Source organism: Haliotis asinina, chromosome 16 (genome assembly GCF_037392515.1).
Source record: "Haliotis asinina isolate JCU_RB_2024 chromosome 16, JCU_Hal_asi_v2, whole genome shotgun sequence".
Lineage (NCBI taxonomy): Eukaryota > Metazoa > Mollusca > Gastropoda > Lepetellida > Haliotidae > Haliotis > Haliotis asinina.
The window spans coordinates 36412170-36484258 of record NC_090295.1 but is presented as its reverse complement, the minus strand read 5'-3'; the positions used below and the strand labels follow the sequence as shown (position 1 = coordinate 36484258).

The 72089-nt window shown below is 40.0% G+C and overlaps 2 protein-coding genes across 2 annotated transcripts in view; both read left to right on the top strand.

The window, feature by feature from the left end:
- The first annotated feature begins 17621 nt into the window (after positions 1 to 17621).
- On the top strand, positions 17622 to 54987 carry LOC137267753 (calponin homology domain-containing protein DDB_G0272472-like). The gene is made up of 4 exons (XM_067802201.1): positions 17622 to 17713; positions 18728 to 18879; positions 53416 to 54431; positions 54463 to 54987. Exons 1-4 carry the CDS (start codon positions 17622 to 17624, stop codon positions 54985 to 54987), a joined length of 1785 nt encoding a protein of 594 aa, XP_067658302.1.
- A 9450-nt stretch (positions 54988 to 64437) lies between these two features.
- LOC137267557 (COP9 signalosome complex subunit 7b-like) overlaps positions 64438 to 72089 on the top strand; it is a 519024-nt gene continuing 511372 nt past the window's right edge. The window contains exon 1 of the mRNA XM_067802037.1: positions 64438 to 64447. The gene's annotated coding sequence lies outside the window, so the exon portion shown is untranslated. The remainder of the gene's footprint in view (positions 64448 to 72089) is intronic.

The window sequence follows — 72089 nt, the reverse complement described above, 5'->3', positions numbered from 1 at the left end:
CCGTTCTGTATCCCTTGTGATGAGAGAGTCACGGTCAAGCATATTCTGCTTGACTGTGTTGAATTCTCCATCACAAGGGAGAAATATTTTACTGTTAAAACAGTTAAAGATCTTTTTAACACAGTTAGTTCTCATTTAATTATTGCATTTTTAAAGGAAATTGATTTATTAGTTGAATTCTGAACAATATGCTCTGTAGATAGATGTATTTTAATGTTTGGTAGCTAGACTAGGAAGTTGAGCTGTTTGTGGCTGTACCCTCGAAGGGGGTTGAAGTATTGTAAAATTATTGTCCTCCTGAGAGGGTACGTAAGTCCCACATCGTTCAAAGCCAGTGTAAACGTACCAGGAGTTTTAAATGTAGTATTCTTGTTCTTTTAATTTTGGCTAAAATTTCCTACAATCGCCATCAGCTGAAGGGATGATGTAAATCCAACTAGGGTCCACGCAGGTAGCAAAGGTACTGTAAGTCCCCTTGGTCTCTAGTGTGGTGATCTACCTTCCGTTGTTGGCGATCTATAGCCTATTTTTATATTGTGTTATCCCCTATCGCTAAATATTTTAGAATTCATTTCTAGTTTTACTTGTATATCTGTGATATTCTAGTGATTTTACTGTCCTTTGTTGACAGGATTATATAATCAATCTTTCATTATTGTTACTCTATATATTGTTTTAGTCACGATGTGGCTGAAATATTGCCAAAGTGACTTTAAATTTTAACTCACTCACTCACTCACTAACTGGTATAGTTTGACACTGAGTTCGAGTACTTCTTATAGTAACACTGCGACGGTGGGGCAGCCCAGTGTTTAAGGCCATGTGGTGAAAACCCCGGTTTGTTTCCACATGATACAAGGAATGCATTTATAAAGACCAACTTCAGAAAGGTGAAGGTTATTTTCCTTCAGATTTCATTTCTGATGTCAAGTGGTTGGCAATCCTAGTGGTAAACCGCGTTTTTTCGTCTCACCAAAAGACCTTGATGCACCATATTGGCAACATGTGTGAATCGACATACAGGTGACCCGCATTGCAACTACTTGAATATACCATTTTCGTTATCACTCATAGTAACAGTAAGTGAGTGAGTTTTAAGCCGAACTCAGCAGTATTCCAGCTCTATGGCGGCAGTTGGTAAATAATCGAGAGTAGACCAGCCAGGTCAGTGATCGACAGCATGAGCAACGATCTGCGCAATTGGGAACCGATGACATGTGTCGACCAAGTCAGCGAGCCTGAAAGCCCGATTTCAGTAGTCGCCTCTTACGGCAAGCATAGTCGCCTTTTATTGCAAGCATGCGTTGCTGAAGGCCTATTCTACCACTGATCTTCACAGCTCCTCACACGAACGTCTGGTCCAGGTACAGCTGGAGTGTTACAGAGTAGTAGAGTACTCATCTTTGCTGTTGTATGGAAGGAGAACTGATCCGCTCTGTCAAGCAATAAGGGCATGCTAACATTCAAATTAAAATCCTGCCCTAACGTACAAGAAGCCCAGTAAAAACTGTACCAATTTGCATTCTCTGACTCGACAGGACCTCCACCACAAAGAAATCTAACCCACGCGAAACAAATGACCGCACTCCACAATACACACTAGCAATTTGCCCTTAATAGAGGTAAACAATGGATGGGAAATCAAAACTGAACCAACAGATGCACTGATCATCAATATCATGTTCTAAATGTAATTGATACTGTAACAATATATAAATTTAATACAAGACATAGAGGTTTATACACGTTACTAAGTTGCACCTCTCGCCTCTGAAGAAAATACAACCCAACCTGAACCACTGGTTAATTGTACTTGTACCAAAGCTCCCTGTCAACGCGCACCTGTCTGGGATGTAACAAGCAATGATTATTTATAAGCAATGAGGAACCTCATCATCTATAACAGAGCCTGTCAGTTTCCCACGGGACTCATCCGACAGCCAACTACATGTGATGAATTTGTTAACAGACCACCTTACAACTATCTTGCAAGATGAATTTGTCCCTCAGGTTTTAACCCATCCTGACTGGCTGGTAATTGTCGTGGAGGCGAAGGTAATGCTCTGAAAGGTCGTTATCATTTTCATCTAAAAATCCATCAAGAGAAATGCAAGACCCTGTACAGCTGTGGAAGGACATGAGCTACCCTTCACTCCTGGCTGTTGTTTCCCTTGCTTGGTGGTATATTCTTCTTGTTTGTTGCGTTTCTCTCAGAGAAAATGTTTGAAGGCCTAATTACCAAACATTTATGAAAAAACCAACACAGTCACTGCGTCAAGCTTAGGAACATATCGTTTTTGGTATGAAGAAACTAATATATGACTAGATGATTGCGGCATGTGAGCGTGATAGGAACAATATGATCTGCAGTGAGTGACTAACTTGACAAATGGAAGTCAAAGACTTTCAAGTGGGTGTGCATATGATTTTTTTTCAGTTTGGTATGTCACTATGTGTCAGCTGAGGACGTAGGATTAAACTTATATGCATACTAGTCTCACCCATTGCTATTGTGATATAAGGCATGCCAGCATTTTCCCTTTAGTGACAGTTTGATATAACCCATTCAGTACTTCTTAAACAAGAGCCATTACCACCGGAAGGGACTATCCAAACTCAAGCTATCACCGCACTATTACGTGTACTGATCTAAAACTGGCCGTGGCCACACAGCTTGATGTGATACACACGATTTAACACGCCCACGAGTACGAGAACTCACTTTAATTCGAAGCGTTTCTGGTGCCCACTCTTGTAGGAAGAATCATACATATAGCACTACATTGCACTCCTTGTACAGCCCAGTCTCGGGATTACAAGCCGAAGGAGACAGATTTAGAACACATACTTTGCTATCTGTACGTAGGTTGTCTGTAGGGTATTGAGTCATCTTCTTCGTACAAGATGTGTCTGACAGCCCATTCTGATCACTGTGCGTCGTCACACGGAACAATGGTGGCACATTGACCAAACGTGCAAGCTAAGCTAATAAGCAACTAAAACATCTTCAAATACAGCCTCGGTCCTTTTACGATAGTGGATGCTTTGGAAAATTATAATTTTTGACATTTCGGAAGCAAAATAAAAGACTTTGTTGAAACTTGATTGTCATTAGTTGTGTTCAGGAAACCAACCGAGGTTCCTGCTCAAACACGATGATAAGAATGGGAAAAAATGGGGGGAAAATATGTGAGGTTTTCAAATTACAAAGATAAGCCAAATGAACCAAAACTGGTGCATAAGTGTTAGGTATATTTTTAAAACAAAACCTTCCCAGAAAGATTGTATTCTATGCTATAGATACAAGGAAACAAAGTATCACAGGGTGACTGTGACAGAGTGTACAGACGGTGCCTTTTCTTGTTCACATTCTCTAACAATGAGTGAGTGAGGCTACATTTAACGCCACACCGGCAATATTCCAGCCATATCGTGACGTGAACATGTTTGATATGGAAATGGAAGATTGCTGTATTATAAAAACCTGTCGTCACAGGACAGGAATACAACATGGATATCACAATTACAGTTAAAACCGGTGTGGAAGGTTAAAACTAATAACACTATCGGGACAAAACAAGATATAAAAGTAGATCACCAGACTAGAGACCGTGGGGGATTTACAGTGCCTTTGCTACCTGCATGGACCCTAGTTGGATTTGCACCACCCCTTCAGTCCCTGGCGTTTGTCGGAACAGTCAGCTGCATTTCAAACGGCCAAATATACTACGTATGAACATCTGACAAACTGAAATTTAATTTAAGTTTTGTATCCTCTCAGGGCATTCTCTAAAAGTTGAATTGTAGTATCTATAGTTAGGAGCAGGGTTACATCAGGATTCTTGCAACCGATGCTTGTTAAATGAGGTGACTAAATTGACAGGTTGTCTAGGAACATTGACTTTCGTTGACTGGTAAACTGATCATCTCAGAGTAAGATGACCGTGTGTTCAATTTCCTTGTTTGACTGCGGCTATCACACTCTGCTAACACACTCTTCTCAAGAGTACGGTCTAGTTCCTCTTACCACACAACCCTCCCGACACACTATCGTCTCTCTCGGACACCCACTCATCTCCTTCCAAGGGTTCTTTACTGTCTGACCTCCTGCATTTGTCGTATACTTCAGTCATTGATACTGGGAAACATGAAAAAACGTGAAAAGCTTTTTAAATCCATTTGGACATCTTTCAACGAAAAATCCAGTTTAGTATTCCCCATCAGGCCTTGCATGACAAGAACACGTGGTGAGGACAAAAAAATACGGAAAGCTCTCATTGTTAACTTGCAAATCAATTGAAACAACATAAAGTTTAAACAAACGTTTCCGTAAGTGCCTTATGCTGGGATGTTTTTTGTGCCTAAATGAAACGTCGATATGTGTTGAGACTTTGTGGGATTAATCATCCCTGCAAAACGTTTTGGTGTAGGAAAGTAATGCATTCTTGTAGTTACAGTTGATATTGGTAAAAACATAATGACCATCGGGGTGATTTAATACATCATACAGCAGTTATATTATGTTTGTTTGTTGCTTCTTTGCACTGCTAGTGTAGAATGTAAAGCGACAGCAGCAAAACACGGAACAAACAAAACTATAAGTGGGTGAGTGTTTGTGTCAGTTGGTAGCCAATTCTCGAGTGAGTGAGTGAGTGAGTTTAGTTTCAGAAATATACATATTCCTAATGTCTTGAATGAGTGAATGAGTTTAGTTTTACGCCGCACTCAGCAATATCCCACCTATATAGCAGTGGTCTGTAAATAATCGAGTCTGAAAGATACAGCCCAGTGACCAACATCATGAGGATCGACCGACGAAACTGGGATACGGTGAGATGCGAGATATTAGGTCATTATGCAAAAGTATTAAGATTAAACAACAATCGTGGTCGGAAGAAAAGTGCAGATCTGTGATTCCCAATGTGAGATCCCGCTTTCTGTTTGATTATACTTTCGTAATAACCAGCTTGAATTGTTCGAAATTTTCCAAGTGAATGATTCACCATTCGTGTTGCATTTTATTGGAAAGTGAGTGAGTGAGACAATCCAGTGACCAACAACATGAGCATCGATCTGCTCAATTGGGAACCGATGACATGATTGTGTCAACCAAGACAGCCAGTCTGACCACCCGATCCCGTTAGTCGCATCTTACGACAAGATTAGTCGCCTTGTATGGTAGGCATGGGTTGGTGAAGGCCTATTCTACCCCGGGACCTTCACAGGTATTTATGAGAAAGGTCTCTGAGTAAGATTTCGGTAAATAAGAATGCATCCAACAGATGATAGCTGGCGACCTGTAGAAGGGAAGGTGGCGTCTTAACCTGGTTATGTTGTGTACAACCAAAGGGCATGTGTAGGTGTGGCCTTCACAAATGAGGTCATGGTTGTCTGAGCACTGACTTTTCAGTTAGGGGTGCTTCAGATTGTCTGGGCATGCTCACGTTACCGACTGCTGAGCATGGGTTGCTCATTTCGAGTGATCAGAAACTATATTGCTGCAGATATATTCTGGTAATGTCCAAATTCTGTTATTGATTCAGATTTGTTACATAATGAGCAGCACTGCCCTGAAATTTACGAATCGACGTTAGGGTATCCAACAGCCTGCAGCGAGTGCGCGAGTTGATATTTAACGTCACAAAACCTGCTACGACTTGACTTGTCACAGAAGTATTGATTTATTTGACGAACGATGTTTCGTTGTTGTCATTTGGTGTCAAATTGTCAAAGTTATGACTTTTAGTTAGGATTTCCAACGTCCTGTCGTTGTTTTCTTACTTTAATATTGTTTGTCATTGTCATACTATCGATCAGAGTTTGCCCCAAACCTAACAGAGCAGCTGCCAAAGAATAAATGTTACACCTTCGACATGGGATTCCAATTCTCTACGACGAATCCAAAATGTCATTGTTGGTGCTCACTCAAGACATTAGGGGCCCGTGAAAGTCCAGGGTAGAATAGGCATTCAGCAACCCATGCTTGTCATAAGAGGCGACTAACAGGATCATGTGGTAGGCTCGCTGACGTGGCTGACAGACGTCATCGGTTCCCAATTGCGCAGATCGATGCTTATGGTCTTGATCACTAGGTTGTCTAGTCCATATAGCTGGAATATTGCTGAGTGAGGCGTATACCTAAACTCACTCACTCAAGCCATTAGGACTATATATGTTCACCTCCAGTCCAGGCCTCTGAAGTCACGTACTTGCCATTTTATTTCAAAATTTGAAATTCTAATCCTGTTACCATATTTCTGATACGATAGCAACATAGTATTCGGTGATATAACGTAAAAGTTTCTTCTCGCCAGTTCACACACCATAGAGTGACTCTCTATCAATAATATATATTTTCAAACATACTCACGCTCTATATGGTCAAACGTATGCACCTGGCGATGAGACGGTAAAAATACCAAGTGATATTGAGCCGGTTATATTATCCAAATCAAAATTACGTGAGTAATTAATCGTGTTAAATACACAGAGAGAAACAGTAATAATACCAATTGTAAGTTCCCTGTCCGCAAAAAAAAACGCCTTACCGCCTTTGAAACTATTTATAAGCGGTTTCTTCTCGCCGTGTGTGCTAATTTAATCTTACGACTTTCTACATTTCGACCGTTTGTCATTTACGTTTCAATTTATGTCCCAAAATGCCATCGGGGCGAGGTAATGCGTCTTCCGCTCTGAAGAGTTCCAAAGGTGACACTCAATGGTTCTCCTAGGCGCTTAGGAACTCAATCTGGATTCTGATGATCAGATAACTACCGATAACTAGAGCGCACGATCACTACAGCCGGGATCTAACCAACAGGTCACTATGTTAATACAGTCACCCTTACTTTCATGCCCTTTTGAAGTATGCAAATATCGCAGCATGAAAGGATGATGGTAATTAGTAGGTTCTGGCAGTAATGGTCGTCATCATGATGAATCCTCCCTTAGGACAGAAGACAATTTCTGCAGTTCTAAAACATGGACAACAACTACAAATTAATCTTTTCAGAGATTATTATTCACAATCTAGATCAGACTGAGTGTTTCTGGGAGTAGAATACGATGAGTAAATGCGTTTTGCTTTCATAATCAGCATGTAAATTAACACGCCTCAATTAATCTGGTAGAAACGTAAACAGTTCATCGCAGATCAGTGTATGGACACATACGTCTTAAACCACTCCGATCACGACTGCGTGAACACAAACGACGATGTTGATTCAAACTGACCATTAGTGTTGGAGCAAAAATATTTAATATTCAAACTCAAATCGTCTTTTAGAACTGGGGCCTCGCCTCCAGCGTCGCTAGATATTGTGAGCCACGGCGGATATGGATAGCATTGTGATCCAGTTAACATAGAGCTCCACATCACAATGGAAAGTATGGCGTTTCAAAACTGTTGCATCAGGTAACGGGAGGGTGACAATCGAGTAAGGAATTGGTTATTGCTGATGCACAACTATTAGTACCAAGCCTTTACAATCCTTTGAAGCCACTGACTTTTCTATTATGACAACGAACGACTGAGTAATTTGCTTACCTGGTTCGTGTTTAGCGATCGTTTGAAGACGGGTTTAGGAACTAAGTTGACACTTACCTGCTCAGTGGCGGATAGAGCTTTTAGAAAAAATTGGTGCGCACTTCATTTAACTAACACACACACACCAGCCGGTTTACTCGCCATGCAATTCGCCACAAATATAAATGAGAATGAGTATTAAAGAGTTCCTATACATGTCTCGAAACATAGAGAAAACACTGTGAAGTTAGACACGATTCAATTGAATGTTGCATATTTTCGATCTAATGTGCGTATGTTCATGGTTATTAGACCTGTGGCCGCAACAGTCCAGCATTACTACAACAGATCATCAAACAATGTTGCCAGGAGATGAATCAAACAGGAGCCATGGAGTGACTAATGAACGCGTTACCCTCTGGTTTAAACTACCAGAAGAAACTTGTCTGCGATCGAAGGTGAACTGTTGTCCGTCTGCCTGTTTTGTTTTAGCAATATTTCAGCCAGCAAAATCACAGCGGCAGATAACACTACAAGGAGGCTTCGCACATTTCACTCAAAGGGGGAATCTAACTACTTATCCACGAGACTACCATACCGCCTCTAGACTCGATGTTCTACTGTAGAGTTTTGTTTTAATTGTACATAGTGAGTCCGTAGGGTACAGTTCCAGCAGAGGGACTTAGGAGGTCTTTATTGTCATCAACACAGCGTCGTCGTGACACTAACTACAGGAGATTTTTTATTCAAGCGACTCTGTATAGTGCCACTTTCGCCTTGAGCCTGCCTTCTGAGCAGAGCATTATACTGAAGAGGTCCAACTGTGCTCCTGATATTTAAGAAATCCCCACTCAGCCTCAAACGTTTGATTTGATCGATTTTTAGAATGTAATGTGAGGTGTTCTGTGTTCAACGATTGTGTATCTCGAGGTAGAAGCATGCTTCGACCTATATCATCGATAGGCGAGCAAAACGCAGTAGTACCTGTGAGTAGAAACAAGATCACCTTGATGGAACTCTGTCGGAGAGGCTTAACTTGAGATTCAGATGGAAAAGATCCATGTTGCGATGGACATACATCACTGTGTGTCAGTAATCCAATCATAAGCCAATTTGGATGAAACTGTACATAATTTCCTGTGTGGTGAACTGCATTTTATCACCGGGAGCATACAATCTAGAATTTCCTTCACAGTGCAATGTTTACGTGACAGACGCGGTGGGGTACAGTTACGGGCACTTTCAGTAACACTAGAATTATTGGGTAATTGAGAGATTAAAGCATTATGGTGTAAACGGGCTTGGTCTCCGCAAGGTACAATGAATTCCTTTAAAGTCCAACAGCCAGATTAGGCTATTATTGTGTTTGTAAAGGTCAAATTCCGGTAATTTGACGTAAGGGTGACATAAAGACTGACACATACTCATTTCTCCTAAAGTCTAAACACTGCAGTATACTGAAGGTCCTGTCAAATCTGAACCAATATGCAATCTTTAACCCACAGGAATTCCACCACTAAAAGTCTAACCGAAGGGAAACAAATGGTCGCCTGCCACGGTGTTTTCCATAATAACAACTGTTTTCTCATAATAGATAACATTAATCAATGGAATATCAAAAGTGAACCAACCGATGCACTTTCTCATCACTAATATCATGTTGTGAATATAATTGATAAAATATATGAACTGATTACAATAGATAAGTGTACACGTCACAGACCCTAGTAGGGTGATCTACCTTCAGTTGCTGGCGATCTATTTTTATACTGTGTTGTCCCTTATAGATAAAATGTTTTGGATTTGATTACTAGTTTTAGAATATCGGTGTTATTCTAGTTATCTCATGGTCCTTCGTTGACAGGATTGGTATTATCAATCTCTATGCATTGTTTAGTCACGATATGGCTGAAATATTGCCCATGCGACTTTAAATTTTAACTCCCTGTCACACTCGTACACGTCAAAGAGTTGTCAGTCATGTGAACCTCGCCTATGCTGAAAAAAGTCAGACCTGACCACTGTCTAATTTCTGGGATGTAACCAATCCATGATTATTTATAAACCATGAGGAACCTCATCATCTATAACAGAGCCTGTCAGTTTCCCACAGGACTCATCCGACAGCCAACTACATGTGGTGAATTTTTTAACAGACAACCTTACAGCTATCTTGCAAGATGAATTTGTCCCTGAGGTTTCAACCCATCCTGACTGGCTGGTAATTGTCGTGGAGGCGAAGATAATGTTCTGAAAGGTCGTTATCATCTTCGTCTAAAAGTCCATCAAGTGGAATGCGACCCAAATGCAGCTACCAAAGGACATGAGCTACCCTTTCCTACCAGCAGTTCTTTCCCTTACTTGTTTGTTCTCAGTCTCTTCTTGTTGCAAGTTTCTCCAAGAGACAAAGTCCGCTGACTTGATTCAACCCACCAATCGTACAAGAATCTGTACTTTACTTACAAAGTGCAATCCAAAATATAACATATATTGGTTTCATTGTGTCAAGCCTCTGCTCATAAACAGCCGTATCTGTACCCGACTGTTTCAGTGTGAAAGCACAAGTGATGCTTTACCCATTTGTCAGGTATGAAGGAACTACTGATATGATCTGGATTTGTAATTGCGATAGGATCATGATCTGAGAGACTAAATTGACAACAGGAATATTGCTTATTAAATCTTTACGGACGGATTAACGAGGGATCACCAACGCTGTCAAGTCGAATCTTGCAAGCTTGCATGTGGCTGATTGATTAGCATCTGTGCATGTTGATGTTCTTTCTCAGCTTGATGCAACCCCTATAACACTTCTACCGCACACTCTCTTAACACATGTTCCGTAATGGTAGCGACAAACTGTACTATTAAACGTGTACACTGGCCATGGCCAAATGACCTTATGAGTTAATATTAAACGTCACAGCGGCAATATCTCAGCCATATCCTGACACGAATATATTGGACATTGAAATGGAAGATGTGTATAACATCATGTAAATTCAATGTAATGTAAACACCTGTCGTCAAAGGACAGTAAAACAACTAGAATCTCAGTAGAATTAAAACTAGCGTGTAAAGTTAAAACTATTAGCACTATTTGGACAGTACAATATAAAAGTGGCTATAGATCAACTAGTGAAGGTAGATCACCATACTAGGGACCACGGGGACGTACTGTTCCTCTGCTAACTGCATGGACCCCAGCTCGATTTATATCAACTCTTCCCACCACTGGCGATTGTGGCCAAATGTAGCCTAAATTAAAATGACAAATATACTGCATTTAAAAACAGCGGGTACATTTAAATTTTCTTTGAATGTCCTGGGAGTAATGAACGTCTATTTGTGTTCGAAGAACGCAACAGAAACTATTCTGAGGTCCATTCTTCCAGATCTAGGTAGGAAGGTTATTATTACATGCAATCCCTGTGCAGTCCAGCAAGTGATCACAAGCCTTGCCACGGACAAGGCAACTAGTCTCACGGGAGGTATTCAACAGAATGAAACAGTTTTAGAACAGATATTTTATAGTCTCTGGGAGCAGGTTGTCCGTAGGGATTGGGCCATCTTCATCGCACAAGAAGTATCTGACAGCCGGCTCTGATTGCTGTGGGTTATCACAGGAGAACAATGGCGACAAAGGAGGCTAACATGCAAACTGAGAAACCAAGCACTAAAACGCCTTTAACTACTACCTCGGTACTTTGACCAAAGTGGGATGCTTTGGAAAATTACATTTCTGTCGTGTTGGATGAAAGATCAAAGACTTGGTTGAAACATCTCGTTGGTGTATTTGAGGCAGGCTGTTTCATTTTCCTCATTCGTTGTGTCCAGAAACTGAGCTGAGGGCCCGCCCAAACCACCCTGATGAATATGGAAATACATGTATGTAATGTAATTTTTTCCCTTTAGTTATAGGTGTTTTGATTTCTGCCTACCAGTTTCAGTGAGCAGATTATGATTGGAGCTGCTGAATTCTGAGTCCACGTCCATCATTTTCTGGCCGGTGTTGGTCATTTTCGTAACTAAAGGTGAATGAGAGCGTGTTGGGTTCTACACCACTTTTAGCAGTATTCCAAAACCACAGCTGGAGACTCCAGATATGATCTTCACACACTGTACTCAATTGGGTAAGGAAACCCTTCTCTTGAGTGTGACGAGCCCACCGACCCCTATGGAAACACTGTAGAAACATTGTGCATGGTATTCGGAAGATGTATCTTTCGTAGCTCTCAGCTCTCCAAACGTGTAAGGTGATATCACCGAGATTGTTTTAAGTAGATGTTTTAAAAGGTAAAACAAATTCTTGCAAAGATGTTAGGTTCAAATAGTGTACAATTCTATCCATGCAAAGCAGGGGCAGGGGAAAGAAATATGAAACCCTGAAAGACTTGTTGCTATGGAAATCGATCTCCCCTGGCCCCCTATATATACGTAACATGTATGTCTTTATAGTCTGCAATAATTTATGCAGTCAGTCTTCTTAACATGGATTACATCATGAACCTTAGTCAATTTTGTGATTGTGCTTTTAAATCAACAAAGCAACGTGGCCACACCCCATTTTGGACTTGAACTCCGGCCTTTTCACCGTTGCAAAATGTCTTGAACGCAGCTTGAAGTCATTGTATGTATATGTTTGTATCATATGTCCCGTTTACTGCTAATGTTAAGAATAGTTATTAGCTGTTTCTGCTCTCCCTTCCTGCTAATCTAATACTGAGACTATTTGGTGTCATTTAGGCCTATCAAGATTCGATAATGCCATCGGAATGACTTAAGTTGTCCGCTCAGGAGAGTTCTAATGGCTTTAATCAATGAATCTCCCCACAGCTAGTAACTAAAGCCCGATCAACCTATCTACAGGTAGTTAATGCAGAGGAATACGGGAGCCGAGGACCTAATCAAGGGTCACTATCTAAACACTTACACCCTCAACTCATGCCCATCCAAAGCATGCAAAGACCACAGTTTGAAAGGATGATGATAATTAACGGATTCTGTCAGTAATGATTACCAATATGATTCATCCTCCCTAAGGACAGAGGGAAGTCTCTGCTGGCATCAAGACTCTCCTAAACATAGACAACTGGTTGAGTTGTCAGAGATTATCATTTACTGACAATCAACGTCAGGGTGAATGTGTCTGAAAGTAGAATTCGACTTCAGGATGCGTATTGCAATTACAATCAGTGTTGCACTAAACATAATTTCCTTGAGATTCTCATTTACAGACAGATAAGGGCAGATCGGGTGTTTAGAAAGAAGCACAACAATCTTTAATGGACTGGACTCAATTACAAGTAGAAGTCTCCAACAGCTTAACCATTGGGATTAGAAGAAATAAATTGCAGGTCAATGTATGAAGCGTTTTGATCACAGTGTACTAACGACAGACAAATCATATACTAATGATACAAGGTTAAAGTCCATCATCTCCAATTACTGAGTGAGTGAATAATATTTAACGTCACATCGGCAATATCTCAGCCATGTCGTGACGTAAACATTTATATGAGACGAATGAAGACATTTTGAAGAATAAGAATAAAACTTGCCACGATGGACAGTAAAAATGTTAGGGTATCACAGATATGGACATAAAATGGAAAGGGAAAAGTAAAACATTTAAACAGGAAAAGTAATTAATGCAGACAATACAATATAAAACACGGGCTATAGATCGTCAACAACTGAAGGTAGATCAGCATACTAGGAACCATGGGGACTTACAGTACCTTTGCTACCTGCATGGACCCTAGTTGGAGTTACACCATGTCTTCAGCCACTGGCGTGTGTGAGAAATGCTAGACAAAAATAAAGTAACAAAAATACTTCGATACAAACAATCGGTAGAATTAACTTTACATCGAATGGTTTGGGACTTACGTACCCTCTCAGGAGGACACATCTCCAATTAAATCTTCTTTGAAAATTGAATGATCTGTTAAAGAAAGCTTTCCTAAAAAACAACAAAACATGTTTTGGTTTTATGCATTGCACTTATTCTGGGTTACGCCGAGAAAAAAACGGAAGCGTTTATATCCAGTTAACACAAGCTTCCACCTCACTATGGAAACAGATAGGCACTGCATCATTGGAACTACACACCAAGGGAGGGTTCCACCTGATGCAGGATTGGTAATTCCAGATGTAACAGCGTTACAACCAAATCTCTACCATCCCTTGAAACCGCAGTGTCAGATACTTTCGTTCTATGGTAACAAATGATTAAGTGATTCAATTACTGGGCCCGAGTCTTGCATCTGTTGTTTGAAACTTTGCAGTGGCCAGATTTACAATGCCTAAGATCAATTGGCATGCATCTATGTAATTGTTACACTCACTGCAGATCAGGTGGAATGAGTGAGACTAGACATTGGGACACTTCTGGCATTGTGTCCGATATGTTGGAAATCGAACATGAGTTTTCTGCTTGGCATGTAAAGCCACAAACAAACTGACTGACCGTGCATTTTCACAAACATAATTTATAACGGTATTAGTAAATATCTTCAGCATATCGTAAGAACAAACACAATCTACTTTGTTAAAAATGTATGTTCTTAATGCTAATTGTGAGTATGATTATAAAATTGTATGAGACAAAATGCAAAAATATTTTAAAACGTCAGCTGAGAACAGGGTCCAAACAGATGATTGTAATTCGTTATTAAATACCAGTGACATGAAGAGGTAAACCTTTCCTGCCCAACCTGTGACACTTATCAGGAAAAAAACGAAGTTATTGGTAGTCGAGGTCGGCAGTCGCTAGTGTGGTATATTTAGGAGATAAACATCATGTGTTGGCCAATTTCCGGGTGTTATTGAGTATTTGAAGCACGTGTTGGAAAATTGTTGGAAATTGGAAAGTTGGAAATTGGCCAACACATGATATTTATCGACATTGTAAACACAAAAGTAAACCAAAGGGGTTTTTGTGTCTGCACTCGTTTACATCGAATACGGACACAGCAGTGAAGTGTCATCAGCTGGCCGTTTCAGCTGGTTCTCATGGTAGCATCTGGAGTTGCTCATTTGTGACGTCATTCTAACTTTACGTCACAATATGATTTGAATGACGTCACCACTGTTGATGACACAACAAAACAATTGTTTACGTGTCAATACGCGGTGAATAGTCTTTCAGTTTCCGGGAATCTAATACCATTTGATCATGTTTTTCAACCAATGAGATTACAGAACACAGTGACTTTTGGTTTACAATCTCGATTCTTACATGAATTTGATTTGATATAAAATATACAAAATATGACAAATGGGTGTTGACGGATGGATGGGTGCATGGTATAAGGGTTGCTGAATGGATGGGCGGATGAATGGAAACCTTTATTGATCAATAAATGGTTGATGTATCGATGAACTGATAAAGATACGAGTAGATGGATAGACGGATTTGAGCCTGGATGATGGATATGTGCTTGTCAAGTCATAATTGATTGGTTTCTCGATCGATGTAAGGTTAACTGGGAGTTATAAATGGACAAGTGGATGGAGATAAAACTGTCTGGGTGAATGGATGGGTACGCCTGTAGATGAATGAATGGATGACTAGAATCAGCACTCTGCTGAAACCAGTTGTATCATGACTACCTATACAAAGGGATGAATTTGTGCATGGACAGTACTCTGGATATATGGGTGGGTGGGTGTCCAGAAGGAGTGAGTGAGTGAGTTAATATTTAACGTCACATCGGCAATATTTCAGCCATATCGTGACGAGAACATAACACTGAAATGGAATATATGTGTATTATAAATACCTGTCGACACAGGACAGTAAAACAACTAGAATATCACAGAAAAGAATGTAAAACTAGTAACTATACCTAAAACAGCTTATCTATAGAGGACAATACAATAGAAAATTGGGCCATATATTGCCACACTGATGGTAGATCACCATACTAGGGACCATGGGGACTTACAGTACTTTTGCTACCTGCATGGACCCTAGCTGGATTTACATCATCCCCTCAGCCGTTAGCAATTTGGGAAATCTAGTCAAACAGTAAAAGGACACTTATTCTACGATTCAAAACCTGGAAAGTTTGAATTTACGTTGAATGTTGGTGGACTTCTTGTTGGTGGTACCCTCTCAGGAGGGCAATAGTTTTACAGGACTTCAACCCCCTTTGAGGATACAGCCACTAACAAGCACAGTTATGAATTTAAACTTCCAATAATAAAATATGTATCTATTTACAATTCAGTTAATAAATCTAATTCTTTTAAATATGCAATTATTAAATGAGAACTTGTGTTATTAAAAAGATCCTTCATAATTCGGGAACTAAAATTGTTATCCCTTGTGATGGAAAATTCTACACAGTCAAGCAAAGTATGCTTGACTGTGATTCTTTCATCACAAGGGATACAAAACGGAGGATCTTCACCTTTAAGCACATATTCATGTGTATATCTTGTGTGGCCAGTGTGTTCCCAGAAATGTTCCCGTGGCTGGTTAACCAACAAAAGACGATGTGGCACTGGCCAGTAGCAAGATCATTATGCAGTTCGATAATTTCTATTAAAAGTGGATGTTTACATGATAAGTTTTTAAAAGCTCGAAGACAAGAAAGAGAGTCCGAATAGATTATGTATTGTTTATGTTTAGGATGTTTCTGAATATATTTAAGAGCCGTTAATATGGCGTTAGCTTCAGCAGTGAAAATAGGGCTAGTATCCGGTAATCTAGGAGATATTGTTTTGGATCTAATGACAGTGGCACAAGCCACTGCGCCACCGTCCTTGGACCCATCTGTGTGTATAGATTTATAGTTTCTATATTTAGTTTTTAATTGATGATATTCTTGTTTATATTGTAATTCATTAGTTTCTGTGTTTTGTAAATGTAGTAAATGTTAGGTCAACTTGTGGCCTAACCAATTGCCAAGGAGTAGAAGAAAGAAGACAGGGAGGAGCTATATTTTCCAGCTCAATGCCGGCAAAGTCTTAAACCTTGGTGGTGGACAGGATCAAGAAGTTTAAGGTTGCTTTTACAGGCTCCACTATATACCATGGAGCCATAATCAAGCTTTGAACGGACCAATGGTCTGTAGAGGTGAAGGAGGGTAGCTTGGTCCCCTCCCAATTTTGAGTTGGAAACAACTTTTTATTAAATCTAGCGCCTTCAAGCTTTTGGAGATTTAAAGAAGGCGGAAGGTACAAGAAACAAAGTGTAATGGCAATCTGCAAGGTAATGCGAACGGCTACTGCTTGCAGGTTTGTGTTAAGGGGAACAGGACTATGGATGACGCCCTGTCGCACCAAAACAGAAGCTCCACCTGTAGCTTTATCACCCGGGGAGAATAAGAATAAAAGAAATTATAGCGTCTGAAGTCAAATTTATCGGTATGTTTAAGGTAGGTTTCTTGTAAACAAGTTGCTGATGGATTCATATCCTGAGTTAAGAGCTGCAGTTCATAAGAATTATGTTTAAGTCCTCTGCAGTTCTAGTGAAGAAGATTCGAATGGCTCATGGTGGGTCTATAGGTGATCGTTCACGTGAACGCGAGGCGTAGTTAGTACTACCAAGACGTTCACAGGATGGGGTGATATCCATCTCGAGAGGGTAAAAAAAGTTATGTAAGTGTACCGGTGGTTCAGTAAAAGTGGCAATCATAGATTTTCCTATGTTGTTTCTTCTTGTGAAGATTAGGCACTTCAGTTGATGATTTTACTTTAGCTGCTGTTTCGGGAGTTGGGACACACTGAGATGCTGGAGGGATGTCATGTTGTTTACTATCTGTAGACGTTATCTGACTGTTTGATGATTTAGAAACAGGCTGAGGGTGTTCCGACTTTGTCCATGTCAAGTCAGTTTGACATTCTACGGATCTAGTAGAAGATGTGCGGGAGACAACTGCAGCATAAGTTTGTGGTGATGGAGGCGAACGGCTCCAAACAGCCTTTTTTTTACTGTCAAGACATCTTTTTCATGTATCCACGAAGGACAAGCGTCATGTTCACCCTTACAATTTACACAGTTAAATGCAGCAATACAAAAAGTGTTTTCATAAGTACCTCCTCATCGAGAGCACGCAGAAGGACGATTGCAGAATTTAGAACCATGTCCAAAGTTCTGACAGTTGTAACACCGGAGCGGATTGGGTGCATACACATCCACTCCGATGTTGAAATAGCCAGCTTTGATGGATTTAGGTATATCAGTCAGTGAAAATGTGAACAAATAGGTATTTGTTGGAATAGAAGCATCACCATCTCTTCTCATGAAGCGTTTCACTGAGGTGACATGCTGTCCAGAAAGTTCTTTCAAGATTTCTTCCTCCGTCATTTCCGCTAGACAACGGCCTCTGTCGCGGATGATCCCTCGACTAGAATTTAGAGTTCTGTGCTCAGAGACTGCAACTTCAGTGTTTGCAAATTTGGAAGATTTCAAATGGTTAATAGCTTGTTGTCTCCGCGCACACTCAATTAAAAGGGAGCCGCCTCGGAGATGTGAAACATTCATCACCTCACCACAAATACCATCGATTGCTTTGGAAATAGCAAACGGGGTGATTTTTAAAGGAAGACCATTCATAGATTCAACAACAATAAATCGTGCCCAAAAGTTAGAATTTCTTGTAAGACAAACATCATCATCAGACGACAATATCTGAACGTCCAAACGTCTCTTTTCTCATTTCGGGTAGAACCAGAATGATTGAGAGCCATGATTATATCAAAGAGATTCGACAACCTTGCTTCCCACCCACCATGGATTTTCAACAAGGACGGCATCTAATTGCACCGGGGTCTCCAGAATGCAGACACCAGGGATACAGGGATGCTATACTCCAGCAAATATGACATGAATAGCTATATTCGTTTATTAAGGGTATTGTCAGGCGGGTTTTACCCATAACCGCATAACAAGAACTTAAAAACATATAGAATTCAGCGGTCAACATTACTAGATTGGCCCATGAGCCACCACCTGCTGGCATAGGACTCTAGGCAATATAATATCTTGAACTATTTGGAGTTTCTAAAAGCCAAGACCAAATAACATATCGAATATGTGCAATGATACCCACTATGCACAGTGCTTGGCATGACCAGCCGACTGGTAGAACCGGGCCCAATCTACCATCCGTCTAGTTGCACTCACTGCCAAAGTGGTGTGTTGAGCAATAGGAATACTGGTCCTGCTCCTATGCTCTCAACCACCAGGATCCTCTCCTCCACCGACACAGGGCCGCAACCCACGGCAAACGGGTTGGTGGACCAAATATGCCCACGGGTCCACAACGTGGGTTTGGCGAGCACCCAACACGAGGAGGTGGCTCCCCATGGGTGCCGTGTCCAGAAGGAAGAATGGATGGGTTAGTAGTTAAATGGATGGATGGATAGATGGCTGGATGGACATGTCTCTAAATGGATGAACAGACCCAAACTCAACTCTCAACATCTGCAGCACAATTACTCATGAAAACGAATGAATTCATGGACGGATGAATTCATGGATAAGGGTCTGTATGGATGGATGGGTAGATTTTGGATTGGCTGCATAAGTGCCCCGGAGCAAGGTTGGTTAGACAGGTGACTGAACTGGTGTAATGATATTTGTTTTGTTGCATGAATGTAGATTGAACTGAAGGCAAACTTTTATCAACCCCAGGAGAGACAGCTGGATAGATCATTCAGAACGAATGTGTTTCAGGGTCGTTATAAGTCTGAACCTGGATCACACCATTGCTCGTCCTTCAGGTGCCGCAACATGAAAGATTGAAGGAAAGAAGTCCACATCAATAACACTTTAGGTCCGTTATGACCCCAGCGGAATAACCTGTTCATAGATTCTGCTCTGGACACATGTATTAATTGGACCAAGTGAGCCCTTAAAGTTCACAAATCAGCAGACTGGGACTTCTGGAACCTTTCATTGTCATCGACTCCATGTCTGCTGCTCGTGGCTGCAGGAGATTTTCCCTTTACACGACTATGAAGAGTGCCAATTTCGCCTTGAATCTGCTTTTGAGTGGAGGATTATAGTGGAGATACCCAATCGTGTTTCAGATATTTACAAAAACCCCGCTCTGCTTTCCTTCAGTATTTGGTTTTATCGGCTCTTGCTCTCTTTCATACGAGATCGTTGTCTTTCTTGTATAACTGATTTAGAATCTTGAACCTGAATGCAAGTTTTGAACATGACTTAGCATGCCAAAGAGCAGCACGTTCAACGGGGAAAATTTGATTTGGATTCTTTCAATGTCAACGAGTTTTATTCAGGACATTCAAAGTTTCTGTAAACAAATTACGTGCTGGTTTCTTGTGTCGGGAACTGCCCCGAGACTTCAATGAAAGGCTAACAATTTTTTTAATAATTATGAAAAAACCTTTTGTGAAACTGTCTAGGTCCGTTCAGTTTTGTTTCTAGAAAACTATGTTAGTATATGGAATCTAAACTAAACCAGATTCCATGCTGGCCTAGCGCCTTGTCAGTTGAATGGTTGACGCGTTGACACATATATTCTGGAAAAGAAACAATAGATGTGTACATCGACTCATGCCCTTTGATGCGCAGACCCGTGAAGGTCCGGTAGAATAGGCCTTCAGCAACCCATGCTTGCTGTGAAAGGCGACTATGCTTGTCGTTAGAGGCGACTAACGGGATCGGATGGTCAGGTTCGCTGACTTGAATGGGACATGTCATCGGTTCCCAATTTGTGCATATGGATGCTCATGTTGTTGATCACAAGAGTGTCTGGTCCAGACTCGATTATTTACAGACTCGATTATGAGCTGGAATATTGCTGCGTAAAATTAAACTCACTCACTCTTTGATGCGATGGTATATCACCTTGATAGCACCCTGCCGGACATATTTTTTCTGAGACTCAGACAAGATCAATGTCTCAGTGTCACCATCACCAATGACTGCCCATTACATGGATATAATACAATCATGCGCCAATTTGGTGGCTGTCGGCGGTGGAAGCCGACACTGACTCAGTTGGAGTCTACCAAGGACTTCCGCCAATTAGTATTATACAGTTTATACCTGTGTGAGTTAATGCCACTTGGATATTAACGACAGGTGTGCTGAGTGGGTGCTCGTCAGCAAAAGCCCCGTGTTCCATTCCCCACAATGGGCACAGTTCATACGTTCGTGAAGATCAACTAAGATCCCACTTATAGTTGCATATACTCTTCAAAAAGTAGGGAAACGTCAGTGTTTTATTTACAATTAAGAATATTTAGGAGATTTATCGCAGTCAGTCAATGTTGATATCATGATATTGAATGTTTTGAGAGTGCACCACCATTTGCACTACCTTACAGCCGTAGCTATTTGGAATGTAGTCGCTTTTGAAAGATGATTGGTGTAGGGCATGTAATTTGCATGTCTACGATTTCCATGTTCAAACAAACGACTAGAAACAAACACTAACAAAAAAATGTATGATGCAAGATGAGTGTCAAAATGAATGTTCCAGGTGATTTCTCTACCTTCTTGAAAAACCGTAAAAATCAAGAATGAGACCCTACACACGTGTATGGGGCTACTGCGTTGTGCACGTGCAGATCATGCGTTGTGTTTAGGGGTGGTAATAGAGGGACATGGTGGTGCGTTCATAAGACGGCTGTCCTTGGAACGTTTCTCAACGTTTACACTTCCTATCCAAATTGAAATTTCAGGTTCCCATACTCTTTCTTGAAGAGTATATGTAGATGCCAGATCACGTGTTCAGGGGCTCAAATGCGTCATCTTCACATGACTTGGTGGTGGGATTTGTGGTTTCAAGTGTTTCCTCCTGTCGCTCACTCATACAGTAAAATGAGAGTGGATTTAACCTTTCAGTATTTCAGAGTCATCTTGGCGTGTCAGATAAAACAGAAAGTCGATAGTGTTTTACTAGTTTGCCTACTGAAGAAAATACCTACTGATATTACATACTACGCTGTGTACTGAAAGTGTACTGGATCATTTCATATTTTCTGTCACAGTCTGTTTTTCTTCACTTCGGATAACAATACTCAGGTTTTCTGCAATTTGTTACGTGTGAAAGAGTTACAACTTGACCACCTGTCCAGGATTCTGTTTGGGATTTTTAGTCATCTATTAAATGCATGGTACGAGACATTAAACATGTAAAGATCGGAATCCCTGAGCTTATACAGAGAAGTCGTAATTCGAAATCATCAAACTGGATTTTGGAATCTATGGATCACTTGATATTGCTTGGCGTTTTTTACATTCCAATGTCGCCCAAAACACTTCTTCTGCTCTTAGGTTCGATATCAATACAAACAACAAATTTTGTATATCGATGCTGTTAAAACTATTCGAGTGTCCCCCGCCGTGATATTGTTGGAATGTTGCTGAAAGCAGCGTAAAATGAAACTCGCTCTTGTAACATATTTGACGCTGCCTACCTGTCTGTGTGACTGCCTCTGGACTCAACGAACACACACTCAACAATAACAAACACACAAACACATACATGGAGCCCTTAATCCACTCGCTTATAATCGGGTTCTCCTCCTCACCCCACCACCCCACACGTGACATCGACATCGTCCCCCGGACACTGTCATTGCCCTGACCCCCCATGCTCATTAATAGTCTCAGCACAGGTTTGTCATACACGTAGGTACCTAATACCAAGAATGATCAAAAACATCAAATTGGAAAGCTTTTCAGATCAGTTTGGACAGTTGCCAAAGTAAGGACCATTTTAACATTCCTCATCAGATCTTGCAGTTGCTATATAAAAGCACAAGGAGACGAAAAGCTCCCGATATAACTCCATATTGACATTTGTTGAAAAAAAACATGAATTTTACAGAAACGTTTTTATCAGTGCCTTATGTTGGTTTTGCTTCATTAAAATCAATACATGTCAAGATAAATGTGTTTCGATAAATCGTCCGGTGAATCGTTTGGAAACTAAACGTGTAACTGTAAGCACGCGAATTGTAATCATTTTTCTTCAGTAAAATCTTCCTTGGATCTACACGAAGGGTATTGTTTTGCCCATGAACTGGCGAAGCAGCGTGATTACTGCGCAAGTTAAAGGAGGTGCCCTAGATTTCACCATCCTGCTAAGACGTTTCAGACTCCGTCATTGATCAATGCCTTTTCAGTTCACAAAGGTCCCATGTTTTATGTTCACAGTTTTTCAGATTTTACTTACGCGATATATAGTGTTTACGAGTGGTCAGTTTATCGTCAAGTAGTTTTCAACGTCTTATTTTCAAGTTTCTGGTACACAGTGACACCTATGCAACATGAAATATTATTGTCCGATAAATTGCTGCCATCTTCCTAATCTTCCACACCATCCATTCATTGAATATCAAAAGTGTATTTGCATTTTTATGGATTGTCAAGGTAGTTAAATATGTATTCCCAATGTTCAGTAGGTTCGTTTCAGTCTCTTGTGATCAGTTTCTACATAAGCCGATCTTGGTCGCAATTTCTTAAGAACCTGTACTTATCCAAACATCCAGTCAGTCACGAAACTTTGACTCTCTTTGTCAAATTGGTTGCAAATATAAGCAATAAGTTGCACAGATAATCGAGGATACATATGTGTAGATCTCAATTTGAATTCGTTGTAAGATTTTGAATCGATCTCCTTTCGTTCTGCGAAATATTGCTGTGAAAAGGTATGTTCCATAAACTACGATTGTTATGCCAGTGTTAGCTGCTGCTCGAGAACATTTTGTTTTTGCTCTCTGTATCTGATAATTCATATTTTATTCATATGTCAATTCAAATTCGGTGTCAATGTGTATCCCATAACATTACCGAAGCATGTCTATACGTCCTGTGCTTAGATGAGTACAAAGAACAGTAATCAATGCATATCCTGGCGGCTGGAAAGACGATCCAGATTCTCCTGATCACCCAATCTACAGTTAACGAGCGCACAGGATTACTCGGGCCAGGAGACCTCACCAACACATCTCTATCTTCAGACACTATGTAACACATGTTCTTTCGAAGCATGCAAAGATGCGTAGCTTGAAAGGATATTGACAACTAAGGATATCTGGCAGTAATGATAGCCAATAGGATAGAGCCTCTCCAGGGAAGACGTCAATTTGGTTTTGCATCAAGGCTATTCTAACCATGGACAACTTGTTGATGTGAAATTATCATTTGCGCAGAGCAGATTGTTTCTTTTTACTTCGAAAACCATGTACTTCAGGGTGCGTGCTGGACTCATATATAGCGGATTGCTTATATTAAAGCGTTTGGGTTGCGTGTTACGAAAAACACACTGAATAGAAGAAATTAGATTACGGAGCGGGGAATTGTGACTGATTAGAACAGACGAAAATGATATGAAAGCACTGTCCATACAGAGTTTGAGGCAATGTGAAATACAAGACGTTATATCAAATACTCTTTTAAATGTGTGGCATCTCTCGTTTACAGATAGGTGCATTCTTCTTATCTGTTGTAACTGTTCTGAGTTACGACGGATATGCCGTAGTTTGGTTTTTTCCTGATTAAATAAAAGTAGGGTTTCACATCACTATGGAAATAGATAAGGCATCCCAGCATTGCTGCTTCAGAAGAACGAAGTGTCTCACTTGAGGCAAAAGTTGGTCATTCCAGATATTGAAGTGATAGCATCAAACCTTTACCTTCCCTTGAAGCCATGGTGTCTGTGTTACGCGAACAAATGATTGGGTAAAACGCAAAACATAAAAGAAGACTACAAGGTTGAATAGTGATGTGTTGATATATCCTTTTTTAATGGGAATGCAGTGTGGCTGTATGCCGCTTGTTGTAACATTCCAGCAATACCACATGCGGGAACACTGGCTTCGAAGAACACATATACCTATCCACACAAGGGTCAGCGAAGCCACTGTCTGGATGTCGTGAATGTTTTGGGTAAATGGATGGATCCCGGTGTGGGATGACAGAGGTGGGGGTTTTTAGGTGGAAATTAGGATGGATGGACCTGACTGTTTCTGAAATAATTCTCTGCATGGATGAATAGTTTCTTTGGGGGAAGAATCGATGGTTGAATTGGCGTTAGGGTTAGTACATTGCGTAGAGGATGGATAAATGAAAGTGGGTGAATGAATGGAAAGGTGTATGAATGTTTGAGCTGGTGAATTAGTCGGTTTGTGGATGTGAAATATCGATGGTTCGATGGTTGGGTCGGTGTCTGAGTAGGGTGAGTATCGTAACTGTGAAAGTGGTAAATTTGTAAATTTATAAATGCCTGAAAACAAATTCAGTATACATACTTGCCTGAAAAGGACAGTAGTAATCTATAACTAGTCGATCACAGATCTACACTTACAACTAACATGTAACCATAGAACACTATTTCAATTTGCAACAATACAATGTGGGAATGGGTTATACGGTCGACAACAACTGATGGTGGATCAATATAGGTACTGATGAGTAGGTACGGATGAGTGAGTGAGTTAACATTTAAAGTCACATCGGCAATATTTCAGTCATATCGCAACTAAAACAAGTTCTTTAGTCATGATAAATACACATAATTTATGAGCCCTCTCAACGAAGGGCAGTAAAATAACCAAGCTTATCACAAAAAGGGTTAAACCTAGCAAGCATATGTCTTAAAATACAGACAACTATTTTGGACAATAGAATGTAACCATGTAATCGCCAGCAACTAAAGGTAGATCACCATTCTCGTGTCCATATGGACTTACAATCACCTTTGCTACCTGCATGGACCCTAGCTGGAAGCACTGCGATTAAAAACGTGGTAGGCTTCGTACCCTCTCAGAGGGTACTTTACGCTACATTAACCCCCTTCGAGGGTAAAGCTACTGAAGGATTCTGTTTCTAATGTAATTCATAAATACCAAAATGCATTTACCTACAAAACATATAAATCAAAGTTTAGCCATCAGTTGTTTTTTCTCTTAAAAATTCAACAAGTTTATAATTATCATTACTAAAAAGACCCTTAATAGTTTTTCCATTGAAATATTTATCCCTTATGACGGAGGTACGGATCAATAGATGGCTTATGGGTGGATAAGCGGCCTAATGGATTCATAGCTTGAGGATGAATGGACCACAGGCCTCGTGTCACTGCGAGGATAAAAGATTTTTTTTAAATTAAAAATTGAGATGACCCCCGACTTCAAACGCTTCGCAGTATCTACATATCCAGATATATTGTATTGTGAAGCGTTTCAAGTCGGGGGTCATCTCAATTTTTTTTTTATTTTAAAGAAAAGTCTTTAATCGTCGCAGTGACACGGGGACCTGTGGTATAGACCCAAAACACACCAGCTCCGGTGCTCATCAGTCGTATCACAATCACAAGGACGAATTCTGTAAAGATATCATAATCTGACCCACCCAGGATATATGACCTAATATACCTTAATGTGAATGAAACACCTCGAAAGCTATTACAAGTTTTTTAGACAATCGGTATTTCCTTCGTCGTGTGATATCCTTTTGAAACATGTTAGAAGGAAGTCTACATCGATAAGGTATTGGGTCACATTTTGGCGCTTGGTGAAATACATTGTCAATACATCTTGCTCTACACTTGTGTTTCATTTGGACCAAGTGAGTCCGCTTGGTATACCTATTATCAGAGGACTTTTGGAGGCTTTAGCTGTCATCGGTTCCACGTCTGTACCCGTGGCTACAGGAGATTTCCTCTTAAAGCGACTATAAAAAGCGCCACTTTTGCATGAGCTCGCTTCGTGAGAGGAGGATTATACTGAAGAGATGCAGCTGTGTTCCCAATATTTAAGGAATCCCAGCTGTGCCTTCAACGTTTGATTTTATCGATTTTCTGTGCTTCAAGTAAGCATGGTATTCCTGGTTTCAACGATTCAGCAACACACAGTTAATTGAATGTTTTGAAATATTTTCAACATAACCGCCTACGAATAGCTGAAGTTCAACTATCATTGGGAAAACAAAGTTTTGGATTATTACAATGCAGACATGTTTTTACTTTTAAAATATCGAAGATTTCTTCAGAACCTCAAAACAAATTGCCGGTTAAACATTGGCACGGTGCCCTTTTAGGTGTAAACTAAACGCATTAGCAGTACCTGTGGGTATTTACATGGACACATGTCCTTACATGCGGTGGTACTTTGTGCAGAGGCACACCACACATGTAGTAATGACAACATCACCCTGATGGCACACTGCCGGGAAACATTTATCTAAATCTCCAGACAGACAGGATCAATGTCTCAATGTTACCATGGTGGATGATGAAATCAAACGGACCTCATCCAATTATACGCCGGTGTCGTAGGTGTAAGTCCGGTGGACAGATTTTCCTGCATTAAGACTGTCATACACCTGCGGGGACTTCCCCTACTCAGTATCACGGATATACAGTGAACTGGGATAATGTCTTGGGGGAGGATGGCTGCAGCTTAACGGTCGGTGCCATCGAGGTAGTCTTATGTCATTTCCTTTCACACGTTGATGGAGTGAGTGAGTTTAATTTTACGCCGCGCTCAGCAAGTTTCCAGCCATAAGGCGGCAGTCTGTAAATAATCGAGTCTGGACCAGACAATCCAGTCATCAACAACATGAGCATCCATCTGCACAATTGGGAACCGATGACATGTGTCAACTAAGTCAGCGAGCTGACCACCCGATCCCGTTAGTCGCCTCTTACGACAAGCATATTCGCCTTTTGTGGCACGCATGGGCTACTGGAAACCTATTCTACACCGGGACACGTTGATGGATGAATGGATGATGCTGACATCAGACATCAAGACAACAGATAGAAAAATGCAGTGTTCAGAGATAAGGAGAAATGAGCATACGTCAATGTCGCTTTAACAGATGTTATTGCTTTACACGTGTCCACGACAAAATCAAATTTATGAGTTTCATGTGATCATATTAAATACAATGAAATTTACTTATATGTATAATTGGTAATCATGAAAAAAAGATATGCCTAATTGGCAATCATGAAAAGAAAGCTATTCTACATAGTTTTTAGTTACATTCGACTATTTAGTTAGTTTCCAATCACCACGGTGATTCATGTCATTTGCATAACCCTACAATAAACCCTTCCACACATTTTAAGCTGCACAAGCCATTCCGACAGAGGCGGATCTGTTGCATTATGATCTAACAAAGGTCATCACAAACCGATCAGACATGCACGTTTGTTCCAGTACAGGTCGATAAATCGTCATGGTCCTATTGAACACAATCTAACAATAGCCATCACGATGAGACCTGATGTGCTTCATAGGATGAAACATATGGTATTCTTATATGAATAGTACCCGAAACTACTCCAGTGTGCTCTCTTGGAAGTGTAAATGACATTACATGCGCTGATTGTACGGCTCAAGCTTAGCCGTCGACCTGAACATCGAGTTTCTCGGGAGCCATTTGACGGAAGGAAACTGTTTTAGAACACATATTTTACAATCGCACTGGGTTGGCGGTCATGTTCAGGGCACAAGAAATGTCTGACAGCCCGCCCTGATAACTATAGGTTATCGCAGAAGAACAATGGCGACACAGGGACCCAACCTGCAGGCTGATTCTATCATGCACTAAATCGACTTTGATTATTGCCTCGGTATTTTTTGTCGTGTTGGATGCAAGATCAAAGACTTGGTTGAAACGTGTGTCAGCATAAATCGCTTGTTTATTTGGCGCACGGCGTTTCATTATCGTCATTTTGTTGTGTTCAGGAACTGAACTGAGAATCTTTTCCAAAACTTTGTGATAAATATGGACTTAATTCAATTTTAATCGTGGTGGTAAAAAGTGAACTTTTCAAATTACCAAGTTTCTTTGGTACGCTGATTGAACTTTCAGCAAAACTGACGAAAAATTGGAAGCACTATGTTCAAAAGCTAACTTTCAGGGAAGGAATGGTTTTCATTCGTGACTGCTAGGCAAATGCACTGAAACAAAGTCTCCGCGATTTTAAACTAATAAAATGGCAGAGGACTACTGTGAAAGTGAATATCGATGGTCTCTGCTTGTCATCTTTCCGAACGCTAATTATCACTTCCAAAGTGGCTGAAGCTTTCATGGGTATTTTTCGCCTTAATGTCAGGCCGATATTTCACAAAGGCATCAAATTCAAACTTTGTGCAAACAGTTTAAGGACAGTTTTACTGCATCGTCAACGGCCAAAACAGAACAAAGGCAGTACGACAAATTTAATTTTCCCTTCATATATAGAATAAAGCCTTTTTCAGTCAAGGTTACAGTTTTCAACTAGACGAAACTTCTGTTTAAGACCAAGAACCCAGGTGCTGCAGAGATGCTGAACTTAACAGTACTGAGCAAGACCATGTATTGGTCAGGGACTAAATTCACTGTACGGGTTCCAAAGGAGCTCGGTGAATTTATGCTGTCAAATTTATCATAACTTATCAAAATCATATTTCCCCCTACTTTCCGGTAGTATACTACTACTTTCGAACTTTCACCTTTTTACTGCTCAGCCTCAACTGCTAACAATTTATTCAATGCTGAGACTCTATAAGTTACGCCCGTTTGTCATTTAGGCTTCAGCAATTATCACATGAGTGAATGAGTCGAAGCTTATAGTCAATGCAGCAGTATATCAGCCATATCATTACTTAAAATAGTTATAAATACATGATAAAACAAACTGTCGACGAAGGACAGCGACACCAACCAGTATATAACAGTAACAAAAAATAGAACTAGTATATATCTCTGAAATAGGATTTCAAGTTAGGATGATAAATTGTTAAAAGGGCTGAAGATCGCCAGCAACTTAAGGTAAGTCAAAACTGAAGGGACCATGGGGATTTTAACTACCCATATGGACTCGAGCTGGATTTGTTCAATCCCTTTAGCCACTGGCGATTGTACTGACATTTAGCCATATATCACATAATGAATTAATGGCGTACTCTGTACTGTGTGAAGAGTGTCAAATGCGTTAATAAAGGATCTCCACACAACTAGAAACTAGATCAACCAAACTGCAGGTTGCTAAGACACAGGGTGAGAGGAGTCGGAGGACCATTGTTTTACTACCTAAAGACCGTCACCCTTAACTGATGCCCTTTCGAAGCATTCGCAAAACACAGCTTGAAAGGATGGTTATAATTTAGGGTTGAACGCCAGTATAATGAACTCTCCCTTGGGACCAAGCCATTTTGTGGTGGCATCAAGGCTGTTCTAAACACAGACCACTAGTTGGGTATATGGCACCCGTGAACGGCCACCTCCTCCTGCTGGGTGCTGGGTAACGCTGAGAGCTGTTCACCCCGTTGTCAGCACAGGGGGGATATTTTGTCCACCAACCCGTCTGCCGTGGGTTGCGGCTCTGCATTGGTGGAGAAAGGGATCCTGGTGGTTGAGGGCAATTTGGCCCTGACTTCGCCTAGACGGGTGCTTGAATGGACCCGGTTCAACCAATCGGCTGGTCATGTCAATATGATTTTGTATTTGCACAACTTCTATTTCTGAATTACTACAAAACATTAAGGTCTTTGTCCGGTTTGTTAATCATAGAGATCTTGGTTTGGAATTATTGTTATTATACATTTGCCTAGAGCCTTTATTTGCCCAGAAGGCAATGGCTCATGGGCCAATCTGGTAGTACATTTTATGCAAAGTTACTTCTAGAGTATTCTCTCTTGGTATCCTTGGTGCCGCCTGTTGGAGGCCCACAGGCATATAGCATTTTCCTTGTTGACACTCCATGGTGGGTGGGGAGGAGAGAGTGAACCACAAACTATATAATCATGGCTTCACAAAACCCCCAAAACAAAAACGTTATCATGCTGATGATACTGATGATGAGGAAGATGCAATTACAAGACTATTTTATTCGGAACATGAAACCTGGCCTCGATTCATTGTTGCAGAGTCTAGTGAGGAAACATGTCTCAACTTCAGCAAATGTATTATCCGAGACAGAGATAAAAGTCTTGCTGATCTCACTACGGATGACCATTGTAAGTCAATTAAGAGTGCAATGTGTAGTTGAGGCAAAGCAAGCAAGAAAGATGGTAACTGTTACGTTTGATGTTCCAAAGTTACCCCAATATCTTAAAGTCGATGCTTCTCCATGAAAATTGACCTCTATATTCGTAATCCTCTCAGACGTCCTAACTTTCAAATGCCAACGTTCGTCGCACTTTTAAGCAACATAAACGACAGACATGGCAAAATCATGTTTCTTAAATAAACTCACGAACACAAAGTTCTAAGGTTTGGAATATGTTGAAGAAAATAAAAGGCAAGGGATCCAAATGTAGTGTCCATCTAAAGGAGGGTGATACTCTAACTGAAACTTCTGTTATTGCCAATACAATTAGTGAAACGTTTGCTAAACATTCCTCCTCATCTAATTATTTGCCAACATTTAAGACATTTAAAGACCAAGAAGAAGAAAAAGAAAACTGATTTTAATTCAGACAATGGGGAGGATTACAATGATTTTTTTTCCATTCATGAGCTCCATACTGCCCTTGGGCAAGCTCATGACACCGCTTCAGGGCCCGATAATATACATTATCAGCTACTTAAACATTTACCTGAATCATCTTTAGAAACATTATTCACTATCTTTGGACTTATGGCCAAAGACTTTGGACAATATATGGACTTCTGGCCATTTCCCATCATCATGGAGAAATGCTATTGTCATTCCTATCCCTAAACCTGGATCATACTGATCCTTCTAACTACCGACCAGTATCACGTACTATGTTTGCAAGACTATGGAACGCATGATTAATGATCGTTAGTTTGGTACCTGGAAACCAACAACCTCATCACTAACATTCACTGTGGTTTTCGCTAAAAACGAAAAACAATCGATCATTTCGTGCTTTGGAATCTTTTATTAAACATCCATACTGATTAAACAGCATGATGTATCAATTTGTTTTCGACCTTGAAAAGGCATATCATACGACATGGAAGTATGACATTCTGAAAGATCTCCATGACTCTGGTTTGAGGGGCCGTTTACCCCAGCTTGTATCTCAGTTATCTCAGACAGACAATTTCAAGTGAGAGTGGGCTCAACCCTGTCTGACCATTACAATCAAGGTCAGGGTGTCTTTGTTTAGCATTATTAAGGTATTAAATGATTCAATCGATGGATCATTTTTTGTGGATTTGTTTAGCATTTCTTGTCGCGGTAAAACATGCATACTATTGAAAGGCAGTTGCAGGTATGTTTGAATAAGATTCATAAATGGTGTCTTGAAAATGGTTTTAAATTCTCAAAGCAAGACCAACTGCATTCATGTCTGCAGGAAACATAAACCACATAAGGATCCAAATCTAGTATTGGATGGATCTCCTATAAAAATTGTAAAAGACGCCAAGTTTCTTGGTGTTGTTTATGATCAACACCTTGTTACGATTAAGAATTTACCGTGACAACAATTTAAGAAATCCCCTTGTAAACCAGCAAAACAGAACAAAGACAAGTTGTTTACGTTCAAATTATGTATTGTTATACAACGAGAGCAAGATATACAGAGTCGCAAGTCAATATAACAATGCAGATTTCAGGTACAATTCAAGAGAGACAAAATCTAAGTCAATGGGTCACAAAATACAATATAGCAAACTCACCAAAGTCTTGGTGTGGGAGAGAGCAGCTATGGCAGAATGTAAACACAGCGATCGGTGCGACAGCAGATAATGTATAGTAGATTCAGGCGTTGACAGGATTTCAAGTGTTGGCGGTAACTCCAGCAAATATGAATGAATGTGAGTGTGAGTGTCGCCCTCAACACGGCAACCAGTCTTTATATATAAACTAAGTCATTCCCGAAAGTGCGGGCACAAACGACTATCGTCAACACTGTAGAATGCACTCGAAACAGTATCCCGGAACTGAACATCGAAAACTAGGAGCAGATAAATTCCGGAATGCTAGAATGCTGAAAGTGTTGACCAGATATTCAAACGAAATGTGACCCATCATATTTAATATTCAAAAACACTTAACATTGTGACCCAAGAATAATTATTACTGAATTAATAACAAAAATATACAGAAAATACACATTCGTAACAACCTGACCTTCCTACCGCACATAAAACAGTTAAAGACTAAATGCATGAAGGCAATGGATTTATAGAAAGTAGTTTCAAATCACAACTGGGGAGGGGATCAGAAGACCCATCAGAAAACTTGATTACGGCTCCATTGTATACGGAGGAGCATGCAACCCCAAACTATTAGATTCGGTACGCCACCAAGATCCAAGACAAAGTCTTGGATCATTTAGAACACTTCTCCTGTTGACAGCCTTTGTGTCGAGGCAGATGAACCATCTCTTACACAAGGTCCTATTAAATTATCTTTACAATACATTACAAAACTGCACTCTAACAAATCTAATCCTGCATATAACTGTGTCTTCAATCCCCTGTATGGGGATTTATACAATATGAAATCTTCTCTTGTTCCGCCTCTTGGTATAAGAATTAAACCATTTTTATCTGCTGCCGGCATTGAGCTGGGAAATGTAGCTCCTTCCCGACTTCTTTCTTCTCCTCCTTTGCAGTTGGTTTGGCCGCAAGTTGACCTAACATTAACTACGTTTAAGAAATCAGAAACAAATAAATTACAATATTAGCAGGAATATAATCAATTAAATAAATTTAGCAATTACAAGTCCTTATTTACAGAAGGGTCCAAGGACGGTGGCACAGTAGCTTGTGCCACCGTCATTGGGTCCAGAACAATATCTTCTAGATTACCGGAAAACAGCTCTGTTTTTACAGCAGAAGCAAGTGCAATATTAACAGCTCTTAAATAAATTCAAAGACATCCTAAGAATAAACAGTACATAATTATAATCTATTCAGACTCCCTGTCTTGTTTTCATGCTTTTAAAAAACTTGAAATCTTTAGAAAAATAGAAATTCTTGAATTGTATAATGATCTTGCTACTGGCCAAAACGACATCGTCTTTTGTTGGTTACCCAGCCACGTAGGCATTTCTGGTAAAACAATGGCCGATCTTGCTGCCAAGGCAACACTCAACAAATCTGGGACACCATTTCAAATGCCATACTCAGATTGAAAACCTACAATTGGACCCTACAACCGTGATCTAATACAAACGAAGTGGGACACTCAAGTAGGTATAAATAAATTACATGCGATAAACTGATCAAGAACTGTGAAGGACCTTTTCAACAATACTAGTTATCATTTAATTATTGCATTTTTTAAAGAATTAGATCTGTTAACTGTGTTGTAAATAGATAAATACTTTATAATTGGCAGTTTAAATTAGTAACTCAATTTGTTAGTAGCTGTCCACTCAAAGGGGGTTAAAGTACTGTAAAATTACTGTCCTCCTGAGAAGGTACGTAAATCCCACAACACTTGATGTAAGTTTAAATTTTCCAGGTTTTTAATCGTAGTATTTTTGTCATTTTAATGTATGGCTAATTTTCCGCATAAAAGCCAATGGCTGAGGGGATAGTGTAAATCCATCTAAGGTCCATGTAGGTAGCAAAAGTAATGTAAATCCCCATGGTCCCTAGTGTGGTGATCTACCTTCAGTTGTTGGCAATCTAAAGCCCATTTATATTCTACTGTCCCCTATAGTCGAACTGTTTTAGATCCAGTTACTAGTCTTACATTTTCTCTGATAGTCTAGTTGGTTTTACTGTCCTTTGTTGACAGGTTTTTATCTCTACAGACAGATTGAGATTTTAGAATCGAGCGATCCGACAAACATCAAGAGACAGAATTTTACTTAACACGTTTGAATCCATCTGGATTGGAAGTTGCATGGCATATTTAGTTTTTGCTGCTTTTGAACAATGTAATTTTTAAATTTAAAAAGGGCGACCAGAAAGACCAGAGATCCTGACTCTGAGGAAGTCTTGCTTCAATCATGGTGGATGATGGAGTGTAGTTTCATCCATATTCCAGTAATATCACGGCGGGGGGCACCAGAAATTACCTTCATACACTGTACCCATGTGTGGAATCGAACCCGGGTTATCGGTTTGACGGGCGAACGCTTGACCACTAGGCTACTCCCCAGGATGTACAAAGAGTGACAGATCAGTAGAGATAACCATGATACGGGGATATGATCAAAGGTAATATTCAAACACATCCAATTAAATGTCCATCAATAGGGACAATTGTTTCAAATCAAGAACTATGAAGGACCTTTTTAGTAACATAGGCTACCATTTAATTATTGCATTTTTAAAAGAATTAGATTTGTTGACTAACTTGTAAATAAATAAGTATTTTATGATCGGAAGTTCAATTAGTAACTGATATTGTTAGTGGCTGTATCCTCGAGGGGGGTTGAAGTACTGTAAAATTATTGTCCTCCTTAGAGGGTACGAAAGTCCCAAAACATTTGAAGTCAAATTTTATCCTATTTTTTAGCCTTAGTATTTCAGCGATTTTAATTTGTGGCTTATCTTGCATACAGTCCCCAGCAGGTAAGGGGATGGTGCAAATCCACCTAGGGACCAGGTAGCAGAAGTACTGTAAGTTCCCATGGCGCCTAGAATGGTGATCTACCTTCACTTATTGGCGATCTATAGCGCTTGAGGCGGAAGTTAGGCATTCTCTGTTACCACAATCCTTTCTATTATGGTAACAAACCATTGGGTAATCCACTTACTGGCTGGACTGCTCTTTCAATTATGTTGTTAGCGTGAGTGAGTGAGTTAATATTTAACGTCACATTGGCAATATCACAGCCATATCGAGAACATTTAACATTTAAATGGAATTTACGCATATTGTAAAAGCTGTCGACAAAGTACAGTACACTAACTAGAATATCACAGATACACATGTAAATCTAGTGATTAAATATAAAACATTTATCTAGAAGGGACAATATAAAAATAGGCTATAGATCGTCAACAACTGAAGGTAGATAACCACACTAGGGACCAAGGGGACTTACAGTCCTTTGCTACCTGCATGGATCCTAGCTGGATTTACACCATCCCTTCAGCTGCTGATGATTGTAAGAAATTTTAGCCATACATTACAATTACAAAAATACTACGTTTAAAAAGCTGGTAAGTTTAAATTTACTTTGAATGTTTCAGGACTTACGTACCCTCTCATTAGGACAATTATTTTACAATATTTCGATCCCCTTTGAGGGTACCGCCACTAACAATCTCAGTTACTAATCTAAACTACCAATAATAAAATATGAAATAATATTTAATTATTTACAAGTTATTTAATAAATCTAATTCTTTTTAAAACGCAATAATTAAATGATAACTGACATTATTACAACGTTCCTTCATAGTTTGGGATTTGATGGAATATTGTGATGGAATATTCAACAGTCAAGGAAGACATGCTTGACCGTGATTCTTTCATCACAAGGGATACAAAACGGAGGATCCTCACCTTTAAGCAAATATTCATATGTATATATTGTGTATGACCTCTTCAAATCTGGACAGACAACCCAAGTTGGTGTAACCAATATACGGTTTTATAGCATGTAATTTATTGATAACTACTTGTGTGTCCCACTTCTTCTGCATCGGATCACGGATATACGTTCGAATGCTATTTTGTTAGAAGATGCATAGTTGCAGAACTACGGAACTCAATTTCAACCGATCCTAACCATGGAAAAACCTTAAATTTCAAAAGGCCACTACTTCCATGAGTACAGAACTTGTTCCTGACGTTTGTGGAATGTACAGCAGGATCACACCATCAACGATCAACATTTTTATACCATTGTCCGTCCTTCAGGAAGCATAACATGAAAGACTGAGCAAAAGACATCAACATCAATAACGTTTCCGCCCATTACGACCCCAGGGGAAATTACCTGTCTACCGATTCTGCTCGAGACACCTGTTTTAATTGGACCAAGTGAGCCCGTAAGGTGTAGTTATAAGTAGAGAACTTCAGGAGACTTTTCGTTTAATAGACACTCAAAGTGCCACTTTCGCCTTGAGCCTGCTTTTGAGTAGAGGATTATACTGAAGAGTTCCATTCGAGTTTCTGATGGTTAAGAAAACCCTTCTATGCCTTCAACGTTTGATTTTATCGATTTGTGTCCTCTTTCATGCGAGCTCGGCATCTGTCTCTTTTCAGCGATTGAGAATACTGAAACTGAATTCATGTTTTAAAACATTGCTTAGCAGAACGTTCTACAAACTGCCAAACAACAGCATCTTCAGCGGTGAAAATCTGATTTGGATTCTTTCAATGACAGTGCGTTTTATTCAGGATATTCAAAGCTTGTGTATACAATTACGTGCTTGGTTTGTGTGTGTGTGTGTGTGTGTGTGTGTGTGTGTTTGTTCGTGCGTGCGTGCGTGTGTGTGTGTCGGGAACTGTCTCGAAACATCAGTGCCAGCCTTTGAATAAAAGGCAGTCTTCATGTTTCCTGTTTTTCCTAACTTTGAAAGAACATTTGTAATTGACTAATCTCGTTCGATTTGTTGCTAAGAAACTATTTCAGCGTATGGAACCAAGAGAAACGTTTGTAAAGAACCTAAACACAAACAACTGGTTACATTCTGGATCAGTGCCACTTAATACTTGGCACAGGTCATGTATGTCCTGAAAGAAACCACAATTGAAGATCCGGATTAGAAGTAATTCATGCTTGTCGTAAGAGGCTACAAACAGGATCGGATGGTCAGGCTCGCGGACTTGGTTGACACGTCATCGGTTCCCAGCTGCGCAGATCGATACTCATCCTGTTGATCACTGGATTGTCTGGTCCAGAGTCGATTATTTACAGACGGCCGCCACAAAGCTGAAATATTGCTAACTGTGAGTTGCAGAGATGCAGCTGAACATGGGTAGCTATCTCAACGGGCAACACATACATACAAGACTGTAATAAACCCAGACAGAGAGAAAGCGAGAAATTCCCGTTTCACTTGTCTTCATGTTTATTCGGGTTCCACACCGTCACCGTCCAGACACGCCATCGTCTCCCCAGCACCCTTGGTCATCTCCTTCCTCGCGATCCTTAACTATTTGAGCCACGAGGGTGTCTTGCGCCTGAGTGCCTCACACCAATAATGATGGTAAATATCAAAGTTTCCAGAAAATGTTCTATAGTAGCATTCGTCATCAGATCTTGCTTTATAGAAATACACCCGGAACGTCCGGATAAACGGGGTTCCACTGACAAGGTGACAACAACTTCAGGAATCACTCCACATTAAAATAAAGAACTCCTATAATTTACCGATGGTTATCAAATGTGTCTTATGCTGTGTTGCTTGATTGCAAATTATCAATTTACACGGAGACCTCCTTTTCATTTATCGTGAAATGTAAGGGATTCGGAGCATATGGCTCCGTTCTGAAGGTCGGTAACTGAGAAGAGACGGCATTAAAGTTGGTTAAAGTGTTCGATTTTTTTAATTCCATTTCTCGAACTTTACTTTGGTACAGGCAATGAACAATTACTTTTATCAGGACCACTGGAACACTTTCTAGGACTTGTAGTTTCAAATTAAATTCTCCGAACCGAATGTAGACAGATAGCGTACAATGGCTCCAAAGTAAAAGCCATGCAGACAAATACAGTAGATTCATAACACACCCGTCTCTAATAAACCGAGCGATCAAACTGACTGGATTGTTGTTTGATGTTGTTGATGTTGGAGGGGGGGGGGGGAGTTGAGGTTGTACCTGCCACTGCATATTTAACTACGGTAACAACTAGTTACCACACTGTACCGACGAACTAAATATAATAGTCCATATGAGTGGTAATCTACCTTCTGGCGATCTTCAGCCGTTCATTATGTTCTATTATCCTAACTTGATTTCCTATGTTAGAGCTATATGCTAGTTTTATGTCTTGAGTGAGTGAGTTAAAATTTAACGTCACATCGTCAATATTGCATCCATATAGTGACGAGAAATGTTGTAGTTACACAAAAAATACAAGGAATTAAAGAACCAGTCATCGACGGACAAGAATAACTAGGGTATTACAAAATGAGATAAAACTAGCTGGTATATATATTTTTAACAGATAATTTTAGACACTACCATGTAAAAATGGGCTACTGATCACCAGCGACTGACGGGGATAACCAAACTAGGGGCCATGGGGCTTAAGTGCTATTTCTTGATATTGTGACATACTAGTTGGTGATACTGTCCTTCGTCGACAGGTTTTTGAAATGTGTGCATTTACCGTGAACTTATAACTATGTTAAGTCACGATGAGGCTACAATACTGCTACTGTGACTAAAGTGTTATTATTTTTAAACTGATTCCTATGTTTTACTTTCACCTGTTAAGGTGAACAGAACAAAACATGTATTCCTGTACAAATTCCATATATACTCATTTATGTATTGTGTTTGTTTCAGATCACCTGACGAAGGAGCAAGGAAAAGCCCAAGCCCAATGAAGAAGACTTTGTCATCTATAATGCCTTTTGCCCCAAACATGTTCCGACCTCAGCTTGAATTCTATGTATGATTCCAAAGAATATTTATCTGTTCAGCGAATTATTGGTGTGAAATGTATCTCCCAATAACCACAATTATATTGCCCAGATTCACTGCTGCTTGCTGTGAAGATTTATTAGAGGTTTCTGACTCTAACACATGCTAACTTGACTTTTATACCTTCTACGTTAATTCCTTGTACCACTCGGTTTCAGTGCATATCCCATAATGTTAACGTGGCAAGTTAATAGTTTAACCCACAGCCGAGTTTCAAGAGCTGCAATCCATTGCTCTCATGGCAAGAAAACCGTTTTGGATTCTCATGATCACCTAAGCTACAGATAACGAGCGGCCAGGATTACAACTGACCAGCAGTAACTGACCAACAGGTCACTATCTTAATACAGTCACTCTGGAACCTATGCCCTTTCGAAGCATGCAAAGAGCGCAGCTTAAGAGGATATGATGGCAAATTAAGGATATCTGGCTGTAATGGTCACAGATATGATGGAGCCTTTCAAGGAGGCACCAATAATGGCTTTGCATCTAGGCTTTTCTGACAATGGAAAACTTGTTTATGTGTTAGAGATTATCATTTACAGACAGGTTAAGGCAGATTTAGTGTTTTTCCGAAATTGGTATTCCATTTATTTCAAGATGCATGGTGTACGTATGAATACACGTTCCCTTTAACTGACGCTTTTAGACTAAGCAGGACGAAGCATACTAGCAGATCAATGTGTGAAGAATGGCTTTATGTGAACTTATTTTGATATTTGACGGATTTCCATGGCAGAATTGATGGGCGTTTAGGTTGAAATCCGTTTGGTGAGACTGTCTGGTTGTTTAATAGATATCTGGGTGGTTGAATAGATTTTAAGGAAGGTTGAAGGAATGGGTGAGTGAGTGAGTTAATATTTAACGTCACATCGGCAATATTGCAGCCATATCGTGACGGATGCGAACGATTAATTATAAACATACAAATGAATTAATAGCACATACATTGTAAAACACTGTCAACGAAGGACGGTAAGACTAACTAGAATATCACAGAGTAGAATGTAAAACTAGTGATTAGGCCTAAAAGAATGTATCTACAGAGGACAGTACAATATAAAAATGAGCTGTAGGTTGCAAATACTGAAGGTAGATGAGTGAATATATTGACTGTGGATAGGTATGTCTGGATGGATAAATGGATGGTAAGTGCCTGGAAGGATGGATGGAAGGGATGGTGGATTAATGTTGGCTGTTGAATGTTCAATTAAAGGACTATGATAACGTGAGCAAAACACCACACAAGCTACAACGCCGTATTTATTGAGCATTGCAGTCAGTGGTTAACGTGTTCGTGTTAGCATGTTCCTAAAGCAGCAGAACTTCCTTCGTCGTCTGACATCACTCTCAACTTGTTAGAATCAAATATACATCAATAAAATTTGTGATCCAGGCTTGATGCCTGGAGAACTAACTTCTCATTGGTTCCTCCTCTGCAGCCGTGTTTAATTGGACCAAGTTAGCTCGTTTGGTATACCTATCAGCAGATGACGTTAGGAAATTTTTATTGCTCAATGTCATTGTGGACGTGCCTTCGGGAGATTTTCTCTTAAGCAACTATGAAAAAAGCTACTTTTGCCTTGAGCCCGTATTTGGAGTAGAGGATTACACTGAAGAGTGCAACTGTGTTCCTGATAATTTTCCAATCCCAGATCTGGCTTCAAAGTTATAATTTATCGATTTTTTCTGTGCTTCATGTAAACTTGGTCTCTGTCTGAAGAGCAACATTATCAATCATCGAGTAGAAAAAATGTATTGGATTCTTTCAGTGTCATCATGTTTTTCTAGACAAATCGAAGCTTGTATAAACACATTACGTACCGCTTTCTTGTATCGGGAAACTGACACGAGAAATTTGTAAAACACTTAGACTAAGTGACAGATTTCCTGTTTAACTTTGTAAAATTCAATAGAACCTTCGCCATTTTAGCAAATGCTTAAGTAAAGAAATGGGACCTTTTTCAGAAGTTCAAAGCAAATTATTCTTAAAATACTGGGGAACAGTCCCCTTAAAGTTTGAAACTAAGCACATTACAAGTACATATGTTCTGAAAGAAAGCATGATAGATAATTACATGGATGTATATACTTTTTATGCGATGGTACGCCTACACCTATGATAAACGACAGCATCAGCTTAATGGGACACTACTGGAGAGCAGAGGTCTTGGTCTCAGACGGACCGGATCAATGTCTCAATGTTATCACCGTGGATGATTGAATCACATGAATTAATACAATTATACGTCGGTCTCGTAGGTGTAGGTCCGGTGGACAGATTTTCCTGCATTAAGACTACCATACACCAGCGGGGACCTACCAGAAGGACTTCCTCCACTCAGTATTACGGATATACAGTGAAATGGGATAATGTCTTTGGAGAAGATAACTGTAGCTTAACTGACTGTGCCCTCAACGTTGTCGGAAGTCGTTTTCCTGTACACGCTGATGGACTTTACAAGTGAAAGGACGACGCTCACATCGTCATTCCAAAACGCATGGTGAGAACATAATATACATTAAGGTAGTCAGTATTTCCTGGCTGATCCCCACGGCAGTCTTCCTGTCGCGTGCGAAAAACATTTAAAACCACGTGAAAGCATTTTGAAAAGCAGTGTTCATAGTTCGGGTTTGTTTGTTTGTTGTTTTATCGTCACAGCACAGCAATATTACAACTATATGGCTGGGGTCTGTGCATAATCTAGTTTAACCTCCATGACACAGACACAAACCGCCTGAACCCGAGGGAAAGAAGCGACATAACAACCCGATGATCATCGTATCCCGTCGACAGTATTCCTGGACAGTAAGTTATTAGGGAATCAAACCTGAAAACAACCCGAAGGAGATTAGCCAAAAAAGGGGACCGTGTGGACAAAGTCCTTAACATAACCATTTCCTGAGTGAGTGAGTGAGTGAGTGAGTGCGTTAATATTTAACGTCACATCGGCAATATCTCAGCCATATCGTGACGAGAACAGTTAATACTGAAATGAAATATATATCTATTATAAAACCTGTCAACGAAGGACAGTAAAACAACTAGAATATCACAGATGAGAATATAAAACTAGTAACTATACCTAAACCAATTTATCTATAGAGGACAATACAAGATAAAAATGGGCTATAGATTTGCTAACAAGTGAATGTAGATCACCATACTAGGGACCATGGGGACTTACAGTACCTTTGCTACCTAGCTGGATTTACATCATCACCTCAGCCGTTAGCAATTTGGGAAATCTAGCCAAACAGTAAAAGGACACTTATTCTACGATTGAAAACCTGGAAAGTTTGAATTTACTTTGAATGTTTGTGGGCTTCTTGCTGGTGGTACTCTCTCAGGAGGACAATAGTTTTACAGGACTTCAACCCCCTTTGAGGATATAGCCACTAACAAGCACAGTTGTGAATTTAAACTTTCAATAATAAAATATTTATCTATTTACAATTCAGTCAATGCATCTGATTCTTTTTAAAATGCAATGATTAAATGAGAGCTTGTGTTATTAAAAAGATCCTTCAGAGTTCGTGAATTAAAATACTGATCCCTTGATCAACTGATCAATACTGATCAACGCAGTCAAGCGGGATATGCTTGACTGTGATTCTTCAAGCACAAGGGATACAAAACGGAGGATCCTCACCTTTACGCAAATAGTTATGTGTATATCTTGTGTGGCCAATACGACATCGTCGCATGATGACCTCCTCAAATCTGGACTGACAACCCAAGTAGGTGTATCCAATATACGGTTTTATTTCATGTAATGTATTGATACCTACTTGAGTGTCCCACTTCTTCTCCATCTGTTCACGGATATACGTTCTAATGCAGGCTTTGTAATCTGAATATGGAATAAGAAGTGGTGTCACAGATTTGTTGAGTGCTGCCTTGGCCATCACATTCCCAGAAATACCTACGTGACTGAGTAACCAACAAAAGACGATGTCGTATTGGGCAGTAGCAAGAGTATTATACAGTTCAATAATTTCAATTAAAAGTGGATGTTTACAAGAAATACTTTTAATAGCCTGAAGGCAAGAAAGAGGGTCGGGATATATTATATACTGTTTACGTTTCGGGTGTCTTTGAATATATTTAAGAGCTCTAAATATGGAGTTAGCTTCTGCTGTAAAAATAGAACTATTGTCTGGTAATCTAGAAGATATTGTTCTGGATCCAATGACAGTGGCACAAGCAACTGCGCCACCGTCCTTGGACCCATCTGTAAATAAGGATTTGTAATTGTTATATGTGTGTTTCAATGGATTATATTCTTGTTTATACTGTAATTCATTCGTTTCTGATTTTTTAAATGTAGTTAATGCTAGGTCAACCTGTGGCCTAACCAACTGCCAAGGGGAGAGGAAAGAAGACGGAAAGGAGCTATATTGTTCAGCTCAATACCAGCAGCAGCAATAAACGGCTTTTTTCTGAGCCCAAGAGGTGGAACAAGAGAAGACTTTTGCTATATAAATCCCCATAAAGAGGATTGAAGACACAGTTATATGCAGGGTTAGATTCGTTAGAGTATAGTTTTGTGATATATTGAACAGATAATTTGATACGGCGTTGTGGAAGAGATGGTTCATCGGCTTCAACGTAAAGACTGTCAATAGGTGAAGTTCTGAAGGACCCAAGACAAAGTCTTAGACCTTGGTGATGGACAGGATCAAGAAGTTTAGGATTGCTTTTGCTGGCTCCACCATAGACCATGGATCCATAATCAAGTTTAGAACGAACGAGTGATCGATATAGATGGAGATGGGTAGCTTGATCCCCTCCCCATTTTGAATTTGAAACGACTTTCAACAAGTCAAGTGCTTTCAGGCATTTAAGTTTAAGTGATTTAATATGTGGTAAAAACGTTAAATGTGAATCAAAGATTAGACCCAATAACTTGGCTTCCTTCACAACTTTAATGGGCGTCCCATCTAGAGACAGTTCAGGGTCTTTATGTGGATTGTATTTACGACAAAATTGTATGCAGTTAGTTTTTGATTTGGAAAAGCCGTTTTCAAGACACCATTTATTAATCTTGTTTAAACACAACTGCAATTGCCGTTCAGTGGTATGCATATTTTTACCACGACAAGAAATATTAAAATCATCCACAAATAACGATCCATCAATTGAACCGTTTAAAACTTTTGATAAACTGTTGATCTTGATGCTAAAAAGAGTGACAGACAAAATACTGCCTTGTGGAACACCCTGATCCTTATTGTAATGATCAGACAGGGTAGAACCCACTCGGACTTGAAACTGTCTGTCATTTAAAAAGTTGGCTATAAATTGAGGTAAACGACCTCGCAAGCCGAAGTCATGTAAGTCTCTTAAAATACCATATTTCCAGGTTGTGTCATATGCTTTTTCGAGACCAGAAAAGATAGAAACAGCGTGTTGCTTATTAATTACTGCGTTTGTAACAAACGATTCCAGTCGCTCTAAGTGGTCGACAGTACTTCTGTTTTTACGGAAGCCACACTGTATATCTGTTATGAGATTATTGTTTCCAAGTACTAAACAAGTCGATTATTTATCATGCGTTCCATGGTCTTGCAAACACAGCTAGTTAATGAAATCGGACGATAATTGGATGGATCCGTATGCTCACGTCCAGGTTTAGGTATTGGTACTACTATGGCGTCACGCCATGAAGGAAAAAAGTTACCCGATGTCCAAATATCATCAAAAATATTTAGGAGAGTTTCCAGACAGGATTCTGGTAAATGTTTCAGGAGTTGATAATGTATGTTATCAGCTCCTGTAGCAGTGTCATGAGCTTGATCAACAGCAGTATGGAGTTCATGAATAGAAAACGTTTCATTATAATCTTACCCATTCTCAGAATTGAAATTAATATTTTTCTTTTCTTGTTTTTGATATTGCTGGAATTTGGTACATAATTTGAAGAGGAAGAGTGTTTAGCAAGGGTTTCACCCAGTTTATTAGCAATATCTGATTTATCAGTAAGCAATTGATCTCCATGTTTAAGATGATGGACAGTAAATTTAGTACCTTTGCCTTTGATTTTCTGGACCATGTTCCATACGTTGGACATGGGAATTTATTTTGGATACAAAATTTTGCCAAGATTGGCGTTTGTTCTGTTCAAAAGTGCGCCGTGCTTTAGCATTTAAAATCTTAAATTTATTTAATTTATGCACCATAGGATGGCGACGGAAATAATGTTCTGCTTTTTTCCTTGCCTTCCTAGCTTGTTTGCACTCATCGTTGAACCATGGTTTTCTTATGTGTGGAACTACAGAGGACATTGGTATACACTCATCAGCTATGGAATTCAGTTCATCAGAGAAGCATTTAATAGCATCGGGAACGTCAATAAAAAGCCCAGGTTGAAGTTTTTCAGCACACAGTGTTTCATATAAAGCCCAGTTAGCCTTTTTAAAATTTCTTCTTGATGATGGAGGAGCATCGGATGGAGTTACAGCTTTTAATACAGTAGGAAAATGGTCACTTCCACAGAGGTCATGGTGGACTGACCATTCGAATTCATTTAGTAGTTCTGAATTTGCCAATGATAAGTCAAGAGCAGAATAGGTCCCTGTCCCAGGGTGTAAATATGTGTTGGAACCATCATTATAAATACATGAATCATTGTCAGAACAAAAGTCCTCCAACAATTTACCTTTAGTGTTTGTAGTTACACTATCCCAGAGTGGGTTGTGGCCATTTAAATCTCCCATTTTAATACAGGGCTTCGGGAGCTGGTCATATAGAGCCTGAAGATCAGTTTTGGCAAACGTCGAAGATGGCGAAATATAGAGTGAGCATAGTGTAAACGCCACATGTAAAGTAATCCTCACTGCAACAGCCTGCATATTAGTACTAAGTGAAACAGGGCTTTGAATAACGTTTTGTCTGACTAGAATGGATGATCCGCCAGTGGCCCTATCACCCGGAGGTGAAAAACAATGATATGCATTAAAATGGTCAAATGTATCTGTTTGTTTTAAATATGTCTCTTGGAGACATAACGCTGAAAGTATAAAATATTGGACTAATAGGTGTAATTCATGTAAATTAGTCCTCAATCCTCTGCAGTTCCACTGTACAATATTATTGGAATAAACTATCTTTTAGGGGGATTTATTGGGGATCTACCCCGCACTCTTTTGGACGGCGACAAGCTATGTGCCCTAGAATGGACGTTTTCAGAAACGTCCATGTCTTCAAGAGACCCATATTTATTAAACAATTGAATTTTGTTTTGTGACCCTTTAGGAGTTCTGCCACTTTGTTGTTTTGAAGCATCAGGCTTAGGCTTCGGTTTACTTTTAACAGGTGGCTGACTATCAGCTGTCGATTGAGACTTTGAGTGTGACTGAGATGGTGATGATGATGATTTGTGATCGGAAGAAGACTTTGATGAAGGAGATACGGTCTTTTGTGTAGACTGATCTGTATGAGTAGACTGTTCTGAGATAGAAGATCAGGAGAGATAGACTGAGGAATATCTGAATTTACCCAGGTCAGGTCAGTCTGACATGAGCTTGACGAAGTTAGTACTGGCGTAGTTGTTCCTTTTGATAAAGTTTCAGATGTTTTTGTGACAGAGGCGTAAGTTTCAGTGTGCTCAGTAGATTGTACAATCTTTCTTGCTTCAGCAGTTCCTGAAACATATGATTTTGTTAATTTCCACTTGCCTTTTCCAAATGGGACATTCCTTCGAAAAGGATGAATGATTTCCTGAACAGTTTGCACATTTTTGTGGATACTGTCAGCATCTTCGGTTACATGTGTATTCTCAGCACAGTGAGCACATGTAACACCGGTACCATGTCCGTACTTTTGACACTTGAAGCAGCGCAGAGGATTTGGAATACATACGTCAACATTCAGATTGCAGTAACCTGCTTTGATTGACTTTGGAGGTTTTTGAGCTGAAAATGAAAACAGATATGTGTTGGTTTGTACAGTCTCATTATTTTTCCGTGTTGTGAAACGTTTGACGAAAGACACTCCTTGATCTTTCATCTCGGACATTATACTAGAAGACGCTCACGGTCTCGAACTATACCTTTGCTTGTATTCAGTGTTCTGTGGGCAGAAACTAATACCGGGACTCCGACAAACATATCAGTTGATAACAGGTTGGTAGCTTGTTGTTTTCTGTTACATTCAATCACCAGTGAACCTGATCGCAAGCGTTTGATATCTTTTACCTCACCTGCAATGCCAGAGATACCTTTTGAAATTGCAAAGGGATTTCATTTCAAAGGAGTCTTGTCAAGGGTCTCAATAATCAAAAAAACGTGGCCAGTGATCAATTTGTATAGAGGGTCGATGTTGACCATAATTGTCCTGTTGACGTTTGGGTTTTTTGTTAGGGATTTGGTAATCCATGATTATTGGTATATTGGTTCGTTATCCGAGCTCCCCACCCACCACGGAGTATCACAAGGACAATGCTAAAGCAAGCGGGCCTCCAGCTTACAGCACCAAGGATACTCGGATGATATACTCCAGCAGAAACATTAAAAATATTAACAGTTCCACCAGATTGGCCCATGAGCCACCGCATTCTGGGCATAAGACTCTAGGCAAAGTTCATGTAAGTCAAATAATATTCTATGAACAAAGGGAGCCAAGACTAAAATGTAAACAATTCCAAATCAAATTCTGTGCAATGACATACAATCCATGTACAGGGCTTGGCACGACCAGCCGATTGGTTGAACCGGGCCCATTCAACCACACGTCTAGGTGAAGTCAGGGCCGAAGTGGTGTGTTGAGCAATAGGAACGCTGGTCCTGCTCCCATTGCACTCAACCACCAGGATCCCCTCCACTACCGACACAGGGCCGCAACCCACGGCAAACGGGTTGGTGGACCAAATATCCCCCGGGTCCACTACGGGGGTGTCGGCGAGCTCTTGGCGTTACCCAGCACCCACCACGAGGAGGTGGCTCGCCACGGGTGCCACCATTTCCTGAACCAGAGTTCACTGTTGTTAACAAAACTTAAATCTTGTCTAGAAAGAGCTCTGATTATCAACCACTGGTTAATTGTATTTGATGCTAAGGCGCAGTTTTAACGCGAACCCATCTAGAATGTAAATAAACTGATTGTTAAAAGCAAAAGCTAACCTCATCTTATAATACAGAGTCCACCTGTCTCACACAGGCCACATCTGACAGCTAACTACATGGAATGAATTTGTCATCGGACAAAGATCTCACTGTCCATCATCATCATCATTATCCCATACTCGTTGGCTTGTAATTGTTGTTGAGGCGAGGGACATGCTTTGAAAGGTTGCCATCATCTCCCTCGAAGCAACAAACAGGAGGAATGTAGGAAACAGTGCAAATGCGATAGCAGGACATAAGCTGTCCTTCCCCACCAGCAGCTATCTGAACTACATGTTGCGTTACCACCGGTGTTAAAACCAGAGTTGAATTTGGTAAGAAAATGTGTAAAACACAAGCCTCCGTTGTATACTACCCATCCAAAGATTAGGCTCGATTAAGCATATATTGCTACATCGAAGATGAACAAGTGTTTGCCACTAATCTGGCAATGTCCACGGCCCCTTAAGAAGAATGAAATATTTATAACATATTCATTACTCTGTACTTTTTGCTCACACACAAGATGCGTGAAATGACTGGTGTCAGGAGAATCGCCCAATGTCAACAAAATTGAGGGCATTGGTTGCATGTTGTATGGAATTTTGCGTTAACACAATTTCGAAAAGTGGACAAAGTAATGCGGTCATATTTTGTTTGCATCGTCCCCTAATGCAGACTCACCTAATGTAGGCTGTCACAAACTTTGATGCCATAGTACATGTGATATTACGTTAACAAGAATCTGAAAAGTGGCCAAAGGGTTTTGGTGACCTTGAAATCACGCTCCAAAACTGACTGGTGTCTGCACTAGCCCCCAATGTAGGTTGTCACTAAATTTGAATGTATTGGGTATAATAGTTCATGAGATAACGCGTTAACAAGAATCGGGACGTACGTAGAAAAAGCATATGTGCAAGAACCCATTTCATTTCTTTCAGAGAACCTCTGCGCGGCTTGTGTTGCCATGTTTAATCGGTTAGATAATTCAAAAAGCGAAAGTGAGTTGTGATTCCTACGCACAGCTTCCCAGCGTAGACACCTGATTGGCTAAAAAGTCAGCCAAGGGAGGTAATAGGTTCATTGGGCTGAGACGAAGATGCATCCAGGCAATAGTGGAGATTGATCGGAACGTATCCCCTGGAGACATGTGGTTCCATTTACACGAGTAAAAACTTTTGATGGGTAGCATGTGTTATGTTTATATTGTATGTTATTCCAGCCATCTGGTTGACATGGTGTTGCAAAAAGCAGCATAAAACCATACTCACACAATTATTCTTTAATGTATTTGAGGGCTAAGGAAGACAGATTTACTCGGTGATACATGTTTTCAGGGCAACCTCAAAATACACCCATATACACGTTTAAACTAGCACAAGTCATCACAACACGGATGGACATGATACGGAATGACCTAACACAAAACAGTCAGACACAAGCTGGTCACATGGAACTACCATCGTACAATCTGAAGTGCTTCACTCACTCAAACATAGGCTGTTCTTACACGAACGGAAATGAACGTTCCTCTAGTAGCATCACTTCCGCGTTTAAAGGACATCACATGGACTGATTGTTCAGGGCAGGCAGTAATTACAAGCTGAGGCACTGATATGGACAACGAGTCTCTCGGGAGCCATTTTAGAAGGAAACTATTTTAGAACACATATTTTACAATCTCAGTTTACAGGTTGACTGATGGGGATAGGGTCATCGTCGTCCCACCAGAAGTGCCGGAGAGCCAGAAAGGTTATCACAGTAAACAATGGCGGGACAGGAACCCAACATGCAGGATATGTTTATCAAGCAATGATACGCCTTAAACTATTGCGTCGGTAGTTTCGCGAAAGTGGACGCTATAGAATAAACCATTTTTTGTCGGGTTGGATGCAGGATCAAAGACTTGACTGAAATGTGTCACAGTGACTCACCACGTTTCATTGTCGCCATTTGGTGACATGACTCACCATGTTTTATTGTCGACATTTGGTGCCAACGTGACTCACCATGTTTCATCGTCGACATTTGATGTCAACATGACTCACCATGTTTTATTATCGACATTTGGTGTCAACTTGACTCACCATGTTTCATTGTCGCCATTTGGTATATTCTGGGACTGAGCTCAGGACACATTTTGGACAACGTGATGAAATGTGTACAAGTTTAGTCGTGATGTTTGTATGTTCAATTATGAAACAGTTCAGTTATAAAATTATAAAACTACCAAATCAAGTTTTATTGCTACGAGCCTTAGTCACCTATCAAGGTGAGTTGTGAATTATGTAAGTTCAAGATTTTTGTGTGTGTGAATATTGGGTACGTTGTCCTAGTTTCAGGGACTGCCATCAGCCATTGGTTCGATGGATACCTGTCTTGAGGGATGACTCGATAGATGGATCCAAACCCCTCATTGGCGCTGACCAAACACCAAAGGAGAACAGTATCATCGCAAGTGACTTCCAAAATAGGATTCACATGTTGTACACATGTGGGGGAATCGAACCCGTGACTTCAACGCGACAAGCGCACACTTTATCCACTAGGCTATCCCTAATAACCAACACCAAGGATAGCTGGACAGACGTTGAGCGACTACCCACTAACATTACACAATCATTGATCAGCATTCCTAAGTCTATTCAACTTGCTGTAGGTAACTTCTGAGAGAGAAGTCCACATCGATAACAGTTTCAGTTCCATCATGACCCCTGGGGATATAACCTGTCAAGAGATTCTGCTCTAAAGTTTTGTTTTAATTGGAACAAGTGAGCCCGTGGGGTATAGCTATCCGCGGAGGACTTTAGGAAGCTTTTATTGTCATTAACATCATGTCTCCGTGGCAGTCGCAGCAGGAGATTTTCTATTTAAACGACTCTGGAAAGTGCCACTTCGCCTTGAGCCTGCCTTCTGAGTAGAGGATTATATTGAAGATATCCAACAGTGTTTATAATATTGAAGGAATCCTCATGATGCCAGCGTTTGATTTTATCGATTTTTCTGCATGTGAGCGTGTTTTCAGCATGGTCGAAAAGCAGCATGTTCAGTTGTCTGGGACAAAATGAACAAATTCATCGTCTGTCAGCAAATGTCTCTGAAGATAGATTGAAACTTATGTAAACACGTTAACTTCCACACGTCCCTGTCTCGGCAGCTGCCATCGGTAGAAAGACATCGGTGTTTGACTACACGATAGATTTCTTGTTTCACGAAGTTTAATGACTTGGAATATTGACATTGGCTTATCTTATTCATCTTATACTAAGAAGTGTAAGTGTTCGGAACCAAGATAAGCCTTTTTTTCAACATAAAAGATAAATTGCTGCTTTCATACGAACCCAGTGACCTTTGGGTCTGAAACACATCACCTGTGAGTGACTTGATGACGTCACGTCGGCAATATTTCCGCCACATCCTGACAAGAACAATTATCAGGAAAGATGAACATACATAGTAGTCCAGGAGGAGGCTATAAAATAGGAAGCTATAAAACCACTAGTGTATCACAGATACAGATATATAACTTGCGTGTAACTAAAATCTTTTAATTCTAGACAATACAATATAAAACGGGATATAGATCGCCAGCAAGTGAAGGTAGATCGCCATACTAGAGACCATGGGGACTATTAGTATTTTGACTGCCTGCATGGACCTAGACGGATTAATATCATCTTCTCGGCAGTTCGCACCCGTGAAAAGCCACCTCCTCACTGTGGGTGCTGTGTAACGCAAAGCGTTTTTCTCCTCTGTGAAGCCGGGACAGGATGTATGAACTGCATTAAACTAGCCATGGCTTATGAAACTCCCATTAAAAATAAAGAAAACAAGAAAAAGTCACCTTGAAACTGATCCTGTTGATGCAGACCTTAGATCGAACGATTGAGTATATGCCATGTTTCCATGTGATTGAGACTCTTGACAAGACTCCGTTAAAACTGAACGCTTTCGCAGTATCAAGAGTATTCAAGGCATTGATAAGAATACTAAGAACAATAAACGCTTACGTTCGGGTGCGTGGTTAGTGGAGTATGGATAAAAATGGCAATCAGTCAACCTGATGTTACAATAACGGTTTTTGGTCATTTGACGGGCTGAAGGAAATGTATGACATTACAGGTACATACCTGGACCATTTGCATGTCTTGAATATACTTCCTGATTCTTGGAAACATACCATTAGACACTCTAGATATATCCCAGTTATAGAGAGTCAGTGGAATTTATTGAAATGATGCGAAGGAGCTAGAATTTTTTATGACGCCTTCATTTTCGATCTAGATTTAACTAAAATCTGCCTTAAATGGCAGGAATTTTTCGTTAATATTACTTTTGATTGGAATCAGATTTTTATCACTTATAGAAATGGTTTGAAAGATGCTAAACTACTTGATTTCCAATACAAGTTTTTACACGGTATTATCTATGCTAAAACGGAACTATTCAAAATGAAACGTTGACAATACTGTTTGCTGTTTTAGTAATGAGCTGAATGACAATAATAGTCATGTTTATTGGGAATGCAGAGTAACACAAACATCTTGGAATGAACTTGAAGCCTGGATGAATGATCTTACTGAGAATACACATAAAATAACACAATATCTGGTTTGGTTTGGAACAATAGACACGACCAGTCATATTATCCTTTCTACCAAAAAGTACATTCATTCATGTTGGATTAATCAATACACTACAAATTTCAAAAGTTCATGTTTATTTTGAGAGAAATTTTCAATGTAGAAAAGTTCATAGCGACAAAAAATAATAGTCCCCAAAGTCATTACAGAAAGTGGAGATCTATATTCCCAACTAAACAAGGAAATTTGTCTCATATTTCTTATTTGAAAATGTTATTTTTTGTGCACTTTACAAGTCTACCTACCAAACTGTAAAATGTGAACTGGTGTCTCGATGTACTCTTGGGAACAATAAAGATATTTTTTTACAAAATCAACCAACCTGACGAGTTTTCTCTGTGGGGCTTGGGGTCACGGTCTCTGCTCACAAAACGTTAAACACAAGAACACAAGTAAAGGCTTCGTCAGATATTGTGACGGATTGTTTGCGGACATATCGGAACTTGACATAATATCCGAGATGAAAGATCATGGCGACCAATCCTCCTCCTCCAAAGATTGTTTAATCTGGAAACAACAAATGCAGCAAGACTAAATTCACCGAAAACATTAGCTTTTCCGAAGCCAAAAAACTTGTGCAGGGTTCTGAACTTAAAGGAACATATGCCACAGTAAGCACCACAATATCTGCGTCAAGATCTAAAGTATCCAATTTGTCCATAAGCTGTCAAACAAACTGGACGTGGGTCAAAGGCGATTCTCCACAGCTATTGTACCTTGGAAGTTGGAAAAGAAGTCAGAGTCGGAATTTGGAAAATAAGTCAAGAGTCGGAAGTTGGAAAAGAAGACAAGAGTCGGAAGTTGGAAAAGAAGACAAGAGTCGGAAGTTGGAAAATAAGTCAGAGTCGGAAGTTGGAAAATAAGTCAGAGTCGGAAGTTGGAAAAAAGTCAAGAGTCGGAAGTTGGAAAAGAAGACAAGAGTCGGAAGTTGGAAAAGAAGACAAGAGTCGGAAGTTGGAAAATAAGTCAGAGTCGGAAGTTGGAAAAAAGTCAAGAGTCGGAAGTTGGAAAAGAAGTCAAGAGTCGGAAGTTGGAAAAGAAGTCAAGGGTCGGAAGCTGGAAAAGAAGTCAAGAGTCAGAAGTTGGAAAAAAAGTCAGAGTCGGAAGTTGGAAAAGAAGCCAAGAGTCAGAAGTTGGAAAAGCAGTCAGAGTCGGAAGTTAGAAAAAAGTCAACAGTCGGAAGTTGGAAAAGAAGTCAAGAGTCAGAAGCTGGAAAAGAAGTCAAGAGTCGGAAGTTGGAAAAGCAGTCAGAGTCGGAATTTGGGAAAGAAGTCAGAGTCGGAAGTTGGAAAAGCAGTCAGAGTCGGAAGGTGGAAAAGAAGTCAAGAGTTGGAAGTTGGAAAAGAAGACAAGAGTCGGAAGTTGGAAAAGAAGACAAGAGTCGGAAGTTGGAAAATAAGTCAGAGTCGGAAGTTGGAAAAGACGTCAAGAGTCGGAAGCTGGAAAAAAAGTCAACAGTCGGAAGTTGGAAAAGAAGTCAAGAGTCGGAAGTTGGAAAAAAAGTCAGAGTCGGAAGTTGGAAAAGAAGCCAAGAGTCAGAAGTTGGAAAAGCAGTCAGAGTCGGAAGTTAGAAAAAAGTCAACAGTCGGAAGTTGGAAAAGAAGTCAAGAGTCAGAAGTTGGAAAAGAAGTCAAGAGTCGGAAGTTGGAAAAGCAGTCAGAGTCGGAATTTGGGAAAGAAGTCAGAGTCGGAAGTTGGAAAATAAGTCAAGAGTCGGAAGTTGGAAAAGAAGTCAAGAGTCGGAAGTTGGAAGAAAAGTCAACAGTCGGAAGTTGGAAAAGAAGTCAAGAGTCGGAAGTTGGAAAAAAAGTCAGAGTCGGAAGTTGGAAAAGAAGCCAAGAGTCAGAAGTTGGAAAAGCAGTCAGAGTCGGAAGTTAGAAAAAAGTCAACAGTCGGAAGTTGGAAAAGAAGTCAAGAGTCAGAAGCTGGAAAAGAAGTCAAGAGTCGGAAGTTGGAAAAAAAGTCAGAGTCGGAATTTGGGAAAGAAGCCAAGAGTCAGAAGTTGGAAAAGCAGTCAGAGTCGGAAGTTAGAAAAAAGTCAACAGTCGGAAGTTGGAAAAGAAGTCAAGAGTCAGAAGTTGGAAAAGAAGTCAAGAGTCGGAAGTTGGAAAAGCAGTCAGAGTCGGAATTTGGGAAAGAAGTCAGAGTCGGAAGTTGGAAAATAAGTCAAGAGTCGGAAGTTGGAAAAGAAGTCAAGAGTCGGAAGTTGGAAGAAAAGTCAACAGTCGGAAGTTAGAAAAGAAGTCAGAGTCGGAAGTTAGAAAAGAGGTCAGAGTCGGAAGTTGGAAAAGAGGTCAAGAGTTTGGAAGTTGGAAAAGCAGTCAGAGTCGGAAGTTAGAAAAGAAGTCATGAGTCGGAAGTTGGAAAAGCACAGTCATCTCAACAAATTGTTCAACAAAGGATCAGAAAACAATTCAGTTATATTATGGAAGAAAGATAGGTCTCTTGAGCATACGCATGTGACCGACACCGTTCTAGGGCACAGAGCTTGCCAACAAATAAAGGTGAGGGGTAGGTCACCAATAAATCCTCCTAAATGAAGGTTTATTCTAGTGATATTATACAGTGGAACTGCCGTGGACTATGAAATAATTTCAATGAACTACATTCATTAGTTTTAGGATTTTACACCGTCAAAAATCTGTCTACAGGAAACATATGTAAAGCAAACAGATCCTTTTGATTTCAATGCTTATCATAATTTTTTCACCTCCGGGTCATAGGGCCAGTGGAGGATCACCAATCTTGGTACGGCAAAATGTTCCACACAGCTCAGTTGCACTTACAACAAATCTCTAAGCCGTGGCAGTTGCATCTACACTCTGTTCGTTGTATATTCCAATTCTATCTACTGTTCTATTAACTGATCTACAAGCTCTTTACAATCAATTACCTCAACCCTGTATCACTATGGGCGATTTAAATGACCACAATCCACTGTAGGGAATACTAATACGAATACCAAAGGTAAATTACTGGAGGATTTCCTTCAAAATAATTATCTCTGCATTTATAATGTCATATGCATATACAAATTTAGCTCTCGATTTGTCAATTACTGACCCCTATATCTTGCAAATGAATTTGAATAGCTGGTCCACGATGACCTGTCTGGAAGGGGCCATTTACCAACACAACTAAAACCTGTGAACCCATCTGATGTTTCTCCGTCATCACGATTTTTTTTTTTTTTTTTAAAAAACGAGCGTCTTACTACTGTTCCTGATGCTATTAAGTGTTTGTCAGATGTTCTCAGTGACTGATGCTTTACCGATGAGTGCAAACTTTGAATAAATTTAACGTTTTTAATGCTAAAGCGCGGCGGATTTAGATTGTTAGTGGCTGTACCCTCAAAGGGGGTTAAAATATAAACCTATTGTCATCCTGAGAGGGTACGTAAGTCCCAAAAGCCTTTAAGTTAAGTGTAAAATAGCTATTGTTTTAATCATTGAAAATATATTCTTTCAATTTATGGCTAGATTTCTTTTCAATCACCAATGGCTGACATGGTGGTTTAAATCAAGCTACGGTTCATCCACGTAGCAAAGGTACTGTAAATCTCCATGGTCCACTAGTATGCTGAGCTGCCTTCAGTTCTTGGTGACCTATAGCCCGTTTTTACTTTGTACTGTCTGAAGTGAATTATTTTTATGAAAGTGTACTAGTTTTAAAATTTGTATCTGTTAGTCTATACTATTTTCAGCGTCCTTCGATGACGGGCTTTTATGTTCACATCGAATTAAATTAGATTGTTCTCCACACCATATGGCTGACATATTACCGATGTGACGCTATATAATAACTCACTCACCCACCCTCAACACTTGGCGATTGTAGTTCAGTTTAGCCATTAATTTTTTAAAAAAAACACAAATATTCTGCGTTTTAAAAATTTGGTAAGCACATTAGCTGTGGATATCTTCCAGAGGAAAACAGGTGTTGACACTGTCGTAGGCCCCTTCAGGAGGTGCCACAAGAGAAGCCACTACCTGTGACTAAAGACACCTCATCAAAGGCCGGGAAGCCATCGTCAGAAGCTGAGACGTGGATTTTTGTAGCCTTTGTGGATGATGGTTCGCCATAGAAAACGAATCCCATCATAGCCCTATCTCTTGGTCTATCGGACCTGTGGACAAAGTTCCCTGAGTAAAGTCTGCACTACTCCAACGACAGGCTGCCACAATTACTCTTGACTCTTTGGAACAAAACGTGTTCGTGAATTTTACTTCAGTCGAGTGTTAACAGAACGTACATCTATGACGCTATGATGTCGTATAGGGATGTCGTGGTTCGTTTAATCACGAAAAAGTATTTTCAAATGCTTAACGATATGTTAGTTCCACATGCGGTAAGCATTTAAATAAGTGTAGGTATTCAATTTATAGTCTTTCGATGACCGTTTGATTTCTTTGTTTTAATTATGGACAGATGGTGTAATATGATGCTCAGGATTATCGGGAGGGTTTTTTGTTGATGATAAATTCATTTGTACTTATGCATATTCAAGTATATGTAGACCCACATTCAAATGGGTATCTTTCTATGCTAATTTATGCAAGACATAATGGTATTTTTCCTCACCTGCTCTATCCTTAGGAGAACTAAGTACTGTTCAGGTCACGTTACAGGTTGCAGGTGAAGTGCCGTGTTCCTCACATGGACATAAGACTTGTCTTTACAATGATCCAGAACGCCTGTCTCATGATGCTTCATTCTGGTTATTCCAACATCAGCCTGGAGGTAAAATATGAATTTGTAGATTATATTCATTTTCTTTTCCTCTTATATCTAACACCTTTAGGATACCTTAAGAGAGAGATAAAAGTACCGGGAATTCCCAGGCTTAAATACGGAAAAATCACTGTTCTAGTGATGAAATATTTGAACCACATTAAATCTAAGCTCAGGTTTTAAGTTCGAAAATGCACATTATTTTGAAGAAAATGAAAAGAATCAGAACTTTCTAAAAAAATATTTAATCGGGAAACTGGTCTATAAACCTTAAATTGAAAATTGTGAAAATATTAACTGGATTGAGTAAATGTGAACGTGAATGATGAAGATGACAGTCTAATGCAAAACACAAACTATTTTGAAACGACTGACTGGCATCTTAAACAATGACTCCATGGAGCATAGTTACAGCGTCAAGGTCTGCATTTGTAGGGGGGCGTCACTCTAAACACCCAAGAATCAAATCCAAATTTAAGCTCCTGGGCTAAATTTCGCGTTGGCTTAAATACGTGAATTCCCAGTAAGTTGTATCATCAATTTCAAAGTGAGTGGTTGAGTTAACATTTTAAGTCACAAATTCCACCCAAAACCCACTGACCCTGTACTACTCTACCCCGATGATACTTACGTTTACCAAACTTGCTCACATAAATTTCTGCCGTCATAGCAGGACCCCCTATCATGTTCAAACTGATCCTTTACCACGACTCTTGACCACAGTTTCCGATACAGTTTCTCTAGATGTTTCCAGGACTCTCCTATCCTTATCACAATCAATACTGGTCACTCTGTGCCCGTGAATCTCATCTTATGAGCAAAACAGTAAGTGAGGAGAATAGTTTTAGCCAACGACAAATTGTACCCAGAAAACCACGTACCCCTCAGTGCAGGAACTTTATTATTACATTTTTTTTTTGCATTTTATTTTTGTTACACTGGAATGTGAACGAAACGTTTTTGCCCTTCTTGTTAATATCGTAAGTGCGAGTAAGTACTTGGTGACAGTTAGGGCAGTGCGCTCGTGTTGGTAAAACACCGTAGCGTTTACCAAATTCAACAGTGCTCTCAGAAGTGCGCAAGTTAGCGGACACGGTAAACAAATTAATGGGGACGGTAGCTCTGACGGTAGGATCAGAAACTGAGGGGTTGTTAGGTTGCAGCAGCAGTGGGTGAGGAGGATGGTGCCGGGGTTATTGGAAGGGGGACTAGCCGGTTTAGAGGGAGTTAGGTGCCGGGTTTTGGCCTTGCGTTTCGTGGGGCGCGGGTGCGAAGGACTGGGGGGACTTCGTGTCACGGAAACGAGCGGGACCTTTAATGCCGGCGTTTGGGCCGGGTAGGTGTCTTAATAGAAACAGGAGATGGTGGTGAATTAGTAGAACTAGAAGATGAAAAATTCATGCGTTAGTAAGTGAGACAAACCAGTGCTTGAAACGTTACTTACAGAAGAGGCCTGGCCGTCAATCGTATGCCCCTCAGTCACTACGTCGGGATTAAAAGGAAAAGCATCGCGTCATCTTCTGAATTGCCTCTTAGTCTCTGTTGACTTAGGGTCATGTCACCAGAAGAAAGGATTTCAGGTAAAGGATCTGTATATTAGCTATGACTAGATGGAGATTTTGGCAGGTTGGGGGGGAAAGTGACCTGCAGAAGATATGGTGTAATGATAAAGAACTTCAGGACTCGCGTGGTCGAAATGGCAAGAAGTTACCTTTACTTGTCAATATATATGCTCAAGGCACGTGCAACATGTGCCACGACAAATAATGCGCACAAACACACAATTTTGAAAAACACGTAGATAACATGATGCGCTTTAAGTGAGAGTGACATAATGTAAGTCATAGATAAAAATGTACTAATTCAACAGACAACTTCACAAAATCAAAACAAAAAAATCAGTTGTTATGATAGTTGTCAGTGACGTCACACTCTACGTATCGCTAAAGATCAGGTTCTCAAAATGTATATATTGGTATCAACTTCTCTGTAGCCGAGATGACTCTACCGGAAGATTGAAAGCCCCAGGATAGCGGACTGAATCTCAGGTGAGTTGGATATAATTCAGAAAAAACACAGAGTATTTTGAAATGTGTATAAGTCGAGAATAGCAAGACTAGAGGAAGGGAGACAATGGACATTGGCATTTTTTTTTATCCCTACCCCTCCTCCCACTTTTTTTATATTACCCCCAAATTTCTAAACCCCCATTTAACGCTTTCACACCCAAAACATTATACCAGAGCCCCTTTTTGAAATATTGCATCGGGGAATTATGTAAATAGTCAATGGGTGAGTTTTAGATAACAGCAAACACCTAGTTTACTTTAATAGAACATGTTAGATGTACTGCAACATATAAATGCAAAAAATATATATACAGAGATATGTTGAACTAACCTTACTAACAAAATATTTCTTTCAACTTGTCTTTTGAGTGACTGAGTGCAGGCTGCTTACAATAGGTTTTACTTGGACAGTCAGTTGAGCACGTCATGGCTTGAGTTTGTTAAGGGCTTGAGGGACACATGACCTACATTTTAACTAGTCTAGTGATAAATATATATGTACTGCTAGACACATATTAGATGATCCTGCGCACTAAACGCATTTGTGACAAGAGAGGCGGTACAACGAATTGGGCGAGTACACTTGGCTGCTACAGGTAGCTTGACGATTATTCACGTGCAATACATGCAAACCGTGACATGAAATCAACACCGCCACTGATTAACACCTGTCTCGCTACTGTGTAACACCTGTGTCAATACTGTTAGACAGATTTCAGTTGTAGTAAAGAACGTCCAAGTTAGGAAAACCTGGGCAAATAGTTCATTCTCAGGCAAGGGAGATGGCATACAATGTTATCGTGTATCTGGACAAAAATTGTGCAACCAAAGCAGATTCTCTTTTACAAAGTAGCCTTGCTACTGGACTCTCAAAGGCAACTTTAAAACGCATTAAGGCAGGAGGTGGTAGGAGTGCGAGTGGACCTACATTTATCAGTCCCCCAAGTTGCAGAAACCCAAAACTTGCAGTTACAAACTTGATGATTTCGACCGGTGTCCATTCCGTCAATTTGTACAAAGTTTATATGGCGTAAAACAACTACCCACTCTGGATACGATGTATGATATGGCAAAGTGCCAGTTGAACTACAAGGGTTCTAAGGAAAGTTTTCGAAAAAATCTCAAAGACATAGGGTTTAGGTGGCGAAAAACGCAGTCAAACCGTAAACTTTTAATGGAACGTAAAGACATTGTTTCCAAGCATTTGCAAAATCCAACAAATCGGGCCCTGTCTACAGAGTAGACACGTCTCCCTCCATACCATATGGTTAATGGCAACACGAAATCGCAGTAGAAAGGGAAATTGACAGACTAGTGATTGACTTAGGACTTGCAAGTGATTCAGACACCGAGACTGATTCAGAGAGTGATAATTAAAGCATAAATCAGTAAGTCCGCCTAATTTTCCAACATTGTTGTGTCTTGTCTAATAATTGACACGTACAATTTCAGGTTTTTACTGTTCCCATACTTTGTCATAAAAAAGAGTAATCTTTGGTGAGTTGCCTGTAATTTATATTTTGTAGTCACTGATAAATCTGGTACTGAGTAATCCCCAAACCGACAAATTTGTGTACAAAGATATTTCTCACTGACTTATCAATGTCAAAAGGTATTTCAGTTTTCTGTACACAGTTTTGGTGACCATAATAAACATATGACAGGAATTTGGAAATATTGTTTGAATACTAACCATTTCTCTGGAACCGGTTATATCGATTTCCAAGACATGTATTCCCGGTCGATCACCAGTGGAATTATGGACGAAAATCAGCCCGTACAGAGAAATAGGAACAAAATTATGGGATAAAAATATTTCCCCCTTCCTACTCTGGTTTAGCCACCACCATTCAGTAACAGATAACTTTTAACATACTTAAAAGTTAAATGAAACACAATTAACTATATGTAGTTATTATCTATTTAATATTTAGCAGACGAAAAGTCAACTTTACCCATTAAAACAACACCGCATATTCCTTCGAATGATAAGACTGCAATTTCAGGCATAAGATACTGATATTCCACGCTAACCTTTAGTTAAGACGAAGACAAATAGATGACTGGGGCATTGACAAGCATTTTAGATATTCAACAATTTTGTTTAAAAAAGCAGGAAAACGTCATTATATTGTGTTGATTCAATTCGCTGGGATTGTACTTCTTCCCAAATCGAGTATGCTATAACAATTCATGTGTGAAACGGACCCGTGAAGGTCCCGGGGTAGAATAGGCCTTCAGCAACCCATGCTTGCCATAAAAGGCGACTCAGCTTGTCGTAAGAGGCGACTAACGGGATCGGGTGGTCAGGCTCGCTGACTTGGTTGACGCATGTCATCGGTTCCCAATTGCGCAGATCGATGCTCATGTTGTTGATCACTGGATAGTCTGGTCCAGACTCGATTATTTACAGACCGCCGCCATATAGCTGCAATATTGCTGAGTGCGGCGTAAAACTAAACTCACTCACTCACTCATGTGTGAAACGCACGGGGAAAATTAACTTCTCGATATTTATCAGACAACCTGTCTCCCTCTTGTTTGAAGTGGATCGTTTTGTGGGGCGTTCCCAAGTATGCAAATTGGGGTCATTTGTCAGGTCCTGGATCATCTTATATGTGTTTACCAGTACATTTGCAGAATAGAAAACATTAAAATAATAAAGGGGACGTACAGTGAAGTGAGTGAGTTATTTTCTTCCTTCATATAGGCAATATTTCTGTCACATCGTGGCGAGAACAATCTATTGTCTCTCATTATGAAAATCAATAAGTTAGAACATAAAAAAACTGTCATCGAGGGACAGTCATAAGACTAGAGTATCTCACCTATATAATGTTAAACCTATCGTAAAATTTAATCACTATAGACAGTACAAAACAAATCACCAACAACCGAAGGTAGATCACCGTACTGAGGACCATGTACAGTGTGTGGAAATCTTTATCCCTTGTGATGGAGAATTCAGCATAGTCAAGCACGATATGCTTGACAGTGACTCTCCCATCACAAAGGGATACAAAACGGAGGATCCTTGCTTTTCAACAGATGAGTGTCTTTGTTACCTACACGAACCCTGGTTGGGTTAATCATCCCTTCAGCGGCTGGCGATGACAGGAAAATTTACTCATAATTGGAAATAACAAATATTCACATCAAGTATTTTGCTCTTAGCTTCTATGTATGTTTAACAATAGAAATCTCGGTAAACATGTGGTTATTTCTTCATACGCCAACGGTGTGGTGTGTCTCTGATGATCACAGATTTGTGGCGGCAGACTTCGATAGCTACCAGAAGGTTTCTTTTTTGTGAAGTCCTGATTCTTGGTGAATTTGCTAATGTGGATTTGATGGGTGGGGAGTGTATGTGATCTAAGAGGGCGGAACCGATGACATGTGTCTACCAAGTCAGCGAGCTTGACCACCCGATCCCGTTAGTCGCCTCTTACGACAAGCTGAGTCGTCTTAGAAATATTTTTCGAAGTTCTTTAGGACTTAAGAGATGTGCAGGTAGTATTTTTCTCTTGATAACTTAAAATGGAGTTTTGAGTAGTGGGTACTTGTTTAAATAATGTTGAAATCCACATCCTTTACAAACATAAACATACACACATATACAAACACTAAAGATATCTTTCCACACATATGTCAGGAAAATCGATCCTATACTGATGAATGAAATCTCATAAATTTTGGCGTTCATGTTTGTGTCTTCTATTAAAAAACTTGCTAAAAAGCCAGAATTGCGTTTCTTTCCTGTTCGGTATGTTACACGCTGTTAGTTAAAGTGCTAAAACTAAATTAAATTTCCCCATCAGAATTGTTTAAGCCATATGTTATACCTTTGTGAACGTACCTGTGTAAATTGAGGTGCGTCTGTAATCCTCTTTCAACGTTTCTCTTTTTCTTTTGATAGCTGGCATTGCACTTCACTCTCATAGTCAACAATCCTTTGCACATCCTCTGATATCTGAAAACCATTTCTGGTGTCCCCCGCCGAGATATTGCTGGAATCTTGCTGTAAGCGGCATAAAATTAAACTCACTCACTGTGTCATTTTCCGCGTCAGTAATGTTACTTACCTGTTTATAGAGCTCCCTTTTCAGGATGTCATTGAAATGAAATGATTTGTTAACAAATACTGCCCTCCCTTTGGTAGTGTCGCATGGCTAATGTGTTCGGACTAGGTTTGAAGAAATCTGTTGTATTTCAAACAGGTTGAGCCATTGATTATGAATTCTTTTTGATACTCGTGCCACGTGGTGCTCTTTGTTAGTTCTGAAGGCAGATGAACTTGTATCCTATGTGTCACTGGTCTCGAAAGCTGTGAAGAAAACATTACCATGTCAGGTTAATCGTCGACTAAAGTAACATGGCATCCCATTTCTCCCTATACTATTAATCATCACTTCACAACCCTGACTACTCTAGATTTTGTCTGACTAAAACCCTTTAAAACACATTTGGAATCATCGTTTAATCTAGTTCGTCTAGTACCTTTATTTACGACCTTAGCATGTACTTGACACCTGAATACTACATCGATTACAACTGAGATCGCGTAACGGCAAAACATAGCTAAAAGCCCCGAGAACATTTTATATTTCACATAAAAGTAACGGGTGCTGATAGATTTCAGCATATCCACGAAACGAATGCTACTGATCTGGGAAATAGATATTTCATCCCAGTTTTTTTTTGTTTTTTTGTTTTTTAATAGAGTACTTATTATACATTACATATTAGAGGATGTGTGCGTCTTGTAATATTGATTATTATAATATTATTGTAAAATGAGATCTAATCCAATAAAGTAAACAAAGCACTACCAATCTATCGTAAACAATAAACTGCTGGGACTGCCTGTGTTCTTACTTTGGGGCATTTTATTATGTGGTATCGTTTGCTCTTCTGTCTGACTGAGTGAACTCAGTAGCTTGACTTCAGTACTTTGTTGACGGTCGATGTTAATAGCACCACTACAACCGCATTGCATTCATATACATCTCACGTTATGCAGCCGATTACCAGGTACACTGAATGACATTATAATGATACTGAAACATATCGAGTGAGTTGAGTTTTACACCGCATTCAGCAATATTCCAGCAATACGGTGGCGGTCTGTAAATAATCTAGTCTAATCTAGACAATCCAGTGATCACAAAATGAGCATCGGTCTGTACAACTGGGAACCGATGACGTGTCAACAAAAGTCACAGAGCCCAACCGCCGGATCCCGTTAGTCGCCACGACATGCTTATGACAAGCATACTCGCCTTCTATGGCAAGCATGGGTTGCTGAAGACCTGCTCTACCCCGGACCTTCACGGGTCTGAAACATCATGTGTCAAATATACTACTTATTAATACCGGCACACGTTCCAACCAAGTCTTTCATCTTGTTCCCAACACGGCCAAAAATGTAAGTGTCTAAAGCGTGCACTTTCATTCAATTACCGAGGACGCAGTTAATGGCGTTTTAGTAATGATTATCTTAGCATGCAAGTTTGCCCACCATGTCGCCATTGTTCCCCTGTGATAACCTATAGCAATCAGAGCGGGTTGTCAGACACTTCGGGTCCAGCGAAGATGACCTAATCAATTACAGACAACCTGCACAAAGATATTGTAAAATATGTGTTCTAAAACTGTTCACGCTGATAGCATCCTGAGAGACTAGTTGCCCATGTGGGAGTCTCGGTTTGTAATTACTGTCTGCCCCAGGAACGATGTGGTATCCTTTACACTTCTGTCTGACTGAGTGGACTATGGAGGAGCTTGACTTCAGTACTATATTCACAGCCGGTGTTATATCTCCAGATGGCAGTGCCTGCCTGCCATGTGGTGCTTGCCAATGTACGATTATAGCTAATACGCCTGTCAGTTTTCTGATGGTCTTTGCTAGATTATTACGTAACACGTCCGATCGTGTCAGTTGGTAACAGTGGAGGGTGTTGTCGAGGTGGCATGCCTGTCAGCTAATAACTGTGGAACTGTGTGTGTCACAAATCACAATACCCAGCCACCTCTTTCGGAACAGAGAGAGTTCGGATCGGTTCGGATCCCTGTTTTGTGTGTACTGTGATCCTTGAGACTCGTGTGTTAGAGTTATGGGCTTTCATCCCAAGTTCGACTAACACTTAGTGTGTACACGACTGATTCTGAGTCACTTCATGCATTTACATCAACAGATCGGGATATGGCTAATGCTGGAGACACTATGTGCCTTTGGTTGGGGATGATGTGATTCCTATGGAGTCCATTCGTCATCCGGAACAACTGACCAACAACTCATGCGTTACGGGCAGCAAACGTAAAAATACACCGCATTTGAATCTTTTTTAGGCCTTACGTCCACTTAATGATCTCAAAACAGGGAACCACAGATGTTGGTTTCGAAAACGACAACACCGTTTCTTTCAAAGGTCTAGGCCCTTGGGTTCAACTGGTATAGCAGCACAATGCTTACTAAGAACAGAGGGGGTGCGAAATCGACCAAGGGAAACAACAGCTAGAAGGGAAGAATATATCGTGTCCTCCAGTCGTACCTGCTTTCGGTCGTGGATTCCTCGTGGTGGTTTGTTAGAAGCTGATAGCGACCTTTCAGAGCATTACCTTCGCCTTCACAGCAATTACCAGCCAGTCAGGATAGGTCAAAACTTCAGGGACAAATGCATCTTGCAAGATGGCAATCAAGTGGTCAGCTAGCAAATTCATCACGTGTAGTTGGCTGTCGGATGAGTCCTGTGGGAAAAAGGCAGGCTCTGCTATAGATGATGAGGTTCTTTATTGCCTATAAATAATCATCGCTAGGTTACATCCCAGACAGGTGCCTTAACGTTGAGTCTTTATATCGCTTCAAGTGACCAATGGTTTATGCACAGATGGGGTTTGTTTCTTGGCGAGTCTCAAGAGTATATTAACAACAGGTCAAATGTTTATTAAATGTAAGTTATTTGATCTCAGTTCACGTGTGTTTCGCGAGTTACATGTACAGTTGATATCATAGATGATCTAAGCATGCACAGGGAGTTTTAGGTTTGATATGCTGTACATTTGCTATCGTCTTGTGATCATACTGTAACAGTTTTCTTTTGCTTTTTCAATATTGCGAAGTGTGTGTCTCTAGAATTTACCTTCGGGTGTTGGCAGCATGTAGCATGTTTGTATATTATATCGCCATATGTATTTAAACTGCTTGGGATTTAAGTTCTAGATTTCAATTCGTCTCTGTGATAATCTTGTTATTTTACTGCCCTATGCAGACAGCATATTTATAAGTTACCATTAATTACTATGTATACCAGTTAACTGTCACGATATTGCTGTAATATTGCAGATATGACGATATTAACTCACACACTCAAAGCTAATGTGTTTCAGAACCTGGGTATCAGACGTCTTGTGATTGAAGTGATGGGAAGTATGTTTGTGGTTGTGTGTGCAGTTGGTTCTTTTTGATAATTTCAGGGCGGCAGGGGCAATGGGGTAGCCTAGTAGTTAAATTCTGCACTCGTCACGCCGAAGACCGGTACAATGTGTGAAGCCTATTTCTAATATCCCCAGAAGTGGTATTGCTGCAACAATCAAGATACCATGCCGTTCTAACATGCATACCTAAGTTAGACGGCTCGGGCGTCTGTTGAGGCCTAACTGTCAAACCAGTGCACTCCACCAGCGAGCTTCCGCTCTCTGGCATAAGCTTTTCAGACCATGGAGGCGAGCCTCATCTTGTATGACAAGAGACTCGGATATTTTCATCTTTTAGATAATGGTAACTAGAACCAAAACTAATATTTTCTTCCGTGACTGACATGAAACCTCCACCGCAGAAAATCACGAGTGGAAAATATCTTAGTACTAACCTTTGCATTTAACGGAAACGGTGGTCAGATTCTACATTCATCGTACCTACAGGAATTTGACCGCACAGTTCTACGCACTGATATGCATCATTAATCACTGGATTTTCCTGCAAAGACTGTTTTCAGGCTGGTAAGATATATATAGTTTGACTACTGGGTTCTAAGGTTTATCAAACATGGATAACAACCAAAATTGGACTGACGACGAGCAAACGACATACAGACACCAACAGATTGGTTTGTGATTAGATTCAATTCTTGTGGGTGTGGGGACCATCATTCATTAATGCAACCGAGACATTGATTCAGTTCATATGAACCTCAGTCAACGGTTTTGCGGCAGGTTGTAATGAAGGTGATGTTGTCTTTTATCACATGCGTATCCCCGTCCGATGCAGGGGCTTGGGCTCTTGTAAACAACGTGTGTGGGTTCCTTTCTCGAAAATAGGTATGGCTAATGTGTTTAAGATCAAACTGAAAGGGCACTGGGTCCAGAGATAATCACCAATTTGTTGTGTTTTTAGCAAAGATTTCTTCTGATTAAAAAACACTAATATTGATCTGGAAAAAAATTCAGAAAAGAGAAGGCAATTTCAAATGTTCGTTCAAGTCTTTAAACTTCAGGAAACAGGAAATCTGTCTTGATATGAAAACTTTTTACCGATGTCCCGTGGCAGTTCCCGACACAAGGACGCTGTAATAATGTGTTTACACAAGCTTCGAATCTTCTAGGGCAAAAAACATGATGACATTTAAGGATTCCAATTTACATTCTGTCCCAGATAATTGAACATGCTGCTTTCGAGCGTTCATAGGATGGTAATGTTTCAGAATATTCGTGTAAACATAGGATCAATGGTAGAAAACATATCAGTGAAGTCAAACGCTAAAGCTAGGTGGGAATACCTTTATTTTCTGGAGCACGGACTAATTTCACGCTCAAAAGGAAAGCTCAAGAACTCAAGACTTTTCAGACTCAAAGGTGTTCAGTAGCGACGGTCATGGATACATGGAGGTGATGACGTCTCTGCTTATAGTTACACCCTACAGGGACAGATGGTCTAATTATTTCAATAGTTGGATATGTTTTTTCCCATAGTCATAACTTGCTTAAACGCGTGTTTGATGTAGATATCATTTTGGAATGCAGAGATACATGAATGAAGTGCATATGATTTCAGAATGTTGCTCCTTGACGATGGAATCGTCCTCCATACATACAGCGCCTATAAACAATTTACAATGCTTTGCTTGTGAAGTCGTTAGTGTTCTATACACTCATAGTTCCTCAGCTGATCACACAAGAAGAATTGCGAGGGAGGGAGTATTTCAGTCATATCGTGACTTTAAACACAAAATCACCGTAAATGCATGTAAAGTATGAAAGCCTGTCAGCAAGGGAGAGTAATACCAACTAAAATGTTACAGTATTTTCGAAGTAAAACTAATATCTATCTCTGAAACTCGATTTCAAACTCGGACAAGACAGTACAAAATGGGTTATAGATAGCCAACAGCGGAAGGTAGATTACCGTACTAGGGTCCATGCGGACCTACAGTACTTTTGCTACCTGCATGGATCCTAGTTGGATTTACACGACCCCTTCAGCCGCTGGCAATTGAAGGACATATTAAGCCAAGCCTTAAAAGAACACAAATACCACATCTTAAAAATCTGGTAAGTTTAAAATAACGAAAAAAACCTTCGAGGATACAGCCACTAACCATCTCGGTTAATAAGTCAAGCTTCCAAACATATGATATCGTTTAACAAATCTAATTCTTCTTAAAATGTTATAATTAAATGAGGCCTGATATCACTAAAAAGATCCTCAGTACAGTTCCTGATTTGAAATAGTTATCTCTCGTGATGGAATATTCAACACAGAATTTACCATCAAAGATTTGCTGAGTGCTGCTTTAGCAGCAAGATCAGCCATGGTGTACCCAGAAATGCCAACGTGGCTGGGTAACCAACAAAAGACGATGTCGCATTAGCCAGTAGCAAGATCATTATGCAATTCAATAATTCCTATTACAAGTGGATGTTTACAAGTTTTTAATAGCCAGGAGGCACGACAGAGAGTCAGGACAGATGATATGTTGTTTATGTTTAGGATGTTTCTAAATATTAAAATGTATTTAAGAGCTGTTAATATGGCGTTTGCTTTATTTCTAAAATGTAGTTAAGGTTTGGTCGACTTGTGGCCTGGTCAATAGCCAAGGAGGAGAGACAAAGAAAGACAAGAAAAACAGTAGAAGAATGTTGGTCCGTGTATTTCTGGTTCATATTGAAACGCTACCGAAACACTTCAGTGTAAGCCCCTTGTGAAGCTGGAGATGTTTAGTCAGCGTATACAAGGGTCAATAGTGTTAGTTAATATTCAAAGGCAGTATTTCTGCCATATTGTGAATAAAACGGTAAATAATTTACGATTTTAGTTCACGGAATTTGTCGCCAGAGGACACTTAAACAACTAGTATATCACAGTGAGAAATTTAAAACATGTAACTGAATATTTATACTATTTCGAAATATGTGCGTTCTCTCTTCTTTAGCAAACAGACTTATCTGAGATGAATCAAACATGTAGAAAAAAACTATTTTATTTAGGCTAAAAGCGAATGGTGGGTCTTGCTAAAATATAGACATTTTTATGGGTCCTTTTTTCATTTGACTCTCTGCATTCCTGTCAGCCAAGACCTCATGGGGATGCTGGAAAATATCCAAATTGGTTTTGAATTTGACATTCATAGTTTTTTCCTTCTTGGTGTCAGTTACTCAAATGTCAAAGAGACTCCTGGGTTACGACAGTTGTTACGGTTAAGAATTTACCGTGACAACAATTTAAGAAATCCCCTTGTAAACCAGCAAAACAGAACAAAGACAAGTTGTTTACGTTCAAATTCTGTTACTATGCAACGACAGCGAAAGGTATACAAAGTCAAGAGAGACAAAATCTATGTCAATGGGTCACAAAATACAATATAGCAAACTCATCAAAGTCTTGGTGTGAGAGAGAATCAGCTATGGCAGAATGTCAACACAGCGATCGGTGTGACAGCAGATAATGCAGGTCAGGCGTTGACGGGTTTTGATGATCAAGCGTGATCAAGGCAGTAACTCCAGTAAAATATGAATGAATGTGAGTGTGAGTGTCGCCCTCCACATGGCAACCAGCCTATTTATATATAAACTAAGTCATTTCCCGAAAGTTCGGGCACAAACGAACATCGTCAACACTGTAGAATGGTCTCGAAACAGTATCCAGGAAGTAAACATCGAAAACTAGGATCAGATAAATTCCGGAAAACCAGAATGCTAAAAGTGTTGACCAGCTATTACAACGAAATGTGACCCATCATATTGGATATTCAAAACACTAAATGTTGTGACCCAATAATAATTATTACCTAATTAATAACAAAAATATACAGAAAATACACACTCGTAACACAGTGTTAGGAGGAATGGGGAGATCAGTGACTTCAATTGAAAGACGATGACCCCACTGGAAGAACAGTGCTTAGAGGAACATGGTCATATGAAGAGGTGAGGTGAAATGAATCATATACATTGGTAATGACTTCAGGAAACGTTTTTGTCACTTAAGCAGTTTACAAGTGTCTCGTCTCAGTTCCTGATTTTTTGCTTTCACACGAGCTTTGAATTTTCGTGTTCGATTTACTCATATTATGAGTCATCCATGAACTATTGTCCTTCCCAGAAGTTTGCTTTTGAACATAACTGAATCAGGTTCAAGTTCACAACAGTGTTTCGTTGGATCTTCAGCTCAGTCTCAGAATACACCAAATGACGCTACTAAAAAATCAGGCACAAAAACTAGGGATTAATGCCGCTACTCGCTTCAACCAAATCTTTGATCTTACACCCAAACCAATAAAAAATGTAATTTTCCAAAGCGTTCACTTCTATGTAAGGATGGAGGGCACACTTGAAGGGCAATTTAGTGCTTGATATATTTAGCCTTCCATTTGGGCCCTTGTTCCACCCTTGTTCCTCAGTGATAACCTTTTGTAATTAGGGCAGGCTGTCAGACATCTCTGGTGCGAAGAAGATGACCCAATCCACTGCGGGCAACCTGCAAAAAGATATTGTAAATTATGTGTTCCAAAACTGTTCCTCTCTTGAACTGCCCCCGAGAGACTCGTTATCGTGTCAGTGGTTCGACTTATAATTACTGTCTGCCCTGTACAAGAAGAGCATGTAATACCACGCTCACGTCAGTCTGCTTGATGGCGCTGGAGGTTCAGTGAAGTTATTTCTGTGCTTGTAAGAATGGCCTGTGTTTAATTTCATGCAGTACATGAAGTCATGTGGTGACTGTTAGATCCTATTACAAATGCTCACCACAAATGCAGATATTTGATGAGCTCAATGTCTGACCGTGTCGGGATGGTCCGTGCCAGTTAAGGAGTGGGAAGTGAGTAGGAGGAAGGTTTGCGTCACTGATAGTGCAAATCACCTTGCTGAGTCAAGTATGTAACTCATGACGTTCCGGGTCAGCAGACTGGCCTTCAGAATCCATGCGTGTCGTAAGAGGCGACTAACGCGGTCCGATAGTCAGACTCACTCACTTGGTTGACACGTCATATAGCTGAAACGTTCTGATTGCGGCATAAAATATACTCACTAAGTTGGCCTCTTG

What these genes read in the sequence shown, in the direction of transcription:
- LOC137267753 (XM_067802201.1), top strand. Translation starts at nt 17,622, where the DNA reads ATGTCCAAAGTTCTGACAGTTGTAACACCGGAGCGGATTGGGTGCATA. An exon ending in CCAGAAGGAAGAATGGATGG is followed by an intron (nt 18,880 to 53,415) that starts GTTAGTAGTTAA and finishes TTTGTCCATAAG; the next exon opens with CTGTCAAACAAACTGGACGT. An exon ending in AGTCGGAATTTGGGAAAGAA is followed by an intron (nt 54,432 to 54,462) that starts GTCAGAGTCGGA and finishes AAATAAGTCAAG; the next exon opens with AGTCGGAAGTTGGAAAAGAA.